General features: G+C 33.7%; 5 protein-coding genes and 1 pseudogene across 6 annotated transcripts; 3 read left to right on the top strand and 3 right to left on the bottom strand.

The window, feature by feature from the left end:
• Positions 1–14,165: 14,165 nt before the first annotated feature.
• Positions 14,166–17,424, bottom strand: LOC120071002 (GRAS family protein RAD1-like). The gene has a single exon (XM_039022985.2). The coding sequence runs from the start codon at positions 17,422–17,424 to the stop codon at positions 15,883–15,885; it is 1,542 nt and encodes a 513-aa protein (XP_038878913.1). The 3' UTR covers positions 14,166–15,882.
• On the top strand, positions 14,198–17,822 carry LOC120071003 (akuammiline synthase 1-like). Its single transcript, XM_039022986.2, has one exon. The coding sequence runs from the start codon at positions 14,198–14,200 to the stop codon at positions 15,482–15,484; it is 1,287 nt and encodes a 428-aa protein (XP_038878914.2). The 3' UTR covers positions 15,485–17,822.
• Positions 17,823–27,849: 10,027 nt separating this feature from the next.
• On the top strand, positions 27,850–28,805 carry LOC120071249 (peptide methionine sulfoxide reductase-like; annotated as a pseudogene). The gene is made up of 2 exons (XR_016527785.1): positions 27,850–28,290; positions 28,383–28,805. The product of XR_016527785.1 is annotated as a peptide methionine sulfoxide reductase-like (transcript).
• A 126-nt stretch (positions 28,806–28,931) lies between these two features.
• LOC120071248 (Transducin/WD40 repeat-like superfamily protein) lies at positions 28,932–31,766 on the bottom strand. The gene is made up of 4 exons (XM_039023407.2): positions 31,391–31,766; positions 31,011–31,192; positions 30,706–30,901; positions 28,932–30,147 (listed from the first exon to the last, which is right to left on the bottom strand). The coding sequence occupies exons 1-4, from the start codon at positions 31,523–31,525 to the stop codon at positions 29,125–29,127; spliced, it is 1,536 nt and encodes a 511-aa protein (XP_038879335.1). The 5' UTR covers positions 31,526–31,766; the 3' UTR covers positions 28,932–29,124.
• Positions 31,767–32,603: 837 nt separating this feature from the next.
• On the bottom strand, positions 32,604–35,820 carry LOC120071732 (alpha/beta-Hydrolases superfamily protein). Its single transcript, XM_039024113.2, has 5 exons — positions 35,035–35,820; positions 33,986–34,022; positions 33,653–33,889; positions 33,513–33,560; positions 32,604–33,394 (listed from the first exon to the last, which is right to left on the bottom strand). Exons 1-5 carry the CDS (start codon positions 35,334–35,336, stop codon positions 32,903–32,905), a joined length of 1,116 nt encoding a protein of 371 aa, XP_038880041.1. The 5' UTR covers positions 35,337–35,820; the 3' UTR covers positions 32,604–32,902.
• A 20,136-nt stretch (positions 35,821–55,956) lies between these two features.
• LOC120071966 (protein JINGUBANG-like) lies at positions 55,957–58,630 on the top strand. Its single transcript, XM_039024397.2, has 2 exons — positions 55,957–56,781; positions 58,207–58,630. Exons 1-2 carry the CDS (start codon positions 56,128–56,130, stop codon positions 58,570–58,572), a joined length of 1,020 nt encoding a protein of 339 aa, XP_038880325.2. The 5' UTR covers positions 55,957–56,127; the 3' UTR covers positions 58,573–58,630.
• The last annotated feature ends 13,459 nt before the right edge of the window (positions 58,631–72,089 follow it).

The raw sequence follows: 72,089 nt of genomic DNA, 5'->3' as shown, positions 1-72,089 counted from the left end.
AGCTAGTCATTTCATTTTTCTTTTTTTTTCTTTTATTGTATTGTATGACATTTTGTGATTAAGGAATTAATACAATTTTTTTTTAATGCATTTCTCTATTTCTTTCAACTCCATCTCCATCTTCTTTGCTTAGCATCTTTCCTTTCATTGCAACACTTAGTGAGATTGCTTGGGTATTGCATACTTAGTCATCTGGATTAGGGATATGAAGCATGTAGCAACCTATCGAGAGGTGTGTGTTGCGCGAGTGTGTGAGTAACCTTATTTGCTTAATGTGAAGCTGCGACAACGTCTGTCTATAGGCTAACGCATTGCTTGTATATAAGTAAAGTCAGCAACAGCTAACTGCCCGAGAGGGTAAGTGTTGGTCGCATTAAGCAATATATGCATTGTTCACTAGAGATAGGAATAAGCTTAGGTCAACCAAGTTCATGCGATTACCTTGTTCTATGAGCGCATCATTCATCATTTAGGCATACTTGAGAGAGTAGTCTAAAACCCAAATCTAAGACTCGAAAGAGCGGATTGGAACGCATAGACAAGAACGGGGAACTTAGAGATAAGCTCCGTTTGTTAACCTGTATCGCATGCACCCTAGGAATAGGAATGATATTATGTGGTTGCCTTAATTGTGTGTGTGTCATTTTGTCATCGCATAAATAAGAATAGAGGCTTATGTGTAGATCCTATAGACTTATCGCATATATCGCATGCGTTCTAGCATTAGAAGCTATAGCATTCGCACCGAGAGTTGGTTTATTATTGTATGTGTATTGTATGATCGCATGGCTTGCATTGACTAAGGTTGTCCTTGCGGTCACTCTTAAGGGTTACAATGAAAACATCTCCGCATTTTATCTATTTTTCCATTCATTTATTTCATGTCAAGTGTTGTCGTATCTCTACCTCTCATGCATATTCTCATTGTGTTGTCTGTTAGATAGGAGTAGGAGTAGGATTAACATAGCAACCCCTCCAACATTCTTTTATTTAACCACCACATGCACATCACCGCATACATATAGCTACAAGTCCCTATGTTCGACCTCGGATTACCCGAGAAACTTGCGTTTACGTTATACTTGGCGTGAACGTAAGAAAACTTGTGACAGGACGCATGGTCATCGCATATATTTATTAACGCATGACTATCGACGCATGACTATCAATGCATATCTTAAGAACATGCATCACATACCGCGTCCACGGGATTTTAGTTGTCGAGTAAAATTGACTTTTAATTTCCCATCACCAAATGGTCAACCTCATTTTCCTAGTCTTTTTTCAATTTTTCCTTGTGCACAATTATTTAAATAACTTTTATTCAATTAATTTGCACACTAATTAAATAACTGTTTATACATTAAATCTAATTTAACGCATATATATTTAATTAACATAAACATCGTATGTCTATGTGCATCACCTCTCTATTTATTAATTCTTGAATCTAATTCACTTGAACTCATTATTTGAATCTCATTCAAATATTTCTTTCCAACTTAATTTGAATTATAGATCATATCTATAATCAATTACGTATTAATCATATTAATACACAATTTTCGCAAATTAATTTGAACAATTCAAATCATCCCTCTTTAATATTCTTTAGTAAGGAACCTGGTAGACCTGTAGATCAGAAGCTCTAAGGATATGAGATTAATTGGCTAAACTCATTAACCAAGTTAATCAATGTTCGTTATCTGTGGGTACACTCCACTAAATACTCATAACTGCACTATTCTCACTACAAATATATTTATGTGTCCAAGGATATAGATCAATAACAACATGTTAGTCCTTCACGAGTGTTCATAACTCCAACTAGGTCAAATTACTGTTTTACCCTTGGGTTACTTCTGACTCCTTAAGTAGCAGTGCTTCTCTAATGAACAACCTGTTTATGGTCCAACTAATAAATAGAAACCTTCTCGAGCCAATGAAAGGGTATGACCCTTTGTTCAAGTCCTTGAGACACCACTTAAGGAAACACCATCTACTTACTCTGAAGACAGAAATAAGTGGATTCCATCTTGTATTATTATGTTCCCAACTCCCCACTCAGTCTTGTCCCCAAAATGGTAGGCATATTGAATCAACGAACTGGCCACCCTCATCCATACAAATCAAAGGACAATCCCTCATGAACAGAAGTTCATAATATACTCAAGATTGAGACTAAGTTTCCTAGATTATCCTATTGAAATAGGAGCCTAACTAGTTAACGGTGTTACATCTAGTGGCCACTATTTCGTGGTTCGGTCTTATGTGAACTCATTGCATAGGATACCCCAACTTGCATGTTGTTGAAGTTGATGCCCTAAATCTTCTAAGGTTCTATAGTTTGTAAACCTTGTATGAACAAACTTGTATGTGATTAATAATATTTGATATTTTATTCACTTTGTCTATGACATATTTGATATTTTAGTGGCATTAACCATAACCCAATAAACTAACATTCAAGGTTATCATTGTAACTTAAACATGTATACGTGGAAACATACAGGTGGATCATGTTTAAGTGATAACCTAAATGGTATGTAGTATATAGATAAGATTGTGTACCTTATCCTGGTGACACTACGAGTATAACCCAATTTGTAGATGTTACAAATGTTGTAAAGTTCTACAAATGATCTGATCCTGATCATTCATGTATTAGACATGCGAGCAGGGATATTCTATACAAAGGAGTTTGTATAAGACCGAACCACGAAATGTTTAGTCTTATTATATAACACCATTCATAATAGAGACTTTCATTTCACTAGAATGACAGGTAACATGACCTTAATCCTAAGTGAGTTGTAAACTTCTACCTAGGGCAGTCCTTTGATTTGTATGGATGAGAGTGGCCAGATCGCCAATCAATTAACCTACCATTTTGAGGATTCTCCTGATTGGGGAGTTGGGAACTCAGCTACACAAGATGGAATTCACTCCTTCCTCGAAGCAGGGGTAAGTAGATAAATTACTCCTTTAAAGGCTAATTCTGAATCTTGAACAATGTGGCAACACACCCTCTCCTGGCCCGAGAAGGGTTTAGTCATAGTAGGACTATGATCTATTGTTCATTAGAGGGATCAGTGATACTTAAGAAGTTAGATGTAACTACAGGGGCAAACCAGTAATTTGGCCAAACTGTACTTACAAACAATTTGTGAAGAGTCATCGTACTGTTGATTGGTTATATCCAATGGACACATAAATATATCTGTAGTGCGAAGAGTGCAACTGTCGATCTTTAGTGGAGTGCCCGACAATTAACGGATAGTGGATAGTGTAATTAAAGAGTTTAATTAATTATTCACGTACCGTTGGAGCTTCAAGCTACAGGTCCATAAGGTCCACTTGGTAGCTCAAAAGGATTTAGTTGAGAATCGTTTTGGGTTATTTTGAATTATTCAAATTAATAAGAGAGAATTTAATTATATATGATATAATTAAATTGATTCAATTATATATGATATAATTGACATAATGTATTTGATACATTATAGTTTAATTGGAGAAATAAATATTTGAATGTGGTTCAAATATATTTTCTATGAATGAGATTCATAGTTGTTAAATTTAATATAAATATGATTTATATTAAATGCCATGAAATAGAGAAAAAGAACTATAGTTTATATTGTATGTGATACAATATTAAAACTTTAGGTTATAAATATAATAAGATAAGTTGGTTATCATATTTATTTATATTATTAATTATTTTGGATAATTAATCCCTTTTTCTCTCTAGCCACCTTAGTAGGTAGTTAGTTGGATTTTATGGCAAAATGGAATAAATAAAATATGATTTTATTTTTCCATATACAATCTTCATGAAATTGAAGAGCCTATACAATAGAGCTTGAGATAGAAACGATTGAAGAATCTTGCAATACGATAGTGCACTTTCTCAATTGTCTTCCTCCTCCAAACTCGTAAACTCCCTCCTAACCAAAATAGTCAGAGCCCACCACTCCTGGGTTCTCACCCTGAGAATACTAAGGATACCAAGTGGTAGTGTCTTCCCCTTTGGTTCGAGTTTTTGTTGTTGTTCAAGGAGTTCGTGAAAGTTCAAGTGATTTACGTGAAGAAGTGTTCTTCATAGGTATAATCTCTGGACTCTATTTCTTGTTCAAAAGCATGTTGTAAGTTTTGTTAAGATGCATAATCTGTATATTTGCTGTAGATGTTTGTTTTCAATCAAAATAGAATTTGGACGATCCACTTCCGCTCATGGATCTCCTTGTAAATCGAGTCCCATCACATGTCACCTATATGAACGCATTGGATCATTGCGTTTGTATCAAATACAAAATGGGTCGTATCCATAGTGTTACCAGGATAAAGTACCTAGCCTTATTCCTATACTATAGACCTTTTAGGTTGCATTTTGAACATTGATCCCTGTATGTCTCCACATATAGGTCAAGACTCATAAGGCAGCCTTGGATATTAGTTTATTAGATATAGGGTTATTAAGAAAAAATATAAAACAACACAATCAATAACATTTATTGAATTAACATATATAACTCTTTATTGATGGCGACCAATTAATAACACTTAAAATCTACGAGTTTTAGGGCATAAAGACAAACATGAACGTGCGTGAGGACCATACGTGAAAGGCGTGCACGTGAAGACTAATTCTTTTATTCTTTATTTTTTAAAAAACAAAGAAATAATAATACAATAAAAATAAAATTTATTATTATAAAATAAAAATTCCACACACACGTGTGCCTCGCCCGATCGGACGACGATGGCGTGTGTGTTTAGGATGTCCACTATACCCACATTTGCCTATCTTCTCACTCCCACTAAAACATGGGTACCTCTTAAGGCTCAAACCCACAACTCAAGGTGGGAGTTTATAAATAAGGTTCCACTTTGTAATCTAAGCAATGTGGGATTCTCCAAAAGCCTTACTTTTCATTTAAAAATTAAATTTTTACTAACAGTTCCCCACATGAAAATTTTAAAATCATAAGAGAAACATTTTTCATCGAATAATATCAGTCTATACAATATTATGCATAAGCAAAGGTGTCTTATAACTTGAAACTTTACGTAGTGTAGATGATTCAGAGTATACTAGAGTAACTCTTGGTTTTGAATTCTATCTCTAACAACATCTCACTCACAGCATCATTAGGCTCTAGTTCGAAAGCCCGTCTTTAAGGCCTAGCATGTGTATCCCATTTTAGGAAGTGGCTCCAACTTTCACATTCATATAGGTAAGTTTATCAAGAGTACTCCTAGAGCTAGGTACCCCACATGACATCAAGTATAGACCTCATTAAGAACCTAGTCAAACCTTTCTTACACTTCAGGATATCATGCTTGGACTCTAAGGAAGGGAACATTGTGTTCGTTTTTAGCATGATTTACATCATATCATTTATGATCAGTTATTACTTGTCGAATCTATTTCTTGGGATCTACAGTCTACAGGTTGGGTTTTCCTCACAGTGATTCATCTCTCTATAGGCATGAATCCCATCATTTCTGAGATTTTGAAAACCTTCTCTCTGGCCAGTCCTTTCGTCAAAGGATCTTCCAAGTTTTCATCAGTCCATATGTGATCCACTTTATCTACATTAGTAGTGAGGAACTCTCTAATGGTATTGTGCTTACTATGTATTTGTCATCTCTTTTCGTTGTAATAACGGTTCTAAACTTTTGCGATTGTTGCAGTACTATCGCAATGGATTAATATGGTTGATACCGGTTTTTACCATAAGGGAATCTTTGATAGTAGACTTCCAAGCGAGCCTGCTTCTTCACTAATTATTGCTAGTGCTATCATTTCTAATTACACCATAAATTAGGCTAAAATGGTCTGTTTCTTGGACTGCCAAGAGATAACTCCGCCTGTTATATTGAAAATATAGCCACTAGTAGCCTTTGAATCATCTGAGAGGGAGTTTCAGTCAGCATCGTTGAACCATTTCAGAACAGCGGGAAACTTTTGATAATGTAATTGTTGGGATTGGTGTCCTAATTCTCCCGGTGGTCTCGTAGTTTGTAAACATCTGTGTAAACGCATTGTTATTAATAAAATAAATGTTATTTTATTTGCATTTACTCATATCCAATAAACTAAGATCCGTGGTTATTGTATGTAACTTAAGCATGTATGTGAGACATACAAGTAGATCATGCCTTAAGTAATAACCTAAATGGTCTGTAGTATAAGGATAAAAGAGGGATATCTTATCCTGGTGACACTACGGATATGACCCGCTTTGTAGATATTTACAAATTTTGTAAAGTGCTACAAATGGTCTGATCCTGACCATTCATGTGGAAACATGCGAGCGGAGGTGTCCTATATAAAGAGTTTGTATAAGATCGGACCACGAAATGATTAGTCTCTTTATATAACGTTGTTGATAATTAAGACTTACATTTCACTAAAATGACCATAGGTGACATGACCTTAATCCTGAGTGAGTTGGAAACTCCTGCCTATGAGGGCAGTCCTTTGATTAGTATGGGTGAGAGTGGCCATATTGCCAACTCAACAAGCTTACCTTCTTGGGGATTCGTCTAATTAGGGAGCTAGGAACTCAGCTATACAAGATGGAATTCACTTCTTTCTCGAAGCAGAGGTAAGTAGATAAATTGCTCTCTTAAAGGCTGATTCTGGGTTTTGAACATAGTGGCCACACCCTCTCTTTGGAAGAGAGGATTCGGTCATAGTAGGACTATGACTTATTGTTCATTAGAGGAATCAATGGTACTTAAGGAGTTAAATGTAACTATAAAGGCAAAATGGTAAATTGGTCCAGCTGTACTTACAAGCGATTTATGAAGGGTTATCACACTGTTGATTGGTTATATGGGCACAGAAATATATCTGTAGTGAGAAGAGTGCAACTGTCGATCTTTAGTGGAGTGCCCAACAGTTAACGGATGGTGGATCTCGTGACTAAAGAGTTTAGTCAGTATTTACGTACCGCTGGAGCTCCAAGCTACAGGTCCATGAGGTCCCCTTGGTAGCTCAATGGGTTCAAGTTGAGAATCATATTTTGAGTTAGTTTGAAGTGTTCAAATTAACAAGAGGAAATTTAATTTTATATGATATAATTGATGTGATGTATTACATACATTAATTAGAGGAATTAATATAAATATGATTTATATTAAGTACCATAAAATAGAAAAAGAACTATGGTTTATATGTTTCATATGATAAAATATTAAAACTATAGGCTATAAATATAATATGATATGTTGGTTATCATATTTATTTATAATATATTAATTATATGATAATTAATTCTTTTTCTCTAATAACCGATTTAAGTGGGAGGTTATTGAAAGTTTTTTGGTAACCGTGAGATAAAAGAAAAATTGTTTTCCAAAATTAGGAAGTTAATTCTTTCGGAAAATTCTCACGGAAAAAAGGCTATCAGGTAAAAAGAGTTTTTACTAAGCAATAGTCGTTGAGAGCATACACGATCGTTAAGAGTTGACTATACGATAGTTACTTGTTGATCGTTGCTACATGATCAATTAGCAAAGTCTATATGATAGGCTGTCATTTACTAAACGATCAAGTACATCGTCTATACGATAGACTGTGTTCTTATCTCCCACTTACTCGATTGTCTACTCAATCGTATACCTCTTGTTATCCTCAAACCAAGATCATACAGAGTTCACAACTTCTGGATTCTCACACCGAGAATACCAAGGTAACACTTGTGGTGGTGTTCTAACTCAGTTCGTGGATCGAGTGGACTCGATTGGGGTCGGGGCTCATTCAGACGTTCGTGGAGGCCGTGTGTTGTTCGTTGCATTCGAATTGTTGAACATATTGGAAATTGATCGAAGGATACTTGAAGAATAGTTCTTCAAAGGTACACATACTCTATCCCTTGTATTTTATTGTAGCATGTTGTAATTTCTGTATATGCATAATCTATTTGTCTCCATTTAAGACTGTAATTGTTTGTGTTCATTCTGAATGGGATTTGGAAGGATCCACTTCCACTGCTCATGGAAATATCTGTTTTAGATTTCCTTCAGTAATCCCAGGTTCTAAGCTTTCTTCAAGTACCTCATAACCCTTTCTATAGCATTCCAATGTTCTATACTAGGTCTACTTGTAAACCTACAAAGTAATCCTACAACATAAGCTATATCAGGCCTACTACAATCAACAACATATCTAAGATTTCCTATGATGCTTGCATACTCAGATTGATTAACATTATCACCAATGTTCTTAAATAACTTAATATTAAGGTAATAAGGAGTACATGCTGGTTTACATTCAAAGTAATTATATTTCTTCGAAATCTTTTCTATATAATGAGATTGATCCAAAGAAACTCCCTTTTTATACCTAGTTACTTTTATGCCTAAGATTACATCTGTTTCTCCTAAATTTTTCATATCAAAGTTTTCACTCAACAAGGATTTCACATCATAACATGCAAGTTTGACCCAAAAATTAACAAATCATCTACATACAAACATATGATAGTGCATAGATTATTTTCGAAGTTGTAATAGATACATATGTTACTTTCATTAACTTTGAAATCTTTAGACAAGATTAGGTTATCAAAATTTTCATGTCATTGCTTAGGAGCTTGTTTCAAGCTATAAGGAGATTTATCTAACTTGCAAACATTATTCTCTTAACCGTGGACTATGAAGCCCTCAAGTTGTTCCATGTAAATCTCTTCTTCAAGTTCACTGTTTAGAAAGTGGTATTTACTTCCATCCCATGTACTATGAGGTTATATATGGTAGCGAGAGAAGACAGTACACGGATTGAGGTAATTCTAGTGACTGGGGAGAAGGTGTCAAAGAAGTCTATGTTTTCTCTCTGTCTAAAGCCTTTTGCTACTAATCTGGTTTTAAACTTGTCTATTGTTCCATTAAGTCTATGCTTTTTCCTTAGAATCCACTTGCATCCTATTGCTTGCAATTTGGGGGTAGGTCCACTAAGTGCCAAGTCCTATTTGACTCAAGAGTCCATTTCATCATTTGTAGCTTCTTGCCATAAGTTGGTCTCTATAGAGAACAGGGTTTCTTTTAGGTCTTTAAGATCTTCTTCTACGTTATAGGTCTAGAAGTCATTCCCAAAGTCCTTAACAGTTCTAGTTCTTTTGCTTCTCTTAAGCTCTAGGTCAACTTATTCATTAGGGGTTAGGCTTCTAATAGGTGGTGGACTACTAGAACTCGAGTCCCCACTATTTCTAGATTTAAAAGGAAATCTATCCTCAAAGAATTCGACATCATTTGACTCAATGATCACTGGTTTACTAGGTTATAAAACCTATAGGCTTTACTATTTACGACATAACCTATAAAGACGCACTGATAGGCTCTACTAGTAAGCTTTCTTCTTTTGGGGTCTGATATTCTTACAAAGGCTAGACACCCTCAAGTTCTAAAGTTTAACAAGTTAGGTTTCTTATTCTTAAGTATTTCGTAGGGTGAAGTTGTGTTTTTAGATTTTGGTATTCTATTTAAGACATAATACACGGTAAGGATTATTTCACCCCCACTAGTAAGACGCAACTCCTATATTAAGCAAAATAGCAACTATTAATTCAGATAGAGTTCTATTTTTCCTTTCTACTTTTTCGTTCATTTCAGGAGAATAGGTTGCAAACTTTTCATGTATTATTCCATGCGAGTTACAGAATTTGTTAAAACCGTCTGATTCGTACTCAGTTCCCCTATCATTACGAAATCTCCTTTCAGTTAAATTGGTTTTCTACTTCAGTCACAAAAAGTTTAAAGGCATCAAAAGCATCACTTTTATTTTTCAGGAAGTATATGAACGTGAAATCCAACAACCATCAATGAAAGTGATAAAGTATCTTTACTATTCCTAGTCAAAACACCATTAAATTCACATAAGTCAGAATGAATTAAATCTAGAGGCTTAGATTCCCTAAATACAGATTTATGCAAAGTCTTAGTTATTTTAGCCTGACTACAATTATCAAATCCGTTCAAAGATAACTTAGGAATTATTTCTAACCTAATCATATTACTAATTAACCTTTTATTACTATGACAAAGTCTAGCATGCCAAATATTAAAAGAACACAATATATAAACAAAATATTTCATTTTATTTAATTCTAGATTTAATTTGAATATGCCATCAATTGCATAACCCTTTCCTACAAATATATTATTCTTAGTGAGGGTATATAAATCTGCCCTTATGGTCTGAATGAAACCGACCTTTTTGAGGAGATAGCTCGAGACCATATACTTCCTTATCTCCGGAGTGTCCAGGACTTCCTTCAAAGTGAAAGTTTTCCTGGAGGTAAACTTCAGTTCTACCTCGCCGATTCCAACAACTTTCATTGAGTCATGATCCCCCAACAGTATATTTTTATCCTTAGTTTCAGTATAAGATTTAAAGAGACTAAGGTCATGACAGACATGGTGCGTAGTGTCACAATCGCTCTTTCGGAAGCTTCTCTTAGCGATTGTGCGGCACTTGTTCCCGCTCACGAACAAGCCAGCCAACTCGAATACGGACTGCCGAGGGCACACCGAGTGCCTCTTGCAACCTCCACCCCCGTTTTAGGGAAAACGGTTTTAGAAAACGGGTTTAGAGAAAAGGTTTTCGTAAGAAGATTTGTGAGTGTGAATAAAGAAAGAAAGATTGTAGTAGACTAGAAAGCAATAAGCAACAACAATGGCTTTATAGAGTACTACTCCGGGTATGAGGAAGTGATGGTTAGTCTTATCCCCATATAGTGCATTCTGAACAAAGTGGGGGTAAGGACTTGGGTAAGCTTTTCGGCATGACGTCCCGATACTCTTCCAAGACAAATAGAACGTCTTGGGGGATCTCCTCTTCAGTGGACTCAACTGATTCTATCGGGATGGCCATGAACGTGGGTTCGTCGTGGGCCAAGCCCCTCTTCAATTGGAGAGCTAAGATCATTCTCACCCCATTTGGCTGCTTGATACTGGCTTGGACTACGGTCGGTGTAGATCCAGTAATTACTAAGCATTTGGCGAGGGGCATTGGTATGACTTTATGTTCAAGTAGAAATTCCATCCCCAGTACCACGTCGAAATCATCCATCTTGACAATTACGATGTCAACGAAGCCCTTCCAGTCTCCTAACTTCACCGGAGTTCTCTTCGCTATCCCCATAATTGGTAGGGCTGCGGAATTCACAGCTTTCATCTTCCCTGCATCTCTTTCCCAATTCAAGTTCAGGCGGCGAGCTTCCGTTTCAGCCATGAAGTTATGGGTAGCCCCAGAGTCAACCATAGTGGTTTTGGCCGATCTTTGGTTGACCCAAGCGTCCACATACATGAGACCTTTCTCTAGTGTCTCCGTCGCCTTTCCCATATTCTTCTGGAGTGCAGATAGGAATTTCAATGCCCCCATCCTGGGATTCTCAATTTCTGTCGCTGGCTCGGTTACCGTCTCCTCCAGTTCAGCCTTGACTTCGGAGGTAGAGGCTAATGTGGCTTGAAAAGCATTGAACGCAGTTCGATTTGGACATTCGCCCGCCCTGTGTGGCCCTCTACATATGAAACAAGATAGGGGGCGATTGTAATTGTTATGCTGTTGTGGCGGCCCCCGCCAGTTGTTTCCTGATCTCGGTTGGGATGATTTACGGTCCCCCCGTGTGTTCTTGTCTCCTCCCCCAGGTCTGGGAGGACTGGAACGGCTGTTTCTGTTTCCCCCATTGGAGGAAGTTGATTGCTTCCTCACATCTTGTGAGTCAGTGCTAAGGTCGTACAGCCGTTCAGCTGCCGCATAGGCAGAGGGGAGATCCTGTACTCTCTGTTCATATAGTTTTGATTTCGCCCACGGTTTCAGCCCTTCCACAAAGCAAAAGACCTTGTCTTTTTCAGACATATCTCGTATGTCCAACATGAGTCCTGCAAACTGTTTTACATAGTCCCTGATGTTACCTGTTTGCTTTAGCTCTCGGAGTTTTCGTCGAGCCAAGATCTCGACATTTTCAGGGAAGAACTGCGAACGAAGTTCTTGTTTCAATCTATCCCAAGTATCAATAGTGCAACGTCCTTCCTGTATGTCTGTAAATCGTGATCTCCACCACAGTTTCGCATCTTCAACTAGATGCATCGTTGCTATTGTGACTTTCGACTCTTCAGTCACTGTGTTCGTCGCCTTGAAGTATTGCTCAAGGTCGAAGATAAAATTTTCTAGGGCTTTCGCTTCTCGCACCCCACAGAAGGGTTTCGGTTCTGGGATTTTTATTCGGCTCACTGCCATTGCTCCCCCAGGTGGGGCTTGGTTCCCTACCACTCGGATGGTGAGATTCACCCTAGCACTCACATCCGCTATCTCGGCTCTGACGACATCCAGGGTCGATCGAAAGTCTTCAGATAAATCGGTTACCATCTGAAGTATTGCTTTTTGGGAGCTGTCCAGCTCTTCGACACGCTCCTCTATGTGGGCAACAGAGTCCGAGGAGCTATCGCCTCGTTCAAAGCTGTCGGACCGTACTGTCTTGGTCTCGAGGGTCTCTACCCTCATCATCAATTCTCTGACGGGTAATCCGTCTAGGCGGCCTACCACCGCATCAATTCCATCGGCTTTCTCGGCAACTTCTTGTAGCCGAATCTCAAGGAAACGAACATTATCTGGGACCTCTCTCAGGTAGAGCATTTGTTCTTCCATCTCTACCAATCTGTCCACATGGGACTTGTTCAGGTTCTTCGTCGCCGACATGATCGCTGATCTTCCCTCTATAAGCCAACCTGGCTCTGATACCAACTGTCACAATCGCTCTTTCGGAAGCTTCTCTTAGCGATTGTGCGGCACTTGTTCCCGCTCACGAACAAGCTAACCAACTCGAATACGGACTGTCGATGGCATACCGAGTGCCTCTTGCAACCTCCACCCCCATTTTAGGGAAAACGGGTTTAGAAAACGGGTTTAGAGAAAAGGTTTTCGTAAGAAGATTTATGAGTGTGAATAAAGAAAGACAGATTGTAGTAGACTAGAAAGCAATAAGCAACAACAACGGTTTTATAGAGTACTACTCCGGGTATGAGGAAGTGATGGTTAGTCTTATCCCCATATAGTGCATTCTGAACAAAAAGCCAACTGGCGCCCTTGCATATGCAAAAGGGCGAGTGGTCACTTACAATGAAAATGTAAAGAAAGCAAGCTAACTAAACTAATACAATACAGGATATGAAAGTATGCTAGAAAGGGGTTGGATTGGGCATGCGATCATGGGCAACAGGCCCTGGACAAGCATGACCGTTACACGTAGCACCAATGTCTATCCACCATCCCTCAGAGCCACTAATCACATTTACTTAAAATAATTCATAATTAATTGAAAAATTATTTTAAAGAATAAAACTACTTAAAATATTTTCAAGTATAGCAAAATGTCATTGTCTATCGGTGATAGACTATGATAGACATTTATTACTGACGCTGATAGATGTCTATTGTGGTCTATCGTTCATAGATAGTGAAATTTTACTATATAAATAATCTAATTCATTTTCTTTTATTTGAAAACCGCCCTAATCAATTCTTATGGTTTTTAGAATACAGGGTTTCTAGATGAGATGGAGTGAGGACTATTGTGGTAGAAATACAATCATTTTTGTCGAACTAATACCATCAATAAATAACAAATGCACGTATTTTCTTATTTCTCAAAACTTTCTCGTCTTTCTTTCTCGTGTATAAAAAAAAAAAAAAATCATACATGAAAAACCTTAATGAAAAATTATTCTATTTGACAATTAAGATTTTTAATTGGCATAGTATTTATACAATCAATCTCGAAGTCAAATATTAAATTTCTCCATTCACCATTATTGAAAAAAGAAGTTATTAACTAAGATTAAATAAAGATTAATTAAATTAAATGATACATGTATGTGTATGTGTGTTTAAATTTAAAGTACCCTCAAAGTAAAGTAACTTAATCAAAGAGCTTAAACAAAAACTGTATTTTTTAAATAGGTAACCTAATAAAAAACTATAAACAAAAGCTGCATTTTTTTTTTTTTAATCAAATTTTCTCAATCATTGTCGGAAGGTACATCATTTCAAATAAAATAAATAAATAAAGTTGCATTAAAGAAGTACTTTCTCCCCAATCATTGTCATCCTACAGCAGAAGAGAAGAAAAGGCTTGGCTTGGCTTCTGTGATTCAAACTCGCAGTTGTGATTGTGCATTTGCTTTCATGGAGAATATCAATGTGGAGATCATTTCAATGGACATAATCAAACCCTCATCTTCTACTCCAGATTATTGCCAACTTTCATTGATCGATCAAATGGCGCCGCCCTCTTACATGCCTGCCATTTTCTTCTATCCTCCTCAGGAATCCGAAAATCTCGCTCATCAATCGCTCAAAGCTATCCAGATTAGGGATTCTCTCTCTCGAACCCTAACTCGCTTCTATCCCTTGGCCGGAACCATGGTCGAGCGCTTCTATGTCGATTGCAACGACGCTGGAGTCTCATTTTCTGAATCCAAACTCGATTGCGAGATTTCACTTCTCTTGAACAATCCTGAAATTCGCACTTTGCACTGTTTGCTGCCGCTGGTTTTCACCTCTAATTCTGCAGATTCGAAGTTTCTACTCGCCATTCAGTTCAATCGCTTCAGTTGCGGTGGTGTAGCAGTGGCTGTTTGTGTTTCCCATAAGCTCGTCGATGGGGCTTCTGCAGCAGGATTTGTTAAAGCCTGGGCCGCTGATGCTAGAGGAGGTAGTAACTCGATTTTGGAGCCTAATTTTGATGCTGCGAAACTCTTCCCATGTAGAAAAATTCCAGGTTTTAAGCGAGGAATTGAGGCTTCAAAAGAGAAGATCTCGACTAAGAGACTTGTGTTTTCCAAATCCGACATAGACGTGTTAAAATCTCTCGCTGTCAATACCGATGGTGGCTCCGCTGCAGAACCTCCGTCGCGTGTGGTGGCTGTTTCGGCCTTCCTTTGGCTTCGGTTAATGGCATTGGCTCGAACGAGACCAGTGAAAGCAAAGGTGTTTGGAGCGCTATATCCGGTGGACTTGCGAACGAGGATGGATCCGCCATTGCCGGAAAATTCTTTTGGCAATGTCTCTTGGTTTACAATAGCAACATCCCCGGTGGAGATCAATGAAGATTTACCTCTTCTGGTGGCTAAAGTGAGGACCGCTATACAAGAAATCGACTCTGGTTTTGTGAAGAAACTAGAAGATTCAGAACACTTGTTGGATTTGATGAAGCAAGTGGACAAACAACTCTCCAGCGGAGAGATATATCTCTGGAGCTTTACAAGTTGGTGTAGATTTCCAGTTTATGAAGCTGATTTTGGATGGGGAAAGCCCACTTGGGTTTGCAGTCCGAGTAGGCCTTTTCGAAACGCAGTCGTTTTAATGGATACTTCTGATGGTGATGGTGTTGAAGCTTGGGTGAACTTGAAGGAAGAAGACATGGCCATCTTCGAAAAAGACGAAGAGCTTCTTTCATTTTGCTCAGATTAGCTTTGAATGTTATCTGGCTTCTTTCTTTCTGTGTTTCTTTTCTGTTTCTAAAATGAAATCCAAACTCAAAACCAAATCCCAAGCCATTTTTTCACACCAAACAACAAACACTTCAAATTTTTTTATTCCTATCTGTTCGAGGAACAGACCAACGCCAAACACTCAACACTTGGAATTTCAAAAACTTACAAAAGAAAGAAAGAGCTCCATGTTTTCATCAAACTCAATCCCGAATTTGGTTATTTATGAAACAAACATGGGTGGTGACAAATGCAATAAACAAGCACAACACAGAAAGAGACAACCAACCAACAAACAGTTTTGTTTTGTTTTGTTTTTTTTCCTTTCATTAGTTTCCTCTTTGAGAACTAATTGGACAACAAACTTATTATAGTTTTTTAGCATTTCCAGCAGGAGGCTGCAACAATGGGCTTGGATTTCCAACCAAGAACCAAACACCCTTTTTCTTCCACAATAGTATAGCCTTCATTAGACTTAAACTTCCCAATCCATTGCTTTGCCTGAGCCATTACTTTAATGGGTGAAGCTTGAAACCCTGCCCTACTCATCCTCCTCCGCCATTGGTCTACTCTCTCATGCCTCTCAACCCTCGCCATCCCCTCGCAGCTCACTATGTTCTTTATCTCCTCAGCAAAATAGAATTGCTCGATCTTTGCTCTTCTGGTGTCATATTTGGGCAACATGGCATCCAATGAATCAAATATGGCAGAATAATAGTGAAGAGCTTCCATAAATCTCCCTAAGAAAAAGGGTCCATTGTGATTTGAATCTTGCTCCACCAGAACAAGAGCCTTGGGTGAAAGGTCATAAATCATGCGAAGTACAGAGGTTAAAGCTCCTCTGCTTTCTTTAACCACACAATGCATCTGAAAAATGCTGGTGATGACCAAAGCTTCACCATCGTGAATTTTTATGTCTTGGGGTCGGAGATTTTCTAAATTTCCCTCTACAGCTAAAACCTCCACTTGAACCCCAACCCCTTCTGCGTGAGATTTCAACTTCTCCCCCATCACTCTGTATCTGTTTATAGAGAGACCAATGCCAGTTACTCGAAGCAGCCGCCGATTCGGAGACTCGGCGAGGCTCTTGATAAGGCTGTGCCATTGATGGCCGTACGGCAAACCAAACGCCATTCCCAAATCCAACACATGGACAGAATTCTCTCCCTCAAAGACTTCCAATATTGATGAATTGGCCACAAAATGCCCAAATTGGATATGTGGGTAAATCTCATAGGCAAGATTTAGAGCTTCATCCTTTTTCTTCCTATCAAAGGAATGATCCACTCTCGTCATGATGGGCAGACCAAAGCCAACGTAGCCAAGTGGCTGAACCAAAGCGAGGCGGTCGGCCAAGCCCTGGACAAAACATGAAGCCACTCGTTGGAAGGAAGACCCAAATACCAAAGCATTGGCTCGAAGCTCAGATAGAAGAATTGAAGCATAAGACCTATCACGGCAAGCCACAGCCTCAGCACAGGCAACAAGAAGGTGTAAAAGCCTCATTCCATCAGCACTAGCATCCTCCTCCGCTGCACTTTCCTCCGCATTAATGATAGCAGCAGCGGCTTCCTCAACGGCCTCTGCCGCCAAATAGCGCTGATTGTAAGTCCAGATGTGAGCTCGGAAGCCAGTACTCAAGCTATCAGAGCTGCTGCTACGGCTGAGGCTGAGGCTACTTCTATTGTTGCTACTGTTTCCACTACCATCTTCAACTGGGATTGATTCGGGTTCAATTTTAAGTCTCTTGTGTCTGAATTCGTCGGAGAAGGAAATGACCCATCTGCTTGCTGCAGTAGTATCATCCAACAAGGAGAGCCAATGGGTGGCTCCACCGTCACCTACGGTATCCTCATCCTCCTTTCCAGTGGAGGTGAAGTCCGCAGAGAAGAAGCTGCCCCCGTCACCATCAAGAGCCATTGTTGGTTTGGTGTCTCTGTCGCTCCTGATGGAACTGAAGGGAAATTGTAAAACATTGAAGGAGGGTGATTGTTATAGCATTGTTGGGTGGAACTTCCTAAGTTTTGGTATACATTATTATTATTGTTATCTTTTATTATAAGTTCTAACAAGAGACCCAAAATGTAGAATTAACACAAGAAATTGGGAGCAATTTTTGGGACAAGGTAGAAACTAAGAAGCTCCTAAGGTTTGGGAACTTCAAATGGTTGGTTGGTTAGTTTAGTAACTCAGAAAGAATATACCTTGGGAGTTAATATGTCATTTTCAGTTTGCTTGATGTGTCTTGTTGGCATTTTGGGTACTTGCTTAATTTTTTCTTTTTAACTCTATAATAATGTCATTCCTATTGCACAGAAGTTTTTTTTTTTTTTCTTTGTTTAAGTTGCATACAAGTTCTTAAGAAAATACTTCCTGACAATCAGATATTTTCGCCATACACCACTATATTATTTTAATTTTTTTATATAGTTGTTTATTTTTTCTTTTTTTCTTTTTTTTTAAAAAAAAAAAAAAAAAAAAAAAAAAAAAAAAAAAAAAAACCATTCTCTCCATTTAAACCTCGAACCCTAGTTTCCCTATTTAAGTGTGATAATTAGTAAGTAAAGTAAAGAGTAAGTTAATATTATGTATGTAAGGAAGAAGCTTGAGAATGAATGGAAAAGAAGAAAACGTTCTAAGTGTTGAGATTGTAGCTCTCGGGTAATATGCTAAAAAGCACTTGGTGAAGGAAAATTGGCTAAGCATGGAAGCCAAAGTGGGCCATACGTTGGGAGAGTTTATGCGTAGGTGCATAGGGCCTTGTGGGCGGAAGTCATGCTCTATGGAGGTTAGTGGAGTGCATGATAGGCATGGAGGAAGATGTTGATTTTTAGACTAAGTGTTTAACCTTAAGTAGGTGAAAATTTGTCTAAGTGAAGGAGCCATGCGTTGAGCATGAGGCATTTGGTGTGTGGCAGCCAAGGTTTGTAGAGGTTAGTTCGGGCCATGATGGACGTGAGACCATGAGGCTAAGTGTTGGTCGAAGTGCTTGCCATACGCTAGTATAGGCAATGTGTTGATCAAGCCATGAGAGGTTAGTGAGCAAGGTTGTGCATGCGGCAAAGCAAGGCCCTAGGTGAGGGGTTGTGACGTGTTGGCTAAACAAGCATTGTGAACAAGGGAGGCCAAGGTGTTGGCCTTAGGTAAGGCATGCCAAGGCATGCAATGGCCGAGAGGGGCATACGACCAAGGGGTAGCATGCGATGGTAAAGGTAAAAGCCTTGCATTGACGAGTGTTGATGACAAGGTGAGGCTATGTGTAAACCTCGTACTCCATTTTTCCTACATAAGTGAGTAATAGGTATGCTAAGTAAAGATTAAGGATATGTTAAAGTAAAGTTGTGAAAGGAAGTAAAGAAAGTAGGAAGATAGAGGAAGAAAATTCTAAGTGTTGGAAAAACCTAGTCTCGGGTGAGTTTTAGATAGTTTAACAAGTGAAAATTTGACTAAGTATAGAAGCCAAGAGTAGACATGCGTTGGTGTTGGGAAGCATTGATGCATAAGGCATTGTGTGTGGCAATCAAGGCTTGTAGAGGTTGTGTGAGGCTAAGTGTTAAAGCCAAGGACAAACTATGAGTTGGAGCTAAGCATGAGCGCATGAGTTGATGGAATTTTCATGATGCGTTGACAAGGTATGCGGCAGCCAAGGGGCTTGCGAGGTTAGTGAGCATGCGGGTAAGGTATGCAGGGCATTAACGCAAGGCTAGGCATTGAGCCTAGCATATGCGTGCAAGGGATGCATTGAGGCTTGTGTGATCGTGCAGCGAGGAAGGGCTATCATGCAACGAGTATGGGCCAGGCGCAAGCAAGGCGTTGGGTGTTGGGGCGTTGCCTGAGGGTGATCGCATGGTGCATGTGGGGTTGCACGATAAGCGCTAAGCGCTAGATGATGGGGTATACGATGTGCGCAAGGCTAGACGATGAGCGCAAGGCTGAGCGTTGAGGTTGGGTGTGCGTGCTAATCAGTGTGCGGCTATAAGCGCAAGACGCTGGATACTCTATGCATGCTAGAGTTATGCGATGAAGCGAGGAAATATGCAATTGTGCTGGAAGACTGTGCAACTGCTTGGAAGCGTTGGCAGTCTTGACGCAAGGTACATGAGGCATGCGATGCTTAGTGGTTGAACATTGAGGAAGGCTTAACGCTTGGTTGATGATATGTTAAGACTGAGCTATGTGTGGGCTAGGACATGCGTTGGTTTAGGAGTATGCGACCATAAGAGAGATGGGATAGCCTCAAGGTGAGTTATGTGTTGGCCAAGTTGGGCAATGCATTATTTGCAGGAGGCATGTGGCCAAGTAATTGCAAGCGTTGGCTTGAGAGTTAGGCCTTGCATTGATGACCAGAGGAAAGGATCAACTTAGTGACCGAGTAGCTAAGTCAGCTATCATGCTTAGGATGGTTGTTATCTTTTTAAGGATGAGGTGGCAGCTTATCGGTGAATGGTTAGCATGCAGCTGCTGGTATAAAAGGGAAACTTGACTTCAAATAGAGGGTTTTGAGCAATTCACTCGTGCAAAATGAGTGATTCCAAATCCATTCAAACCTTGAGTGTATCTCGTTATTGAGGTTGGATTGCTAGAAGGAAATTCCAGAGGAATCGGGCTGGAGAATAAAGCGGTTGAAGGTCGAGCTCTCGGGTAAGCTCGGGCCAGTCTTGATGATTTGAGGATTTCGGCCAAACCACAAGGAGTTCTGGGCTGAAATTTTAAAGTAAGCTTTCTAAGACATTTTAGAGCAAAATTTGTAGAAGGAAATTTCTTGAGAAAATGCCTAAAAAATTAGTTATATAAATTGTAAGTTGAATTTGGAATCTTGAACAAGCAGGCAGTTGCTTGGGTTGAACAAGCAAGCAGCTTGAAGGGCCAGATGGTGATACCAAATGCATGCACTGAGAGCTAAGTTACGTGCGAGGGATACATTGGCCTGGGCGCAAGGATGCGCTGAGATGCGTTGGACCATGCAATACATCCTGAGGCCATAAGCACAAGAGGGTGTTATGTGGGCGTTGGACTGTGCGGCTGAGTGAGCAGGACTGTGCAGGCAGACACACGAAGTGTTAGGCGCAAGGGGCGTTGGAGCATGTGGCGCATGACTGGAAAAATGCATGGGGCTTGTGTTGATGTGCCATAAGATGGGCGCATGGGCAGTATGATTGGTGCAAAGGCTAGCTATGTGATGGGTCATGCGATAGGCTGTGAGCGCATAGGCTGGAAGCTTGAACGCCTAAGGTAAGACATGGGCGTATGCGATGGACGCATGGTGATAGGCGATGGTGAAGTTGTTGCTGCCTAGTCAAGTTGGAGCCCAAGGATTTGGCTAAGTGTTCAATGCACAGTGAGCTTGGCATTGAAAGGTAAGGCTGCACACTAAACAAAGTAAACTAGTTATGGAATGTTAGTCCCAAAAAGGGGGGCCAATGCTAATAGATAGAATGCATTATGATATCCACAGGTTTGACATCAAATAAGGAGTATATTAAGAGGATTGCCAAAGACAATGAGTGACTTTAATGCTTTAAATGAATTGCAAATGCTTTATGAATGTTTTAGCAATTCATGTTTACTAAAAGCTATTTATGACAGTTATTCTCATATAGTTTCCGAGTAATGCATCTCTCTCTAATGTTATGTTTATGTTATGTACTTCAATGATCATGAGTATGCATTAATACTGAAGACCTTAGGGTAACTATGTCATAAAGAGATAAGAATGTGCCTTAGAACATACGAATAGCTCAGTACCGAAGGACTAAATGAGAAGGTACTGGAGTTTAGTCTTAAATATGAGATTATTAGTATGAATAACTTAGTACTGAAGGACTAAATGAGAAGGTACTGAAGCTCAGTCTTAGATATGAATAGTACAGTACTGAAGGACTAGATGTGAAGGTACCGGAGCTAAGTCCTAGATATGAGTTCTGATGATTGGATCCAATCTACATGCACGTTGGATAGCTAAGGCTAGGACAAAAGTGATGGACAAAGGAGACACGCCTTAACCCGCGTATGTTATGAGGAAAGCTAGGTGGAAGGTAGTAGACAAAGGTGACACACCTCAATCTAAAGGAGTATGGAGAGTTGGACAAAAGGATTCCTTCTCTTAGTTAGGTAGTAATGTAGTTAAGTATGGTAAAGAGTGAGCAAGAGGGCCACTCTTAACTAAGTCATAGTTCAGCAAAGCATAAAATGTGATTTGTTATGTTAATGATTATGTGAATGATGGTTGCCTAAGTTTATGTTTTCAATTAAAGCTTTCAGTTTTATTATCAGTCCATGTATGATGCTTATGTTTTTAAAGTTAGTCACTCACTGGGCTTCTAGCTTATGTTTTCTAATGTTTTCCCCCTCCAAGTAGCGGTCACTCCTCAGAAGACATCTTTGTTGTTACTCTGCCACTCAAAGACTCAGATTGAAGGAAGCTTGATTGAAGACTCTGTATTTGTTAATATACATGTGTCTGTCACATAGGGACTAGTGTTGTATGTTGGGCTCACTAAGTTGTAATGTACATAAGTGTATGTATGAACAATGTTATGAAACCCTGTAATGTAAATATGTTAAGTTTCGAGTAATCTGTTCAATATGTATGTGGAAATGTATGTATTCAGGGTTCGAAAAAGTTAAATAGGTTAGTTAGGCAGTAAGTGCCAACAAAAGGATTGGTAACTGCTACCGTCACATCTCCTCTCAGGTTAAGAGGGTAATCTAAGATGGGGTGTGACACTATGCACTAGCCAAGTCTCGCGTTGAGGTAAGTGGGCAAGGATGCACACACATGGGTAAGGACGCCTTAAGCGATGCAGCTTGTGCGTGCATTAGTGTGTAATGGCCAGAAAAGGATGTGTGTTAAGGTCATGCCATGATCTTGAGATTAGGTGTTGGGCGCAAGAGAGGCACTGATGCATGTGCTGGCCTAGTGGTGTAAGTGTCTAAGTGAAGCTATGCATTGGCAAGATGATGGAGAGTCATGTGTTGGTGATTAGGGGAAACTTTCGGCTTAATCACCAATTGTAGTGACCAACTGTCAGGATTAGGAGGGTTAAACCCATTTAAGGGTGAGCTGGCAGCCTAAGATTAAAAGGGGGTCATGCAGGCTTTAGTATAAAAAGGAAGGTTAACTTCATAAGCATGATTTGAGCAATGCAGTCATGCTATTAAAGTGATTCCAAAACCATCTGAAAGCTTGGTGAGTCTAGTTGATGTACTAGGGCTGCTAGAAGAAATCTTCAAGGAAATCGAGCTGAAATTTGAAGAGGTTGTAAAAAGGTTGATCGCTCATGTAAATCTAGGCCAATGTTGAAGATTTGAAGTTTCTAGCCAAACCACGAGGAATTTTAAGCTCAAATTTTAAGGTAAGCATGTTAAGACGATTTTGAGTGAGTTTGTAGAAGGGAATTTTTTGAGAAAATTTTTGGAAATGAGTTATTTGAGTTATAAGTTGAATCTGAAATTTTGAACAAGCAGGCAGCTACTTATGTTGAGCAAGCAAACAGCTTGAAGGGCCAGACGGTGATGCTGGTGGATGCGCATGCAGAGAACTAAGTTGCGTGTAAGGGATGCGTTGGGTTGGGTGCAAGGATGTGTTGAGATGCGTTGGACCGTGCAATGCATGCTGAAGCCGTAAGCACAAGCGAGCATTGTGTGGGCGTTGGACTATGCGGCAGAGCGAACGGAGCTGTGCAAGCAGGCACGCGAGGCGCTAGGCACAAGGTTGCACTAGAATGTGTTGGCGCACGGCTGGACAAGCGCACAAGGCATGAGTTGAGCAAAGCGTTGGGCTATGCGGGCGTGTGCTAAAAGCTTGGGTGCAAAAGGCATGCGATGGGCGCATAGGGTGAGCGTTGGTGATGTAAGATTGCCGCATAGCCAAGACTTAAACCTTAACGGAATTTCTAAGTGTTGGACGCGTGAAAAGGTATGCATTGAGATGAAACTACCCTATTTTAGACTAAATGTTGAGCTTAATTATGGAAATTAGTCTCAAAAGGGAGACCATTGCTAGTAGCTAAAGTATGTTGTCAGGGTTGACACCAATAGGAAAAGCTTATCAACCCTAGGAGGATTGCCCAAAGCCGTGGGTGACTATAAATGTTTCTGAATGTTTTAGTAACTTCATGTTTTAGTTGAAAGTTTATTCTCATGCTAGCTTATTCTAAAGTAAGTTTTCCAAGCAAATTAAGTTTAGAAAAGATGATAGTGCATGCTAGTTTTAAAAGAGAGTTTCTAGAACATGTTCAAAGTAATGATGTACTTAGTTACATGAAGCATGTGTTAGAAGTTATGTTTTATGATTCCTTGTTTTCAGTGAGCTTGTTCAATGAAAATACTTACTTTAAAAGTTATGTTCAGCTCGATACTGAAGTACTTAGGGAAGATATTTGAGCAGTTGTACCTAGTTTCAGTAAAGATCTTTGACACCGAAGTTATGATAAGTTGGACAGGATCCAGTTTAGCTCTACGTGCACGTATGAAAAGTTAGTGATGTAGTTGGGATTGAACAAAATGGTTCTTTCCCAACATTAGCGGTAAGGTGACTGAATAAAAGGGTTTTCACCTCAATCCAGGCTTATGTTTGAGGGATTGAGTAAAAGGGTTATCTCTCAGACAAGGATAACTGATGTTGAAAGATTGAGCAAAAGGGTTCTCTCTTAACTAGGAATTAGTTCGGCTATGTTTTCAGATATGATGGTTTTAAAAGTTTTATGTACATGTTTGCTTGGAAAAGTTCCCGTTTTTAGCATTCAATTTTCTAGCTTTCAGTTTAAGCATGAGATTTATGTTTATATTGTCACTCACTAGTCTAGCAACTCACTTCATTTTAATTGTTTTCCCTCCCTAGGTAGTGATCATCTCCCCAGAAGATAACTGCGTTGCTGCTCTACCACTTAAAGACTCTGACTAGAAGTGAACTATATGCGTTGGTTCTGTTAATGTTTGTACACATGCTTTGATCATATAGGGACTTGTTTAGTATGTTGGGATCCACTGAAACTTGGGTTTGTATATGAGTTGTACATGTATTGTTATTGTAAAACCCTCTTAATGTTAAAAGTGTTTAAAGTTTTAGTTGCTTAGTAAATGTGTGATGGTATCCAGGGTTTCTTAAACAGGTTAAGCATGTCAGTTAGGCAGTAAGTTCTATAAAAGGGTTGGTAACTGTTGTTGTCACGTTCTCTTCCAAGTTAAGAAGGTAATCTGGGAGGGGGTGTGACACTCCTATCATTTTTTTCCTTTTTTCCTATAATTACTACTTTCCAATTAAGAGAGAAGAATATATATAAAAAGAAATTAGATAAAAAGGATACTTTTAATTCCTATTAGTATAGTCTTGAAAAGAAATTAGATAAAAAAAAAAAAAGGGTACTTTTAAAACTATTTAGAAAAAAATTGTTGTTTTTTTGTCTTTATTAGAATGTTGTCTCTTCAATAGGTACATTTACTTCGAACTATGTTCCTCCACTTCATGCAATTAACAAAAAATAAATAGAGTTAAAACAGTTATTTTCCTTTATATAAATAAACTGTTAAAATTTGCATTGTATATATCAATTTGGAATGGTGGTGGTGTGTTTATCGTTCTTCTCTACCCTACCTGGGTTTAAGCCTAGCTCCAAACATTTTTTTCCCTTTTTTCTATAGTATTCGAAATATTAATAGTCTATCACTTTGCAATAAAGCATTAAATAATTAATGAATTAAGTAATTGTATCATTTCAATATTTCTATTTATAAAATATAGTATGTTGATTTTTCTTTACCAACAAACACTGTTTATTAATGATAAACTTAGTTTATTTGAATACTGTATAAATTTAGTTTATAAGGTTAAAATTTAAAATGATTGATATTTCAGTATTCAAATTATATTTAATTAGTTCAACTACACGGCGTGTTTTTTTATCATTACTCATCATAAAATCACATATTGTGATTTTCTATAATATTATTATAATTAAATTATATATTTAAAATTATTATAATTAATAAATAAAAGATTTTTTAATAAAGTTTTTAAATCAATAATAATTATTTCAATTTCAATTTTTTAAAGAATAAGGAAAAAATGTAAATAGTGTATAATGATTTACAAAAACAAAAATATTATATATCAAAAGAAAATGAAAATGAAAAAAACTAACGATTTGTTCAATAAGGGATTTGAACTCGGGTGGAGAGAGAAAAAAGTGAATTTTTATAAATTTCTTTACTCGTTAAATTAACATTATACAATTATTTAATCATCAATTATTTATTGTTGTACTAATTATAATATTCTTTTTATAACAAAGTGATAGACTATTGATATTTAAGATTGAAAAATTCAAAACAAGAAAAGAAAATAAAAGTAGAAAAAGAAAATAAAAAATAAAAAATAAATGCTTGGGGTTGGGATTGAACCGGGTAGAGAAAAAATACATAATTCCACCGCTACTCTAAAGTGACCTATATAACAACAATTAGCAGTTGCAATGACACATAATATGAGATAAATGCGTCTTTTCAAAAGACACTTTCGATTTTAAAAAAAAAAAAAAACAAAAACATGGTCCCCTAAATTGTTTTAAAAATACTCTTTTTACCTAAATTCTTTTCAAAACTACACTAAATTCCTAGTTGACCCTACTCTTGTTTGACAAGAATAATTGAAACACATCAACATCTGCGTCAATAAAATTGGGATTGTTTAATATATTTTATGCTCCTCAATTATTATTATTTTTTTTATGTGAGTGGTTAGATCTTTAAATCCTACCCTCCAAAACAAAATCGTTAAATCCCAAAAGTTTGATACAAAACAAAAACTTGTACAATAAAGTATTATTTTTAAATAGTTTGATTATTAAATTTTCATCATCTTGACATCTTAATGACGTTAGATTAAACGATTTTGAAAGTCAAGGGTAATTAATTAACATCGAAATCTCTTTCAACAAAAAGAAAAAAAAAGTTAACAATGAAATATAATATTTACAACATTAAAACCAAAACAAAAACTTATGAAAAGGATTATTCAGAGTGTTGTATTTTAGGACTGCTAGATTCCATTTTATTTCACAATACCAAATGGAGGCCTATGAACAAATGAAGATGTTAAGGATTCCTAGTGCCGGCTTGAACAAGAATGCCTAATTAAATACACCTATCAAAGAATGAAAGCAATTGCATTGAGTTGTCTTCCCATCACAATGGGGAAATATTAATAAAAAAAATAAGTGTAATATCAATTTATCTAATGCATAAATTTGGAAGTGTAATAATTTACTTGTATTTTATTCGTAAATGGTTTGGAATTAGTCAACTGTCTACGTAATGCCCTACATCTACTATACGTCTGCCTACGCAATCCAAGGGCAACATAAATCATACCAAATTCCAACCAAAAAGTTTCTAATACTTCTGTAGTAGTATCTACTATTCTCATTCATCATTTAACACATCATCAAATGATTTATTAATTTATTATTCATTTATTGTTTGGACCCCACATAGTTATTATATGTTATCGTTGTGGCAAGCAATGAAATGAGGTAATATGGAAAATTGTCTGTATTACCATAGTACTAGAAATTTTCTCAATGCAAACCAACTTTTTGTTTTGGTTTAGTGGATAGGTTTAAAGAATATCAATCTTTTTAGTTCCAACTTCTCTTATCTTAGTTGAAAGTTCATATTTTAGGTCGTTGAACTATGTCCATATTGGCTAAATAATAATGATATCATTCAATAATATTTTGTTGTAGCTTCTTTGTAAATTTAATTCTAATATAGATGAGTTTAAATTAAGGAATTACATAATAATATAACTTCAATAACGTTAGCTAACATAATCTAATAGTTTTTTTTTTTTTTCTTTTTGTTGGCAGAAATATGAGTATATTCCCCCATAAATTGGGCCAAGGCCCAGAGGACACCGTACCCTTTTGAAACTAAGTTTGGACACGTCAGCAAAGATCCAATCAAGACGAGATACGGATAAGGACTGTGACGGGCCTTGACTTTAAACGTCAACCCGCCCATGGTTCTATTTCAGATTCATCTTTTTATTTATTTATTTATTTATTTATTTAGTTATTTAAGAAAATGGTTAAACTATTCTTATTTAAAATCTAGACTTCATAAAACTTTCAATTGTGTTTTATCACACCAATCTAAACATAGTTCAACTAGAATAAACTTATATTATCAACTTTGAGGTACGAGATTTGATCTTCCACACCACATAGTAAAAAAAATTATGTTTTATTATTGACAAAGTGAGCATACTTCAATAGTAATTAACATGTACTATTTCTCTTGAGATCGTAGTTCAAACCTATATTCTATTATTTGTACTCGTAAACAAAATGAATTTTGTGTCTAATGGATCCATTAATTTTTAAAACTCTTGAATATGCTTTTCCAAGACCTAATTAAAATTTTTAAATTCATATGTTTATTAAACACAAAATTGAAACTTAAAAAATTTACATTCTAAACTACAGAGATTTATTAATAAACCAATCAGAAACGAAGGGTAATGGCTTCTCGTGCAAATTCCGATGGGCGCAACCTGGCACTGGACCCCGATACCGACATCCCTGAAAATCCAGCCTATGAGTTTGCAGAGCTCGCCTTCCATCGACTTGTAGGCGTGGTCAAAACCGAGGTTGGCTACTCTCAGGTCTGCTCTGGAACTACCAATCACGTGGAGGTTGTTCGGGTCGTGTTCGATCCAAAACTCTGCCCTTACACCAACCTCCTCTCTCTCTTCTGGTCTCGCATTGATCCCACCTCCCTCATTCGCCAAGTATGCACAACATCCACTTTCTACAAACATTTGTTTCTGATGATTCTGTAATCTCAAAAGGTTTCTGTTTTGTTTTTGTTTTGGTGTAACAAGGGGGCAGATAAGGGGCGCAATATCAATCAGGGATATACTACTTCCACGAAACGCAAGCTCGTTTAGCTCATGAATCCAAAGAATCCAAGAAGTTGGAGTTAAAACAACAGAGAAGTTGTAACAGAGATTCTTCCATCCAAGAGATTCTATAGGGCAGCAGAGTACCATCAGCAGTATCTAGAGAAAGGAGGAAGGAAAGGCCATAAACAGTCTGCTGAAAAGGGTTGCACTGATCCCATTAGATGCTATGGTTAAGGCCAGCCAAGAATAATAAGATTGTGTGTCTTTGTCATTGCTGTGCTTCTGTTGCTTCTGGCCTTGGTTGTGAGTGGAGCTTTCCTATCATATCACAAGGAAGTTTCACAGACCTATAATATAAGTTCCAGGCTTCTCTATGCTAGCATCACATGTTTTTTTACTCCTCTTTCCAATTCTCTTTAAACCAATCCTAAAAGAAAAGTAAGTCATTGTCTTAAGGAGGCAGCAAGTATCATGCTACAGGAAACAACAATGATAACCAAAATGAAATAACATGAATTGGCTATTTCAGTTTCAAATGGTAGAAGCCTAATTCTCAACGATTGATTGAAATCATAATGTTTGGTAAAACAATGAAAACAGAAGAATTGCTATACGATCAGATGAATAGAATGATGAACTAACTTATATCACACTTAACTTATCTACTGTACATCGAGTGGAAAGCGTGTGAGAAAGTGTGTCCACACTACACCACTTCAGTTCCATGTAAATATTATTCCATTTCTGTCCGCAGATGCAAGGGGTTTTCCAAGCCCACTCCATGAACAACACAGAACAGATGCAGCATGCTCTTTCAGAGTGCTTACGATATCTTGTTTTGATATTGACCATACATGGACTGACCCATCCGCGGAACCAGCAGCAACATAGTTGTCGTCTGGACTGATGCAAGAACGGCTCCAATTGGAGGCTACTCTATTCCCGGATGCACGTAATGTCCCACAGACTTCCAAAGATCGAATATCAAATAAATTATGCAAGTTATCTCTCCCACTAGTCAATATTGTATTGCCATTACGTGATAAAGAAAGAGATGTAACAGCAAGGGAGTGTCCGGCAACTTCACTAATCAATTTTCCTGTTTGAATATCCCACAACCGAAGATTTCCATCCACATGGCCAGAACAAATGGTCTGTCCATCCATGCTGAAGCGAACTGCATTGCAATTGCTGGCAAAAATGAAGGTCTTGGTGCAGTAACCCTTCTGTAGATCCCAAATTTTAATGGTGCGATCATATGCAGCACTCACAACATAGCGGCTAGAAATTTTGCTTACGTCTACGGCACATACTTTGTCTGAGTGACCAGTCAACGTATGGCGCACCCTTCCAGAACTGATGTCCCAGGCATATAAGTTGTTTGAACTGCTTGCTGCAATAACAGATCTATTATCGTGGGTAATTGCAAGATCAAGAACAGAACCAAGGCACCCTTGCAGAGTGGAACTTAATGATCCAGTATTCGTATCCCACAATTTGACTGTACGATCCTGTCCCCCACTGATCAACTTTCCTGAATTATGTTCAAACAATATAGTACCACAGCCCCCTTCATGGCCACGGATCCTATGCTTGCACACTGAGGGTACAGTGGATTCCACAAAGAATTCAGCACCCTCTTCACTTTGGCGAACCACACCATCAACCTGTTGCTGAGCAAGTTTCTCTAAACCACTAGCCTTGAGTCGGTCAATCATATCTTCATAGAGTGCATTTGCCTGATAAATAACAAAAGAGACCGTGAACTTACTTCATTTCGAAAGACAATAATTCATAAACCCATTTCTCGTCTCCAAACTGAACTAAAGATAACAAATTAGTGGTATATTAACCTATGGATCAACAAGAACATCATTGAATTAACTTCACAAAATCCCAAAGAACATAAAGCCAATGTGCTACGTGTTATCAACTGGGGAATTCAAGTATTAAGAATAGTAAATTAGACTTTTCCATTTAACCCTTCTGAAGCACGTATGATTGATATCATGAACATTATGATCAGCATACAATCAAACAAACAAAAAAAAGAAAGCAAGAGATGTTGTCTACATTATTACATGATGGAGCATGTGAACTAAAAAATTCGTGTTAAGTATTTTAAAACCCTGATTGTGATTCAAAATTCAAATTAAAACATGTTACCACTTCTAGAGTTCACTCCCAAGTCCTAGCAAAAAGAATGAGATTGTTCTATTTATTTGTACAATAACTAAATCCTATATTTTCAAACCAATGACTTAAAAGGAACAAAAACAAAACAAAAATATAAAGACCTCATTGAGGCGTTCAGCATCCTGCATCTTTTGAAGCATCCACCGGTCAACCAACATCTTATTTTCAGCCTCTGCATTCTTAGCTTTAACTGTCATCGCTTCAAGCTGTGTTTTAATTTCTTGATTCTCATATATGGCCAGTTCCAGAGCTTTAATTTTAATCTCTAAGTCTGCCTTCAGCTGGAAGCATTCTTCCCTGAATAACTTAAAAAGTTCCAAACATTCATACAACATTTTGAACTGAATTCTTCAAATTTATTCCCAACTCCAAAATGACCATAATTATGAGTGAAAAAGGGGCAAACCTGGCTCGATTTAATTCCTGTTCCAAGTTATCAATTACAGCATCTTTCTCCCCAATCAAAGATTTAGAAGTTCGAACCTCGGCCACTTCAACCACAAGTTGCTCAGACAATCGTGATTGAGCCTTATAACACTGCTGAAGCTCCAATTCCAGCTTCTCTGCTTTCTCTTTCCATTCCGAACTCTGAAAGGAACATAACCCAAATACCCAATAACAAGTTTAAACTGAAACCGAGAGAATTAATTCAACAGAATGCGATGTTCTTCGAATCAAATGATCGGAAGTAACCCAGAACTTGTACAAAGTCGGCAACAGTGAATAATTGAGTAATTCTGGATGGAAAATGAAGAAATCAAAGGAAAATCAGAGAGAAGAAGAGACCTGGGTTATGATTGGGCGAGAGAGAGCGAGAAAAGCAGGAGCATGCGCACCTTCTTCAAGCAGATGGCGTTGCCGCAGCGCCTTGAGAGCGTGCTTAATCGCTTCGTTTGCTAACTGATTTGGGGACATGATCATAATCGATCGCCGTCTGCAAAAACCTTCTTATGATGATTGATCCAAGAAATCCCACAAAACAAACCAAACCGAAATCATTTCGCTCTTGTTCACTTGAATTATAGATAAAGCAACATCTTTCTACCCTAATTTTTATAATTTCTTCAAGAAAATAAATAAATAAACAGACGTAAACCCCTATCTTTTTATACAAATAAATAAATAAGAAAAACTGACTTTCGTTTAAGATAACTATTTAAATAGTAAAAATGAGTATAAAAACTTATGTTAACAAAATAAATATATAAGTTTCTCATTATTTAAATTAAATCCCCTTTCATAGAAATTGCTTACTTTTCCTAATTTTAATTTTTTTTCATTTTGAAAAAAAATATATTTTTTTTGTTCAATAAATTTTGGAAAAAATTTTAATTCAATTTTAAGTTTCGTTTCAATTTAATTTCTTATGTTTCAAGATTTACATTTTTAATCTCTATTTTTCACTAAATAACCAATTTCAATTATTGATATTAAATATTAATTTAAATTATAAAGTGAAATTTCAAATTTAATTTTAATATTGATGTAAAATAGTAAAAATTAATTAATTATAATAGAAAATTGAAATTTTAATGAAAATTTTGGGTTAAAAATATAAATCTTGAAATTTAGAAACTAAATTAAATTAAAAATTCAACTCTTGTTGATATAAGTATAACATTTTGAAATCTAAGAACAAAATGAAATTAGACACAAATTCTACCTTCAAAATTTTATATATATATATATAACATCAAAACATTTCTTTTACCTATGAAAAAAAACTCCATTAAAAAGGGACAAAAGCAAAAGATTTTCCTGGGTGATTTAATTTGTAAGAAATAAAATATTTACCAAACCATTTTGTGATGTTAAAGAATTATCTTGTCAGGTGTTGAAAGTGTTTTCCAGTGAGGGGAAATTGGCTCATAAATCAGAAAAGAAACTGAACTGGAATCCATAAATGAAAAAAAAAAAAAAAAAAAATACCAATTAATGAAATATTGTTTTAGATTATCTGTTGTTGTAGAATAGAATAGATAAGAAATGATAATACACATGAGAAATTAATGGGAATAATTTAAGCTGAAAGAGTCCATGAGAGATAGCAGAGGTAGACTTTTGAGGGGATTAACAACAATGATTTTGTTCTATTAACAATCAAGGTAGAAGGAAATGAATTCCCATGTATCAAACTATAAACATGTGACTACGAATTGTGGAGTTTCCCAAACCAACACCCATTTTTTCAGAAATCAATAATTAGAAGTAGAATCCCCAGCACTTTCTTCTCTGTATACCACCCCTTTCTTTTATCAGGGAACTGCCCTTCTTCCTTCACCAATGCAATCTCTAGGTCTACCCGGCACGAATTCTATCCAACCAATCGACGCTCTTTCGAGCTTTTTCAAACTGTTGGTCGATGCTTCTTCTCGGTTTCTCATAGAATTCCACACTTCTCCTTGATCTCTCTACTTGGTCAATTGAAATTTTTAGTTTCTCTAGCTTCTCAATGTTGTCAAACTTGCATCCTTGCGGTCTCGATTTGTCTAGCCTATCAACGCTTTTCCTAGGCTTCTCTCGCCTGTCTGTGCTCCTTCTTGGGCCCTCGAAACAATCCGTGCTCCTTCTTGATTGCTCCATTCGGTCTGTGCTTTTCCTTGAACCATTCCTTCGTGAAGGTGATCTCTCAACGGTGGATACAAATTTCTTGAGATGCCTGATGTATTCTGGGAAGAGTTCAAGATCACAATGGTTTCCCCCTTTCAGCCACAAGGGTTCATATTTCTCTTGACACAGCTCCCACAGCTGTTTGCCGTGAGAGAAATCAACAACGTCGTCAGAAGTTCCCTATAAATGAAAACATCAAGGGAATGCATAGTCAGAATAAGAAAAAACGGTTGAAGCATAAAACACATTCTCCTGACTTGATAGATAACATAAAATCATTTAAGATCTACAAACTTACATGAATTACCAGCACAGGGCACTTAACATATGGTATTTTATCAATGTTCTGCAGATAATCAAAGGGAAAAACATCAGGACTTCATAATATTAGATAAAATAAGGTAAAATAACTTGTGTTATTGACAAACAATATAGGACCTTATAGATGTCAAACCAGTACGTGCGTTTCACTGGATACATGACTCTCAATCCTGACAATATAGGACTATGCAGGACAACTGCTCGTAGTCGGGGCAAACGTGCAGCAAGGTCCAAAGTTGGGCCACTTCCAACAGATTGACCATAAAGGATTATTTCCTCTTGTTTAGCACCATACTTCTCCTCAAGACACTTGTATGCAGCTTCAATATCTGCATAAGTATTGTGCTCGCTAGGCTGCAAAAGAATTGTAAACACAATAACAATGTTAAGAATGACAGAAGATTAACTTCTACTGAAATTTGAAGCATGGAAAGGACTCGATGGATTTACCTTTCCAGTGGACTGCCCATATCCAGAATAATCGTACCTGCATAAGTTTCAAGATAAAGTTTGAATGAATAATCACACATCTTGTCGTCCTATAACCGTATAGGACTTTTGCTGACATTACATGTGTCAAAACTACATCATGTCGAAGGATAAAAATTAAAGACTTTCATCAAGGGTGAGGCCAAAGAACAAGATACGTACGATACTGATTCATAAAAACTAAGAAAATATCACATCATTACAAAGCCACAATACTTTCAAGGTTTGAATGTGAAATCAACAATAGTTGCTCTAGATTATCCCATTAAGCAAAGATATAATGTTGCAGGGCAAACAAATCCTTTCCCTTTTCTTTTATGTCTACCTAAAAAGGTTCAAGTAAACAGCAAAAGGAAGAAAGTAGTTGGGGCAGACTTGATTAAATTCACACTGACTCAGCTACCATACTCAATCTAACTCCGGTCTTGAGCCCACAATAGTGTTGCAAACACTGAAGCCTTGTGGTTCATATTTCTCATTTCACTTTGTCGAGAAGATTGGGAACAAGGTTTCCGAAACTTTCGAATTTGGTTCAGTTTCATACGATCGTGGAAGACGAATTTAATATGCGCCATGTTGTGGTAGTAAGTAGAACGAGCTCCACAGAGATAGAGCCCAGCAGAGTGATTATTCAAAATTAGCACCAACACAACAGAATCATCTTCCAAAATATAGATCTGCTATAGATCACCACTCTAACAATTGATCTCAACCAATTCTACTTCAAATACTCAAATACTGAACCCACCAACAACAATTAAAATCAATCACTAAGAACCCACCAACAACAATTAAAATCAATCACTAAGAACCCACCAAATATCATAAACTTCCACTTGAGTATAAACATGTAATTTCCAGTAAGCAGCTAAAAAACCCAGTCCTCGACAACCAAACCAGAGATTCAACAAATGGGCAAGGTCAATTCGCCACTAATTCGCCAAAAACACCAAGTGGGAAAAAAATTATGAACTCTAAATACAGGAATTGAAGAAGAAAAACGAACATACCCAAGAATATTAACGCGCAAATGAATGCTGAGTTCAATGAAGAGCTCGTACATCTGACCAACATCGGCGGCATTTCCATGGGAATAAAGAAGCGTGGAAGTAGCCATAGGGTAACGGATGTAAACAGCGACGATCTCATTGCCTTTACGAGTGGGGAGCTTCCAGACATCGACATTTTCGCGGTGGGGAAAAGGATCTAAGAGAAGAAGACCAGTGGGTTGGTCTTTGAGAAGCTTGTAAGAGGGTGGATTAGGAGGGAAGAAGGCGAATTTAGCAGCCATGGAAGAAGTAACTCCACCCATGAAGCTTCTTCTGTGAGTGAGATGAGACTGAGATTGGGATTCAGAGAAGGAAGTGGAAAATGGAAGGATTTTAGAGAAAAGAGAAGGGAAATTTACACATTCCCTTGGGCGTTTGAAGTTCTTTTGCTTTTCTTCTTTTGCTTAGCTTCCTTCTTCGAAAAGTATGTGTTATTATCTGTCTGTCTCGGGGCAAAGGCTTTGAGAGAAGAGGAGAGAGGCAGAGAAGGGAAGAGAGAAGAAGACTTTGGAGTGAGAGAAAGTGAGACCTCTATCGTTCTTGTTCACTTGTTTATTCAAAGGGGAACCGATTCTGTCACCCGCAGTGTCATGGAAACATCCATCTTACCTTCTTTATGCCCACACATCTTCATATTATGTCCTCTCTTTTTTTCCCCTTCTCTTTTTGTTCTCAATTCCATATTTCTGTCTCTATAGTTTTGAGATTGCTTCCATTTCATTTCTCTATAGTTTGGGAATTATTTTCGTCTCTTCATAAGACTTTACCAGCTTTTATGTCGGTCGATTTTTTATCCCTTGAAAACATTTTGGCTCATCGGTTTTTTTCTAATGTCCACTCGATTTTAAATTATAGTATAATCGACTTTTTATGCTGATGTATATCAAAGAATAGACATAAAAATTTACGAGATTTAACTAAATTGTTATGAGTTGATGATAAGTACATAGGTTCGTGTATGCTTACCTCTAAAAGGGTAAAGATTGTCTCTATAAGAGCAAGTTAAGGAATGTGGCCGACTAACCAAAAAGAAAACGTAACCCTAAGAGGACCCACTAGGCCGAGTCGAGGAGTTTGAGAATTCTCTCATAGTTGAACTCCCATAAACAATGTTGTCGGAGAAGAACAATAAAAACATGAGAGTCACCTCTCCTATTTGAGATTGACAAACCTACTCATGTTCTGCTTGAAACCATTTACACTTGAAATTTATTGGGTCAAGCATATTGTCGATGCGAGATCTCTCTTTTTATCGAACAATTTGTGTCAGATTCTCCTAACCAACCTCATATCTCACCCTGTCTAACCGTATCTCTACATTAACACAAATCATAAATATAAGTTTAAGATTTAAAAACTAAAAGAATTAAATTGAAATGAAGGGTAGAAATTTTTAATTTTTTATAGAACCCATATTGAAAGTAATAAGATCTAAATTTCGTTAGCATATAAATGGAAGAATTCAAACCACATATCTTAATAGTTGTGTAACAAATAGTAGGGTTATATTTAATTTGGTTTATATTTAAAGATATTAAATGCATAAGATAAATTTTCTTTTTAATCTCATTCTCATCCCCTTTTATTCACAAATCTCATTTCTATCCGTTTGTCCAAAATTAAATCCAGAAAGAAAATGCACCTCAGATATTCAACAACCCTTTTGAATATGGATAAGACAAGGGGAATTTGGAATATGATTGATTGATATTGACCTATTAGATTAAATGTTTGAATTTTTCCTAGATTCTCATCTCTTTTCTATTTGTGACCTAAAATAGAATTAACAAGTCTCAATCCTTATGTTTGATGGGCAATACCCTCTCAGTTTAAAATTTGTTCATATTTCTCTTGAAATATTAAAAAAATTTCAAATTTTAATGTTTTAACTTTTTTGTTGTTTTTTAATTAATAACTTTTGGAATGGAAATCTCACTTTCAATGTTATAGGGATGGTTTGATAATCATTTTGTTTTTATTTTTTATTTTTTAAAATTAAATTTATAAATACTTATTCTATATTCAAATTTATTGTTTTGTTATCTAATTTTTACGCATGTTTTCCTTAACCAAACTAAAATTTTGAAAACTGTAAAACAAAAAAAAAAAATTTAAAAAGTTAAAAATTAAATATTATTATTTAAGAAATATAAAAAATTAATTAAAAATAGACTTGATTTTCAAAAAAACCAAATAATTGCTAAATAGTATCATAAATTTTCCTGCAAAAGTTATATATACACACGTTTATAAATGAAAAATTATTTCAAATGGTAAAACTGTTAAAAATATTTACAAGATATAGCAAAATTTAGAGCTATCAATGATAAATGTTGATAAACACTGATAGACTTCTATCAGTATCTATCAATATCACTGATAGAAGTCTATCAGTGTCTATTAGTGTCTATCATTGATAGTTCTAAAATTTTGCTATATTTTGTAAATATTTTGGTTTGTTTTTTTATATTTAAAAACAACTCATCTTAAGATAATTGTTTTAAATGGTAAAAATACTAAAAATATTTTTAAGTATAGCAAAATATCACTATCTATCGCAATCTATCATTAATAGAAAATGATATTTTGCTATATTTATCTTTATTTGAAAACGACCCATTAATTTATTGTTTTTTCAATTATTATTATGATGCTTTTTTTTTTTTTTTAATCTTCGTTTTTACTAAGGTGATAAGTCTTTATACTTTAACAATGATGACCTCTAAAGACATAAAATTCTTATGACCTTATACATGTAAAGTTCACGTGACATACCGAGGAGTTCAATTTTCAAAATTTACAATCTCGATGGTAATAAGTAAAAAGAATAACTTTGCTAAAAAAAATTAATAAAGAAAAAGGTAAAGGTAGAAAAGAGACCACACTTATGTGGTTGAATACTTACATTTTAAGAAAGACTATATAGTTAATTCGTATATTTTTCTTTAAAAAATATATATTAAATTTTCATTGATTAAACTATATTGGAGCAGCATGAAATTAAATAATGATTATGAGTAAAAGTTGAATGAATTTGCATGGGAACATTTGAATAATAAGGGGAAATAGTGAAAATTATAATGATTGTTTATGATAGGGTAGATAGAGTGATGTTGAAGGGAAGGATATATTAAATGTGAGAGTTGAATTTTTCTTTTTCTTTTTTTTTTCTTTTTTTTTTTAAAAAAAGTATATATTAAAATGGAAAAATAAAAAAATTAAAATAATTTTAACTTTGAAAACGGCTTGACAGGCTGTCCCATTTCGTTACTCGTGTCTATATGATTTTGAACCCCACTCCCCCTTTCGCCAAAGCACACAGAAAGAGACCATTCTATTTTTTTTTCTCCATTGCCTACTCTACTCTACTAATATCAATGTTAAATTTTGGATTTTAGGGTTATATTATACTTTCCCGATGTTCGGTTGAAATTTGTAATTGTATTAATTAAATTTTTTAATTTTTTATAAACAAATTAAATTGGAGTCTCAATTAAGATTTTTCTTGAAAATTGTCAATACTTCAAATTTATTCGTTCATTTTGTCAACTTGACGTTTGAAGAAGTGAAATCGTTCATGTGTAACAATTGATGTAATGACAAAAGATTTCATTGTTCATGTGATAATTGATGCAATGACGAAAAACATTCTTGATGCTTTGTTAGTTCTCGTGCGTCGGTTGATGTTCACTCTTTTTCTAAGTATAATTGTTTTCATAATTTTCTTACTCACCATTTTAATCTAAAATAAAATTCTTGTTGTAAAATTGGTAACACTACATAGTTGTATGCGCATATTTGAAACATACCTGACAAGCTGAATGATTATTTCGACGTCCATTCCAACGGCCTTTTCCTTTTCCTTGTCCGTTTCCATGTCCATTTACATTGTTCTGATTTTGTGAAGATCTATTATTACCATTAATCAAGTCGCGTTGTTGTTATTGTTTGTCAATATTTGGCCCTTTGTTGGTCAAGTTTACAGATGTTGAGCCATTAAACGAGCTTGTTTTCTGACTATTTTAATGATCCAGAAGTTTTTCATCAAGCAACATCTCAGATTGCAATGTTGGTCATTTGATATCCATTTTGGTTTGAAGTGTGGCAACGATAGGATCATACTCTTCTTCTAATCCTAGAAAGATTTGAGAGACCAAGGCACGGAAAGAGACAAGTTTGCCAGCTTTTTCTAAGTTATCTGCATGAATCTTCATAATACACAGATATTAATCTATTTTTAAAGAACCTTTTCAAATAGTTTGAAATACCTGTCTCAAGTAATCTTCCTCAGCAAATGATTGAATCCCAAGCAGCTTTTATATTGTATCCCACAAATTTTTTACATTTTCATATCCCATCACTTGTATAGCAACTTCTGTTGTCATGAAGTTGTATAACCAATCTAAGAGAAAATGACATGTGGCGTGTTATTACTAGTTTTGTTGTTTCGCCTTCTTCTTCTAATTTGGAAGATCATGAAATTTGTTGGCTTTTTTTTTCACCTTAATTGGATGTCCTATATGTTCTTATTGAGGACTATGCTTATTGGTTTGTTTAATTTTAATAAAGTTTTTTTCAAAAATTTAAAAAAAAATGATTCATTTGTGACAATTATGAAGCCCATTGAATAATTAAAAGTTCATGAACTTTTAAGTGGAAATTGTAGGACAATATAAATTTATAAATTTATAAATTTAGTCAAAAGTTTAGAATTTTAATTAATACAATCCCAAAATTTAGAAATATAAATTTGTATTTTTTTTTCCATAGATCATTTGCTAAAAAACCAAAAAAATAAAACTCGTTTACTAGAAACTGAAAAACAATAAACATTGATAAATTTTAGGAAAAAATATCAATTTATACCACTCAAGTTTGATATTGTATCAATAACTTAGAAACTTTGGACATCTCGACTCCTATATTGAGGCAAGTCTTAGTTTTTACGTTAAAATCGTGAACTAATAGTATTTATTTAAATTTTGTTAATGTATCAATTTATACTTCCATTACTTTTCATAGAGATTTCATTTGAGAACCATCCATACATCAATTTCAATTGTCTATTTTGTGAAATTGACATTTGAAAAGATCTACATATATGTGAGAAATGTTAAGGGAGTTAAAGCAAAATAATTATCTTTAATTGGTACCAATTATAAATTTTCACGTCACCTTTTGAAAGAATGACGTAAATTGACAAAATTACGAAAATTTGTTATTTAAATTAATATAACTATTAGCCAAGAGGTCTAATTTATATATAACTTCAATGTTTGACCAATATTTTTCATTTTAACTCCTTGTTTTTCTTTCTTATTTTAATGAACCTTGAGTGGTTTTATTACTGTACTTCTCTTTTTTTTTCTTTTTTTCTTTTTCTTTTTTTTTTTTTGTTGTTGTTAATAGCTGGCCAAACAGCACATCTCTTTTGATGTTCACTATAAAAGGCCTAATAATTGATTTTTTTTTCCCTATTGAATCTCAACTACACCATATTAGATCTATTTTAAAAGGGTTTTGAATTTAAAGAAAAAAAATCTATATAAAAAGGACAAGAACAGTGATAGTAAAATTTAAATTATTTCTAAATTTTAAACCAATATTAATGTCAATATATAAAATTACGGGAGTTTTAAAACTTAAAAATTTAATACACGCTAAATTAAAAGTTGAAAACTAATAAATACGAACATTAATTTAACAATTAAAATTATCGTTACCAATTACCAAACATGTAAATCTTAAAGAGATAAAAGTATTTTAGAAAAATAAATAAATAATAGAAAATGGAATAAAAAAAAACATTATTTTTATAATTACGATAAATACCCCTAAACCTTCGGAATCATATCAATTTAAACCATAAACTGATAATTGTACCAATTTAAACCATGAATTTTGAAGTTGTATCAATTTAAACCTCAAACTAATAATTTAATCAAATTAAACCTTGAAATTTCACAAGTATATCAAATTAAACCCTGAACTTTCACAAATATATCAATTTAAACCTTAAATTTTACAAGTGTATCAATTTATACCTTCATTCAGATTTAGTTCGAAATATATCATGCAAAATATTTAATTTTTTTCAATTAAACTTATAATTGTTTTAAGTGAATCGATTTATAATCATTATCAAATAGTCAATACATAAATTATTATACACGTGTGTAGTTTTCTATAAATGTAGATTTAGCAAAATTGACGATTATAATTTGAATTGACAATTTTCAAATAAATGTTAATTGGGAGTCTAAATTGATTTGCCCATGTAAGTTTATAAATTGATTTGTCCATGTAAGTTTAGAGATTGAATTGACAAAATTACAAATCTCACACGACGTTTATCCAAATAAAATATAATTGAGGATGTAAATCGACATAGTTATGAAAATTTAGGGTTTAACTTGATATACTTATGAAAGATGAAAGTTTATAGTTTAAATTGATATAATTATGAATTTGGAGTTTAAATTAATACAATCCTAAAGTTTAGAATTTAAATTGATATAATTAATAATTTATGATTTAAATTATTACTAAATTTACGAGTCATTGAATATTCGAATAGTCAAATTGAGAAAGACATTTATTTCAGTTTTGGACCATTCTAAATCTTAGACAATAGAAATAGAACAGTTTATCATCCGACCGGACGAAAACAAAACACGAGTCGAGTCGTGTTGAAAATATAAATTGATTTTAATTTGGTTGGTTCATTTTATATAGTAGCAAAAAGGAATGGACATTTTCTTTAATTTTAATTAAGTAGATTAACGATAGCTTGATATTTTTTTAAGCTACTAAATATAAAGTTGAAAGGTAGTAGTGAGAATTTTTTTAGATAATTAGTAAACTTGAATTAATGTTTATATAGGTATTAGTTTAGATTAATTAGTGTTTAACTAATATTTTTAGAATTAATTAATTAATTGTTTTATTTTCTAATGAAGCTATAAATAGTCATTATAGTGTTGAATAAAAAGTTTTTGAATTCTAAATCCTAGAGATGGACTTTTCTTCTTTTGTCATAGATTTGGCCTAAATATTTCAACCCGTTGCATCATTTCGAGTACCAAATAACGAATTTGAATTTAGAGCTGTAAACTCGTAATATAGACATGAAAAAAGGAAGGAGATGGAATATGAATGAACTCAAACTACATTTGACTGACTATACTCTCTTTGTCCCCTTTTTTTTAGGGTGAGTATAAATAATAAGGGTGAGCCTAATATTAATAATAACTCTAAAGGAAAGGATGATACACGTCTTGGAGTTCATTCCCGAGTACAAAAAGCTTTTTTTCTACATTAACATCAAAAGCTCAAACAGCGCAACTGGAAATATCCTTTTTGGGGTAGAAAAGAGCTCACGCTGCTTCATCCCAAGGCTAATAGATCCATAAGTTGAAAATTTAAATTTATCATAGACTTATTAAATATAAATAAAAAAAAGTTCAAAACTCATTAAACATCTTTAAAATATAGGGACAAAAAATAGACACTAATATCAAATTTGTCAAAAATCTATTAGACACACGATTGAAGGTTTTAAAATCATATTATGCCGTTTTTAAATTCGAAGGTCAAGTTCACTGACCAAAAATACAATATGCATAAACTCCAAAGTTTGGTGATTAAGCACGTGATTAAGTTTAAAAATGCTACCCCCTAAATTCTTAAAGTTTGAATTGAATTTTCATTTAGTTCATAGATTTCCAATTTTACTCATGAAGTTTGAGTTTTGTTTTAATTTGGTCTATAGATTCTAAGATTTATATTTGTATCTCCAATTTTTGTTGATAGATACATTTTTAGTCTTTGGTGTAACATCCATTAATTAATTTAAAATAATTATGAAGTAAATTTTAAAATTAATTTTAATAGCGATGAAAGAAATAGTAAAACTATAAGTATACATTTTGAAACTTTATAACCAAATTGAAATAAAATTCAAATAACAAAAATAAAATAATAATATTCGAAATGTAAGGACTAAAATGAAATCAAACTCAAAATTTAAATGTTAAAAATGTAACATTTTGAAATATTTGAACTAAATGAAAATGAAAGGAAACGAAATTAAGTTTAAATGAGTGGACACGTGGCAATGGAAGAGAGAGTGAGAGGTGGCATATTTTGATAGGGTGGAAAAGGAAGGGAGAGAGAGAAGAGTTGAGTGAGTCAGGGAAGCGTGAAATAAATAAGAGTGAGAAAGAAGACTGTTCCACGTGCACTAAAAGGTCAGAAAAATTGGCAGTAAAATGTTTGAGGAATCAGGGAAGGACCATGCAAATTGCAAAACCAAAACCCTCTCTCTCTCAGAAGATGAGAATAAAAAAAATAATATAATGCTTATAATATCAACTTTAAAATAAAAAAGAATTCATTCGCAACTCTATTGTTGAATAATTTACTATATACCTATTGAAATAGGGAAAATTTTCCAAAAAAATATAGTGATGTATTAGTATTTAAAAAAGGTTATATGTAAAAATAAAGTATATAATAATAATAAAAAAAAAAGAAAAAGAAAAAAAAAGGAAGAGAATGTGAATAAATGTGTATGGGAGAGGGCATAGGAAGGGTAAAGAATGAATCGGGATGGGAGACGAGGAGCGGCTCCACGCAACTCTGGTGCTTGCTGCCCAACCCCACCTTCCTTTTCTCCAGGCCACGGGATCCACAATCCACGTGCTCCCTTTTTTTCCTTTTCTTTTAATTAATCCCCATAAATTATAAATTTACTCATTCACTTTCATTTTTTTTTTTTTTTTTTTTAATTTTTCTCGAAAGAAAAATAAAATATATATTTATATCCTTTTCATCCTTACACGCTTACTCCTCCAATTTTACCGGTTTTATTTCAATTTGATCCTTAAGTTTCGAGATTGATAATGTTAAGTTCAATTTTTCATTAAATACTTATTTTTAATTATTAGTATTAATTTTTATTAATTAATCTAAAATAATTATGAAGTGAAATTTTAAGTTTATTGTTAATAGTGATGAAAAACAATACAACTTAATCGATTATAATTTTTTATTCTTTTAAATTAATTAATTGACATTAACATTAAGGACAGAAAGTTGGTATTTAGTGAAAAGTCAAGATTAGAAGTATAAATAACTCAAATCTTAATGGCAAAATTGTAATATTATAAAATTTAAGAACTAAATTGAAATTTCAATACGTAAGAACTAAATGTGTAACATATTGAAATCTAGATGCCAAATTGAAACTTGACCCAAAATTTAGAGATAAAAAAATGTAATTTTACTCATTTACAAATACACAGAAAAAGACAGCTTTAATTTACAAAAAATTTTAAAATATATATTTTAATTTTACCTTTAAATGTTTTAAGGTCAAATAGACACAAATCTCAAACTTGTAATTTATTAAAAGGGTTTCTACATAAAAGACCTAAAGAAAATCCTATATTTCATAAATGTCTTGAAATTTGAATTTTTTTCCAAGTGTGACTTTTAGGGTTAATTTTGGACAATTATACTATTATTTATTTATTTATATCTGATTTTTATATATTTTTTCTAATTTTCAAAGTTATTTTAATGATGGAGAGAAAAATTACATTTATAATAAATTTTCTCATTTATCAATTGGAGAGAGAAAAATACATATATTGTAATTTTTTCCATCTTCCAATTTGGAAAAAAAATGCATTTAATCAAATTTTATTTTCTATTTACATTGGTTTTCACAACATTTTGAGGGATTCATGGTTATTTAAAATTCACCTTATAACATCTTGTTGGGTACTTAAAAATATTCTAACCAATATATGAAATATACTACCGTTTATAAATTAGAGATTGACTAAATGTTTGACATAAATCCAAGTATAAACTAATATATGAAATATACCACAATATATAAATCTTCATAAATTTCGTTTACACCACAGTATATATATCATAATGCATGAAGTCTAAATTTTTTTAAAAAAACACTCATTTATATCAAATAAACGAATACATATACCACATTATATATCAAATTTCCTACCTAAGCTAAAAAAATACATATATATCGCAGTATATATAAGAAATAGGAAAAAATAAAACTAAAAGTTGATTGGGTCCGCCGTTCGTCCACTCCGAATCCGTCGTCGTTCATTCACTATGAGTCCACCATCGTCATTCATTTACTTCGAGTCCGCCATCTTCGTTCTTGTCGTCCCGTCACCAGATCGCCCTACGTCATCCGTCTCCCGCCTGTAACTCACACTGCCAGAAAGAGAAAAGAGAGGGAGATGAGGAAGAAATGACCTTAAAGCATGGGAAGAGAAGAATATATATATATATATATATATATATATATATATATATATATATATATATATATATAAGTGTGAAGGCTAAATTGTAAATAGCCACCGATACTAGTAAAAAAAAAGAAATGAAATGTTTTAAGACATTATGTTGACCTATTTTTAAGAACTTCTAAGTAGAAGACACTTTATTAAATTGGTTGAATGAAACATCAAACATGGGGTGCCCCAAAGAAACCCATTTCCAGGTGGACCAGGCACAGAAAGTATAGGGCTGCCCTACAACCAAGCCCCAGAGTAATGGGCCTCACTCAATTTGGACTTATCACCTCATATTCCTTCTCTTTCCTGCCACTCCACCCCACCATTTCAAAGCTGAAAGCGGCAGCCTTTTTTTCTTTTCTTTTGGCCTCACATAATTTGTGGTCTTCTAATTTCCCATCACTATATTTTTAAATATTCTCTTCTAATCGGAGATTTCAACATGCTGTTAGATTTTCATTCAACTATACTCATATTTGTGTTACAATATTTTAACACTATCGGATCATTGTTAAGGATGTTTTCAAATAAAAGAAAATGAGTCAACTTATTTATAAATATAGTAAAATTTCACTGTTTATCAGTGATAAACTACGATAGACCGCGATAGACATCCAGGAACGGATTTAGTATGAGTCTGGAAGAGCTCGAGCCCATCTCAACTAAAATGCTATATATATATATATTATAGTATCATAATCACTAGCTAGCCCAGTGATAAATCCATCTTCCAGCCATTTAGATCTAGGTTCAAGTCCCGCTTATTATATTTATTTTTACTAAATTATATAAAGTCTTCCGTCAACAAAACTTCTGGATCTATTACCATAGACATCTATAGTAGAACCACAATAGATATCTATCGGGTTTATCATAAATAGTGACATTTTATTAATACTTTAAAATATTTTAAGCAATTTTAAAACGATTACCCTAATTATTATTGTTTTTATAATTTTCACTACGAAGAAGTTTGGTTTTATTTTCATTCAATATAATCTCTATGCTAACTGTTTAATGACTATTCTCAATTAGGTAATTTTTTTTTTTTTTAAGAAGAGATTTATGAAAAATATAAGCTAAGCACTTCTATAGTTGGATGAAACTATTTTTATGGGCATTGATTCTTCCGAGCTTTGATTATGTCAAATGTTTGTAATTATTAGAATTGTTTAAATACACAATAACCGTGGAGATGGACGTTCAAACTTTTAGGAAGGAAGGACATACATTTAACAATGAACTAAGCTCATTTTACTTATAATTAGTTAGATTTAAATCATTTGTTTTTTCATTTACTTAATTATGTGATTAGGTTCGAGTATTTTCGTGATTGGGTTTAGCAATTTTGTGACACAAAATTTGGTGTTTTCTTGATTTTTTTGGTTGAATTATCAACAATTTCTAGTTTAAATTCGAAAAGATATTAATTGCAATAATTTTTTTTACCAACGAACATGATTTAGTGATTAAAACATTTTTATTTCATCTAAAAAATCGCAAGTTTGAATTTTTATTCAATGTGTTGTAGCATTCTCAAAAAAAAAAAAAAAAAAAAAAAAAAAAATCTCGTAACCCTATTTGATTCAAGGTTTAATTTGATGAAATTAAAAATTTGAAGTTAAAATGATTAACTAACTCAATTAATACTAAATGTATTTGTCACCCTCTTAACAAACCATTTAACAAAATAAAGAGAGAGTGAAAATGAGAGATATATAAAACATATTGTTTTATTGATTACTTGATTAAGAGAGGTTTACATCAATCAATGTTGGAGCAAAATATGATAAAATAAACTATAGATTTCAAGCAAATTTGGATTATTGTTAAATGATTAATATGAATTCAATGGTAGACAATACTTTATTGGCAAACTTTTATTTTTTATTTTTATTTTATTATTTTATTTTATTTTTTTTGGAAAATAACAGCAAACCATTTAGGACTAAAACATAAAATTTGAGAAGAAGTTAATCATATTCATGTGCCTCCAATGGCAAAATTCAATATTTGTCAAAATACAGTAAAATCACAAACCCACCTAGAAAAAGAGGATAAATCAAACATTTGTTAATCCAAATAGCCTAGTTTGTTTAGCTCCCTATCAACCATTTCATAACATTGTCTAAAAACACGAGAACAATAAATATCAACAATGGTTAATATTTTGTTTTAGACTACAAATAATATTTGAATTATGAAGGTCGAAATAAAAAGATATGAAATATTCATAGTATAAACTAAATTTGGAGTCAAAATAAATATTTGTATAGGGTAACAATATGGATCTCATTTCTTTTAAAGTAACAATATAAAGATGAAAATTCAAACACAAAAAATGTATAGTATACATGTCGAAACGAGCATAACTCAACTGACAAACATTAGTTGTGTTAGTGACTAAGAGGTATGTGGTTTAAATCATCCCAACTCTATTGTATTCAAAGAAGAAAAACAAAAAAATGCATAATATAAATAATTTAAGCTAAAAATTACAATTAGATTACAATTCAATATCATAAGAGCTAGAAAATTCGAATCACAAACCTCGTAATCGCTAACACATATTACATGTCGGTTGAATATTTGTTTGAATGGTGTATTTAATGAGTTAAGTATTTGGTTGGAGAGCACCAAACCATAGAACTCCAACCATATAAGCGGCAAATTCACAATGTTTTTTTTTTCTTTAAATATAATTATTATTCAGTAATTGGTTGACTAAATTAATTATCCACCAATCAGAAATAGCCTAGTGTGCCATTGTTTTGCCTAAAAAATCAAAGTGGTTGATCCCATCACATGCTCCACAATAATCATTTAACACAACTCAATTGGTCTATGTATGGAACATGCCCTCCCCTATTGCTTCCCTTTTAGTATATTTAAACAAATATTGTAACCAAAAACATGACACGTTTCAATGATTTAGTACATAGTTTAATTTTTTTTTTAATGTCACATGTCACATGTTCTTGCTACCTTGAAAAGGACATTATAGTTTATGTGATTTTTGATATTTCATCCTTTATTATTCTACTTGCCCTACAAAACATTGTCTTCCTTCAACTTAAAATAATGTCTGTCTCTACCTAACCATTTTTAAAAATACCTAGTATAATATAGTGCATAATAGAGAGAGTACTACTACTTCCCCTTATTCTATTAGGCTACTTTTGAAATTGGAGTTTTGTGTGACATTGTTGAATGGTACTTTTCGTAGCTTTAGGGTTTGTAGGGACGGAAAGTATTTTACTAGTACAATGATTTATCTTAAAATTAATTGTTGATTTAACGATTTCAACGGTCATATAAATGAGTATCAATAAATTATTAAGATTATAATATATTTGAGGAGTGTACATTTTGATATTCATAAAAATAATAAAAAAATTATAAACTTTAAAACGAGTAGCAATTCATCATTAATACATGTATTAAAATTTTGAACTAAAAAATAAAATAATAATACAACCTTAAAACATTAGTACGAACAATTTAATCTTTTCAAATAGGCAACAAACATATATTATAGTTGTAAAATAATGAAAGATTGACTTACTACGTTTAAGATAGTGTGAGAACACAATTTGAATCATTAATTTTTTTTCTGAATTGTGGTTTGTATATTTTTATGAAAAGGAATAAAGGAATTCCATGTTAAGTATAATAAATGTTTTGTGAAGGACTAAAAACATAACCCGATGTTTTTTAATAACTTTAATTAGATTGAAATTACTAAAAAATTCATGCTTCTTAAATCTTGAATATATTTGTTTAGACTATAAATTTTAGTCTCTATCATAAAATATTTTTGTGCTCTCAAGCAAAACTCAAAATTGATATTCCGTACCTAATTTATCACCTATCATTTAAAAATGTCTGCAGTAAATGTCAAAAATCAAACTATAGGGCATGACAAAATGTTTGGAAGAAGGAAAAAAAAAACACTAATGCCATATCTCTCTCTCACACACATATAAAGTTGAGATAGAATTTAAATATTTCAAAATTAAAATCTAAGTTTAATTACAAAATTAAATCTTTCTAAAAATGAATTATAAATATAGTTTGTAAATTATTTTACAAAAATTTTAGAAGTGTTTAATAAGCAGCGATGGATTTAGTATGAGTCCGAGCTCCACCTCAATTTTATGTGTATATATATATAACCAACAATATCAATAACTTTAGCTATTTTAATGATAAATGTATCTCCTAATCCTCCTTAGATCCAAGTTTCAATCTCATTTATTTTTCAGATTTTCCTTCTTTTAATAGGCCTTCGATTTTCTAAAAAATAATAATTATACACTAATCATCACCAAATACTTAAAGAAGGAAATCATCCAGATGACTCAGAACTTCATTATTAAATTACTTTTAATTTTTTTTTCATTTTCTATTGGACTTCTTTATTAAATTACTTTTAATTTTTTTCATTTCTTTAATTTATAATTCAATTTCTTCTTGGCTTCTTCCTCGACTTCTCCTTATAGTTTGTGAGGTAAAAATTTTAATTTATTTTTCTCCTTCTTCTTAAGTTTATTATCTTAATGCATTTAGTTTTCATGTTTCAAATCCATTTTTTTTAATTTGTTGATTTATTTTATATTTATTTTATTAATTTTTGAAATAATTTATGGATATTATGTAAACATCATAATTTATAGATCTTAAGTAAACATATTGAATTATAAAGCCCCCTATTAATAAAACTTCTAGATCCGCTACGGTTAATAAGTGTCTTACCTTTTAATTTTGCTCTTAATAAATTTATGATCTTTAAAAATGACAATAAATCCCTCTTCCAAAAAAAAAAAATATAATATTTATTATAAATATTATAAAAGATGGTAGATAGATGTCCATGCTTAGTGTCCAAATGTCATGTGTCTTATTAATACACATCATTAGTGTCCAAGTCATTTCACGTGGTACTTGCCAAGACTTCTATAAATAGTAATAATTCTTAGGTTTTGTTGGTGTGAAAATATTGATTAGAAATCCCAACTTTTTGGAGAGAAATTAGAGTAAATTTCATAATTTCATAATTTCACTATTTTCTTTATTTCTTTATTAAGTTATTTGTTTTATATCTATATATATGTTTACATTCTTTCATTATTTATTTATTCTATATATTATGTTATATTATATTTAGTTTAATATTATATTTTATTGGCATCTGTGTTCTCATGTGCTCCTCAAATTCACAACACGTTATCAGCACAAGCCTATGTTGTTTTCTCGACTAAAGGTAGGTTATAAAGGTATGTCGCTTTTTCCCTCTTTGTTATAGTTAACAAATTTAATGTTATTTTACATGTTTAATATCTATTAAATTTCTAATATAAATACAATATTTTATGATAGTGTTGCCATGACAAATCTCACAAAATTAGAATTTGTCGCCCTTGATATTAGCGTCAATAATTATTTGTCATTGATGTTTGATGTCAAAATCCACCTGGATGTTATGAATCTTGGAGAAATTATTAAAGAAGGAAATACGACATTCAGTCAAGACAAAACAAAAACTATAATTTTCCTTCGTCATCATCTTCACGGAGGATTGAAAATGGAGTATCTTACAATAAAATATCCTCGTATATTGTGAAAATTTTTGAAAGAGAGGTATGATCATAAAAAAGAAAACAATTATTCTTCGTAAAGTTCATTATGAGTGGATGCACTTGAGGCTACAAGATTTTAAATTAGTAAATGTTTACAACTCTGCATTATTTAAAATCAGTTCGAAATTGTTGTTATGTGGAGAGAAAATTACTGATGTTAATATGTTAGAGAAGACATTTTCTACATTTCATGTCTCGAATATGCTCCTGTAGCAGCAATATCGAGAGAAAGGTTTTGAACAATATTTTGAATTAATTTCATGTCTTCTCGTGGCTGAACAAAATAACGAGTTATTGATAAAAAAAAAACCATGAATCTCGACCAATTGGAACAATGTCATTCTCTGAAGTGAATGCGGTAAATGTTAATAATCATGATTGAGGTGTGGTCGCGGTCGAGGTCGAGGTCTTGACCATGACAGAGGAAGAAATAATTATTCTTTTCGTGGTGGTCATTCTAATCATTTAAATTTCAAAATAACCACACAAAATGATGATCACAAAGGAAAAAACTCCACAATATAAGAGTTTAAAAAATGTTGAAAATAAGTATTTTTTATGTGAAATGACTGGATATTGGTCACGTACCTATTGTATGTCAAAACACTTAGTTGATCTCTATCAAGCATCTTTGAAAGGAAAAGAGAGAAATGTGGAAGCAAATTTTGCACCAAGATCATGACATATTTGACCTATCCCATATGATAAATTTGGATGTGGCGGACTTCTTTGAATCTCCTGAAGAGAAAATCAGCAGAATTGATAAAACATCTAGTATTTCATTTGACTTTGAAAATATCTAGACTTGATGTTTTTTTTTTCTATGTCTTTTCCCCTTCTTAATAGATGTTAGCCTTTGCATATTCCAAAAGTTGTGTTTTTAATGTAATTATTTTCTTTTAATGAAGAAATATTGATCATTTTCATATGTTGGGTGATTAAAAAATGAGTAAAGAATATCTATGTCTGGCAAAAGTGCAACTACACATACAATACTTACAGGTAAAAAATATTTTTCCAAATTGACAATACTAGAAGCAAAAGTCAACACGATATCAAGTTCTGCAAACCTGATTGAAGGCTTTGGAAAAGCAAATATTATTTTTCCTAGAAGAACAAAATTTATAATTGATAATGCATTGTTCTCTAATCAATAAAAGAGAAATCTACTTAGTTTTAAAGATATACGTGGCAATGGTTATCATGTTAAGGCTGATAGTAAGAATAGTGTGGAGTATTTATATATTATCTCTATTGTCTCAAATAAAAGCGTATATTGGAAAAATTATCTGTTTTATCTTCTGGACTATATTATACTCATATACGAGTAATTGAAACATATGGCACAATGAACCTGAAGTTCGTGAATTTAGACATATTTACAATTAGACATTACAGATTAGGTCATTCAGGGTTTATAATGATGAGAACAATTATTGAGAATTCAAATGGACACCCAATGAAGAGCCAAAAGATTCTTCAATCTAATGCATTATTATGTGATGTTTGCTCTCAAGGAAAATTGATAATTAGACCATCACTAATTAAAGTGGGGACTGAGTTGCCTACAATTATAGAACGAATTCATAGTGATATATGTGAACTTATTAACCTACAAAGTAAATCATTTAGATATTTTATGGTATTAATAGGTACATCTAGCAGATGGTCAAATGTGTGTTTATTATCAAGTCGAAATCTTTCATTTGCAAGATTAATTGCTCAAATAATTAAATTAAGAGTATAATTTTCTGATCATACAATTAAGACCTTTCGTCTTGATAATACTGGTAAATTTACATCTCAAGCTTTTGATAATTATTGTATATCAATTGAGATAAGTGTTGAACATCTTGTAGCTCATGTTCATACACAAAATGGTTTAGCAAAATCATTTATAAAACGTTTGCAATTAATTGCAAGGCCAGTACTTAAGAGAGCTAAGTTTCCTACATTTGTATGACGACATGCTATTTTGCACGCAACATTATTTGTACGTATTAGGCCAATATCTTATCATAAGTATTCGCCATTACAATTAGCTTATGACTATGAACCAAGTATTTCTCATCTGAAGATTTTTGAATGTGCAGTATATGTTCCAATTGCTCAATCACAATGTAGTAAAATAAGTCTTCAGAGGAGGTTAGGAATATATATTGGATATGATTCCCCATCAATTATCAAATATCTTGAATCCCTGATAGATGATGTATTTACTGCACGATTTTCTGATTGTCATTTTAGTGAGACAAATTTTCCAACATTAGGGGAGGAATTAAGAAGTTGGAAAAAGAATTTACATGGAATGCATTGTTATTGTCTCATTTAGATTCCCATACAGATCAATGTGAACTTAAAGTTCAAAAAATAATTCATTTGCAAAATATAGCAAATTAGTTATCAGATGCATTTATAGATGCAAAGAAAATAACTAAATCACATATACTATCTGCAAATGTTCCGTCGAAAATTGATATTCTAACACAGCAAGTTATCACTAATGAATCTGGAACACGCCAGAAGCGTGGTAGACTAGTGTGTTCCAAAGATAAAAATCCTTGAAAAAAAATAATAAATAGTAAGAAGACTTAGTTGAAGATGTAAATACCCATGAAAAAAATCATCGACATGACTAGTGAAGAAGGTGAAATACCTAAAGATAATAATGAGATTTCAATAAACTATGTCATGACAGTAAAAAGATGGAAACGAACTCATGTAGTTATTGAAAATATTTTTGCATATAATATTGCTCTTGATATTATATTTGAAAATAAAAATTATAAACCAAAATCTGTTGAAGAAGTCGACAGAGAAAATATTGACTTCAACGGAAAGAAGCAATTGAAACAGAATTAAACTCACTTTCAAAATGTCATGTTTTTGGACCAGTAGTCTGAACACCAGAATGTATCAAACCCGTGGGATACAAATAGATATTTGTGAGAAAAAAAATGAAAATAATGTGGTCACAAGATATAAAGCAAGACTAGTTGCACAAGGTTTTTCACAAAGACTTAGTATTGATTATGAGGAGATGTATTCGAAATATATAAATAAAATTCCTAGGAATTATATTCAATAAAATTACAGAAAACATTATATAGATTGAAACAGTAAGAACAAATGTGGTACAATCGCCTGAGTGGATATTTGTTGAAAGAAGAATATCAAAACAATCCAATATGTCATGTGTTTTTATAAAGAAATCACAGTCATGATTTGTTATTATAACTGTATATGTTGATGACTTAAATATAATTGGGACTCCTGAAAACCTTTCAAAGGCATTAGAATATCTTAAGAAAGAATTTGAGATGAAAAATCTCGGAAAAATAAAATTTTTCCTTGGCTTACAAATTAAGCATTTAGCAAATGAGATATTTGTTCATTAGTCAATTTATACAGGAAAAGTTTCGAAAATTTTTCTATATGGACAAAGCACATCCATTGAACATTCCAATGGAAGTTCATTCACTAGATGTGAAGAAAGATATATTTCAACCTCGAAATGATAATGGAGAACTTCTTGGTCCTGAAGTACCATATCTTAGTGAAATTGATGCATTTATGTATCTTGCTAATAATACAAGATCAGATATTGTATTTCGGTAAATTTATTAGCAAGATATAGTTCTTTTCCAACAAAAAGACTTTGAAACGGAATTAAGCATATACTCTGTTATCTACGAGGAATAATCGACATGAGTTTGTTTTATTCAAATAAATCAAATTTTGATCTAGTTGATTTTGTAGATTCCGAATATTTATCTGATCTACACAAAGCTAGATCTCAAATAGGTTATCTATTCACATGTGGAGGAACTATTGTGTCGTGGCAGTTAGTGAAACAGACCATAACAACTACTTCCTCAAATCATGCTAAAATTATTGCAATTCACGAGGCTAGTTGAAAATGTGCATAGCTAAGATCAATGACTTAGCATATTCGTGAAACATGTGATTTGTCTTCTAATAAAAATCTTCCAACGATATTATACAAATACCACACAACATTAATATCTCAAATCAAAGAATGATATATAAAGGAGATAAAACAATGCATATTACACCAGAACTTTTCTATACTCACAATCTTGAAGAAAATGGTGACATCATCGTACAATAAATTTGTTTGAAGGATAACCTAGCAGACTTTTTTACAAAATCATTACCAACAGCAACCTTTGAAAAATTGGTGCATAATATTGGAATGCAACGAGTCAGAGATCTCAAGTGATGTTTCTATGAGAGAAGCAAACATATTATATTCTTTTATTACTATAAATTATATAAAATATGTATTCTTTTTCTTTCACTAGAATTTTTTTCCATTGGGTTTTTTCAGTGTAAGGTTTTAACAGGACTCCATGCTTATAACAGATGGTAGATATATGTCCATGCTTAGTGTCCAGATGCCTTATGTCTTATAAATACACATTATTAGTGTCCAAGTCATTCCAGATCCTACTTGCCAAGACTCCTATAAATAGTTGTCATTTGTGGGTTTTATTGGTGTAAAAATATTGGTGAGAAATCTCAATTTTTTGGAGAGAAATTAGAGGAAATTTCATAATTTCACTATTTTCTTTATTTCTTTAAGTTATTTATTCTATATCTATATCTATATCTATATATTTTATCTTATTATTTATTTATTTTTATATTATATTTTATTGACATTTGTTTTCATCGTGCTTCTCAAATTCTGAACCATCTTCAAATTTTCAATTTTCTACCTAATTAATTTTAAGTTGATTAGAAACTTAACAAACTAGTTAAACACAAAATTACGAAAATGTCCTACATATATTTTATGAGGTCTCCGCCTCCCACACCTTTGAATAAAATTCCGACCAATTGGGCAACACTCCATCTACTGACAAAACGAAACAAAAAGAGCATAAGATCTAAAACGGATCTCATCAACCGCCACCAAGCAACGTGGCAAATAAACAATGCAAAAAATATCCCTCTCCCGCCACGTGTACCAGTCACACGTGCTCCCCACGCTTTTATAAACCCCCCCAAAAAAACCATTGTTTTCTCAAACATGCAGAAGAATCCCAATGGCACACGAAACGACACCGCATAGGGTAGCCACACTCACAACCCAAAACACCACTTGCTTAGCCGCCCATAACGGCCTCCTCTACTCCGGCTCCACCAACCAGATCACCGTCTTCGATTTAACCAACGGCTTTACTCAAATCGACACTCTCCGCATAAACGACGCCGCTTCGGGGTCCGTCAAGTCCATCGCTTTTGGGCCTTGGAAAATCTTCACGGCCCATCAAGACTGCAAGATCCGCGTCTGGAAGATCACGCGCTCGGGACCGCCACGTCATCGTCTTCTGACAACTCTCCCCACCGTTAAAGACAGGCTGTACCGGTTTATTTCGCCGGGGAATTACGTGCGTGTACGGCGCCACCATAAGCGGCTGTGGATCGAGCATTGGGATGCGGTTTCTGGAGTGGTGGTTAATGGAGGGTTTGTGTACTCTGTTTCATGGGATCGGAGTTTTAAGGTTTGGAGTGCTTCAGACCATAAGTGTTTGCTGTCGGTCAAAGCTCACGATGATGCGGTCAACGCGGTTGCTGTTAGTCATAACGGCGTCGTTTATACTGGCTCTGCGGATGGGGTTATTGGAGTATGGCAGATCAGGGAGGGGAAGAAGAAGAAGTACACGTTGGTTAGGTCTTTGGACAACCATAAATCTACGGTAATTAATTATATCAAATCATTTAACGAATAAATTAAATAGAAAAAAATATCTATCTCGAGGTTTATTTAACAAGAGCGTAACTCAACTGACATAATGTTTATATTATCGACTTTGAAGTTTGAGGTTCGATTCTCCATATCCTACACTTTAATTACAATACATTTAAAAAAAGAATAGAAAAAAATATCTTTCTTCAATAAAAATCACTCCTACATTCATCTTTATGCAACCCACAAATTATCAATTCATGTTTTGCCACGTGTCTTAGATATTTCTTTAAATATATATATATTTGTGTGTTAAAGAGTATGATGCAAAGATATAGGGAAATTAAATAATAGATTGTGAAACCATGCACACTCATCAATACTAATTTTTCAATTTCAACATCAAATTAATTTTGCGTGATTAGAAAGTGAGTTTTCGAGTGATTTTGAATATAGAGAATAAAATAATACTTAAACCTATCTAAATATATGTGTTGTTTATATATATAAAAACCACATATATTTAGATAGGTTTAAGCATTATTTTACTCTCTATATTTTTACTTGTTTCATTGTAATTCTTATTTTCAAAAGGTTCATTTTAGTTTTTGTATTTAATAATCATTATAGTAATTTATTCATTTATTTTTATCTTTCTTTTATTGAAATTTTAACAATATACTACATATTCACTAAATTTCTTAGAATGTAAGTATAAATTTGTATTAAAGGGTTTAAAAAAAATCGTATTAAAGGGTTTCCATCAACTTATTAAGTTGATACGTTAAAGTTTTGCAAATAAGAATCAAAATGATTCCTTTTTTTAATGTACTTAACCAAAATGAATGAAATACTACTTTGACATTTATATTTGAACTATAGTTCATTTTATTCAACATTACTTTACATTAAATATATTTTTTTAACTTTTTCTTTTTTTGAAAAAATATGCGTGCCACAAGGCTTAATGAACAAATATTGCTATTTAAATAAAAAAATTAGGTAAAACAAGCTGTCATGAAAAAAAATTATGAAAAATAAACATTTTCTTTTTTATCTTTATTGAAATGCGTCTTATCCCACTATACAAAAGTAACCAAATATATTATATGGTTTGAATTTTGACCAAATATATATATATACACATGTATATATACATACATATAGATATATATGTATGTATACATACATAAACATACACACATATATATAATGTCTATTTTTATTCATTTACTTTTAAAAAATCTTTCCATGGTCTATTTTAAAGAGACCAAAATGACTATAATAGTTATTTTTTTTAAGACTACTATAATTAATTGAAAGTATACGAACCAAAATTTAAAATAAATTTAAATCAAAATATATTAGAAGATATTAGATAAGGTATTTGTAGGAAGTTATAATGTTTGAAGTATTTATGTGTGTGTATTTATAGGTAAACGCAATCGTGTTGAACGAGGGAGGTTGGACAATGTTTTCGGGGAGCAGTGATCGTTCGATAATGGTGTGGAAGAGAGAAGAGGTCGGAAAGCATATTGCATTTGTGGAGACTTTATGGGGCCATCAAGGGGCTGTTTTGTGCTTGTATTCTCTCCGAGATTTCTTAGTCAGTGGGTCGGAGGATCGGACGCTCAGGATTTGGAGAGGTGACCTTGCTAACGGTTACCAATGTATGACCCTAATAGATGGTCACAGGTCGCCGGTTAAGTCGTTGGTTGCCGTTGGCACCGATCATCGGAGTTTGATGATCTGTAGTGCCAGTTTGGATGGACAAATACAAGTTTGGAGTTTCGGGATTTGATGTATAATGTATTCAAATGCTTCAAATTATTATTATTATTTTTTAAATCATCCTAAAACATATTTTTAATCATTTAAAGTTAATTTTGATGATGGAAAAAATGTATTTGAAGGTATAAACTTAAAATTGAATGATTAAAAATGTGGTTCAAAATGATTTTATTAGCAATTTCAAATTCACTCACAAACCTGCAATTAATTTATTAGTTTAAATTCACTTTTTAGTTTTTGAAATTTTATACCAGTAATAATTTAAACTTTAAACTTTAATTTGTAAATGATTTAGTCTATGAATTTTTTACGATATGGATTAAAATCGTTACAAATTGCAAAATACAAGAAAAAATTGATATTTATCAAGGATTAAATTGTTACAAATTTGAAAGTTTATAGGTTAAGGTCTCGTTTGGTAATCATTTTGTTTTTGCAAAAGACATTACTTCCACATCCAAATTTCTTCATTTGTTATCCACTTTTGACCAATAGTTTAAAAAATCAAGCAAAATTTTGAGAACTAAAAAAATTAGTTTTAAAAAAGTTATTTTTGTTTTTGTTTTTGGAATTTGGTTGAGAATTCAACTTCAACCATTGTACTTAATAAAAATGCAAATCATTGTAAGAAATATACATAAAATAGACTTATTATTATTTTTTTTAAAAAAACTAAATAGTTACTAAACAGGGCCTAAATTATTACAAAGTTAAGTTTAAAGTGAGCTTTCTAACGTGTGTTTGATTTAATGAAGTGAGTAAAGTTATTTGCCATTCTAACCCACTAATTTTAACCGTTGATCAATATTTAGAATGATATATATTATTTTTATCTACTAAATTATACTTAGATTTAACTTTTAATTTGTATACATTAATGAAAACATAACTAACTCACATTATATTTGCACAAAATTTTGACTCAGTTGTGCTCGGGAGAATTGTGATATCATTTCCAATATTTCAATGATTGTTTACCTTAAAAACTGACATTATAACCATACATCTTAAATTTCTTGTTCTATGGTTCAATCACAATTTATTAAATGGTGTGTAGAACACATATTTAATACAATTGGATATTTTAGCTTCAAAATTCATATATGCTATTATTTGTAATAATTCAAAAAGTATTTATTTAAGCAAAATTTTATTAATGAACGTGCAACAAATCATCAATAAGATATAAAACTTAACAAAACATCATTAACAATTTTGTGACATTTGTTTTTTTTTTTTGTTATTTTTCAAAATATGTATAATTATGAAGTAATTCATATGTACTATGCAATACTATCGTGAAATTTCAGATAGAGATTTAATATCTGTGATTATCTCACATGATTTCACCTTTTTAAACCCATAGCATTATTATTCGGAGAACTTTAACACCATTTGACATGAGTTTTTTTCTAATACTTGTGAGATTTTTATACGTGAGAGATTGATATAGCCTGATTAATTAATAAACTAATATCAATTAATTATTACTATTAATTTTAATTAATTATTAAATATAAACATATTATTTAGACTTAATAATTTTCAATTAATATATTTTCCATTGATGTTTTATATCATCTAAACTATTTAATATAAAATTTTGGTATTAATCATTAATATTCTAAATAATTTATATTATTTTTATTAATTAAATAAAATAATTTAAATAATGTTTAATTTAAAGATATTTTAATTGATCAAATAATTAATTAATATAACAATATGTTAAATAGTTAAAATTATAACTACATTACTTATTCTCTTACATTTGATTAAATAATTATTTAGTTTTGATTTCTATATACAAAATTGGTAAATCGAACACATTCATTTAATTTCTAGACATTAATTATTCCACATATCGAAATATAGATATTAATTATCTCAAACATTTAAAATTCGGACATTTAATATCTACATCCATGAAATAATATTTGTGATCCAAACCATCCCTAAAAACTTCTTGTAGATTTGGAAATTAAGTTTGGAACAACCACAAGAATGTCCAAAATAAAACATGCCTTTTGGGAAAAAGGCCTAGATGCCTTTTATTGTATAGATGTTCAAAGACTAAATTTAGGATGTTTTTAGGGAAAATAATGGACTAAGATAGTCCTATTCAAATCTCCTAAATTGGACAAAAATTAGTTAGTCAAATGGCTTTAAATTTTTAAGGATGTGATGAGTATAATTAAATAACAAGAACATTTTAAGTGTAAATAAAACAGTTACTTAAATTCTGCTAAATTTAAAATTTTTGAAAAGGTATAATTTGAAATTAACCAATAAAGTTGAAATAAACATGGACTATAAGCATGTACATCTCATAACAAAAAGTTTATACATCCAGTCCTAAAAACTATCATGTATATGAAAAATTAAGAAATGGACTCGTGAATTGAAATTAATAGTATGTACAAGAAGCATGTACAAATAATTAACATCAAAATGATACATTCCATATCTGAAAAATAGTGTATTTGAAAAATTAAGATCTTATGAGATACTACAAACAAACATCTCAACGTATTTAGGTACATTGAAAATGACAAAGCACAACCTATCTATCCAACTCATTTGTTCATTAAATCATTTCCTTTTTACATAGTTTTCTACATTGTAAAGGAGGTGTTTATGTTCTCACATCTCTTCTTGAAATGTTCCTTATTCCAAAGAAACCAGATCGGGAGAGAAAAAAATGAACGACTATCTTGTTCCATCGGTTTCTCTTTAAGAGCAATCGGCTCCTGGTGAGAATAGAAATCCTGGTTGGTGCAAACTGATCTTTACTCCATCTTTGGAGAAGCATAAACACTGTGGAGATTCATTATACATAAAATCTTCGCTAGACTAAGTCTCACAAATATCTTATACTAAAAAGTAGATAAAAATTCATCAAATTTTCACCACACAAATACTTTGTATTAAACCTACTAGTTAAATCTTAGCAACACAAAATACCTTATAACAACTGAGGTCATTGAAATCGAATAACTTATATCTTTGTTAGACTAAACCATACAAATAACTAAAATCTTCGTTAAACAAAGTCATACAAATACTAAATATAACTAAAGTATTCGTCTCTATGAGCCACTAAAGTATCTACCACTTGTTAAAATCTGAAATTTAAACTCTTGATCAAATTATGAGCTATGCAAATACCTTATACAAAGGTTCAAAGTTGTATTTTAGGACCAATGTACAAAGGAAGATTTTCGAAGATGCGCTTAGTCACTTGCATAGATATAACCAAGAGTTGTAGTTGAGATCGATTTCAAATTTTAATTTTGTAGAGTAAAGAATTCGTCTTAGAATTTCAAGGAAAAAATTGATACTTTTAGTTCCTCCGCTAATTTTGGGAAGAAAATCTAAAATGTCAAAAAAAAAAAAACTTTAGATAATTACCATTTAAGACTATAAAAGATGAAAAGGGCAATAAATTTAGATATAATTTTAAAAATAGAATTAAATTATATATATATATATATATATATTTGAAAGGATAGCAATTCAAATCTGTATATAACATGAAAATTTTGAAAGTTTCTTTCATAATAGGAAAGACTTCATAATAAATTTTAGGATTTGGATATATAAGAGATTCGGGGAGATTGAGTGTTAAGATACATATTCATGTAACAAGGAGAGGGAGTGGGAATCAATATGTTGGGGGCAAAGTTGGAAAGATGGTGGAATGAAATGGGACGTTCATTCTCATGTGTGGCCATTTTTCAATAGTTTTTTCTTTTGGCTTTTTTCCTTTTGGCTTTTTTCCTTTTTGAATATGAGGTTTTCAATTTGGTTATTCTCTACAATTTCTCATTAAATTTTAAAAATTAGACCCATAATCTAGATTTATTACTTTTGTAAAAATGCTAAAAAATAAATTCAACCCACAAAAGGTAAAAAACATTCGGATACACCTGATACACCTAATATACACTTGATACACGCTTGATACACTACTGATATATGATGGCGAAAATTAGGGAGCGCAATATATGCGATGCATGTCTTAAGTTATGCGTTGGTTCTCATGCGTCGGTGGTCATGCGTTGGAATGGAATGTATGTGTTGATCTCATATGCAATGACCGTGCGTTCCTGTCACAAGTTTTCTTGCACTCTCACCAAATATAACGAGAACGCAAGTTTCTCGGGTGATCCGAGGTCGAACTCAGGGACTTGTAGCTAAATGCTATGCGGTAATGTGTTTGCGGTGGATAAATAAAAGAATGATGAGGGTTATAAGCTATAAACTACTCCTACTCCTAACTAACAGATTAAGCGGTGGAAATATGACTGAGAGGTAGAGACACGACAACGGTTGACGTGTTGTAAAATGCATGGAAAAATAGATGAAAAGGCGAGGATGTCTTCACTGCAACACTAAGCTTGACCACAAGAGCAACCCTAGCCAACACAAGCTATGCGATCATGCTATACACACTTGACGTAGACGCATGCGATGTATATGCAATAGTGTCAAGAAGCCTATTTCTAAGTCTCTATATGACCGCATACCATCATATCCTACTTAAACGGTGCATACGTTGTGTTGTAGCAAATAGAGCTTATCTCTGAGTTCCCTATTCTTGCTTATGTGATCCAATCCACTCTCTCGAGCCTTAAATTTGGTTTTTAGACTACTCTCCCAAGTATGCCTAAATGATGAATGATGTGCTGATAAGACAAGGTAATCGTATAAACCTGGCTGACGTAAGATTATTCCTATCTCTAGTGAACACTTGCTTACATTGCTTAATGCGACCAATCACTTACCCTCCCGGGTAGTTAGTTGCTGCTGATTCTACTCATAGACAAGCATTGCGTCCGCCTATAGACAAGCATTGCTACAGCTTCACACTAAGCAAATAAGATTTTCTCACAACACTCACACAATGCACACCTCTCGATGGTTTGCTACATGCTTCATATCCCTAATCTACATGATTAAGTATGCGATACTCTAGCATTCTTACTCAGTGATGCAATGAAAGTAAGGGATACTAAGTAAATGAAGATGAAGATGGAATCAAAGGAAATATAGAAATGCATTGATAACAAAATGTATTAATTCCTTAAGCTAAAATATAATACAATACAAGGAAAGAAGAGAAATGGAAGGAACAGCTGGAAGCAATGTCTTGCTTTCAGCAGATGTGTGTCAAGGCTATCGGTGGTGCCATGGATGGGCAGTGGAGTTGACTCTCTTGAGCTCTAACTCCAGCGAAGGCTCCGGTCGTCACTCAGAATGGATGAAGGAGGTGAAGAACTCTCAAGCTATCTTCTCAAATTTTGGTCTGGATCACAAGGATCCGCCCTAAGGCAGGGAGCCTCAGGCAAAAAACCTTGGATGATTTGAAATTCTGCTCAACGGCCTCTATTTATAGAGCTTGATCACTGACAACATTAATGGACCTGTTCTGAATCTGACACTCGCGGCGTGATGGTCCTTTCCTGAATCTCGATTGCTAAAGGTATGGTAAGTGAAATGTCAACATCATCTTTTGATACTCCTGAGGTATGTGTTCATGTTTGCATTCCACTAACCTTGCGATCGCCCTTCTATTATGGTTATCATTATGTAGCCGCAATCTCCTTGCGACGACTGCATTCGCACGGCAGCCGCAACTTCTCTGCGATGACCGCATTCGCTTGACGTTCGCAACTTCTATGCGACGGACGCATGCGGTTGATGGCCACAACATCCATGCGTTGAAGTATGCATTCACCTCTACGATGGAGAGATTCTCCGCATGCGGTCGTCTTTGCGATAGCCCGGCTTCCACGTATGCGTCTACTTCTTGCGTTAGCTACAAAGATAGACAATTGAACGCATAATAACGCATAATAGTGTGTTAGCCGAGATTCTTAATGCCGATTGACACAAACTCGTTTTCTCATGAATTCCTAACATATTCGCCGGATATTCTACTTAACAGCTCTCATAATTCTAAATAAAAGGCCTATAATGATGTGCATTATGCCCGTCATCAATATACACTCGATATACTTGATACCTTTGATACACTTGAACTACTAGTATACACCTGATACATTTTGATATACTGTTGATACACACTTAATAAACTATTGTTTGACACTTGATACACTATTGATACGGTTGAAAATGTTGGGATGTATGCTCTAAAGTCTCATAGTTATATGTTATTTGAATCAATGGTTTATATATATATATATATATTAAATTCTAATTCCAATTGTTTTGAATTTTGTTTTTTAAGGAAAAAAAAGGGAGGGAGTTATTTTAACTCCCTCAACCCTACCTCAACCTCTCAAGAACAATGAAAAAAAGAGAGAGAGAGAAGATCATCTTCTTCCTCTTGGTCTCTCTGTGATCTCTCGAGCTCTCATTCTACCCCTTTACCAAGATTGAGTGCGAGGCCACAAAACTCGGCATGATTCTCGTCCCTGAGATTAATTAGGAAAAACCCCGTGGTGGTGTCCTCGTCGTTATATTGATGTCAGGTTCGAGAGATCAAGCAGTTTGTGTTCGCGCTCGGGAGAGGAAGCGAGAAGACGGTGTTCTTTAAGGGTATGTGATATCCCTTCTTTCTTCTCTGTATTTTCACAGTAGCAACATGGTTAGGTATTTTTTTTATCCTTAGTTTCCGTTACTCTGTTTTTTGAATGTTTATAAAACTAATTCAGATGCAACGACATCCACTTGCTTTTGTTGCGAGGAATTCCAATCCTTCAATTGATATCAGAGTCATCTCGAGTCTCTAAATTTCATTTTCAAACTTTAGTTCAGAGTATTGTTGGGTAAACTTTTTGCATTTTGAGTATTGAAGGTTTTGGTTTTTGCATTTGTATGATTTCGAAATTGGCATATAAATTTATTGCTTTATTGAGTAGATTTATAAGGGTCCATTGTAATTTTGGGCATTTAGTTCTTTCAACTGAGTTTGTACTATTGTCCGTGTCATTCGTACTGAAGTTTTGACTTCAATTTGTAGAAATTTGAAGCAAGAATGGAGAAAATAGGATGAACGCACGAAGGAAAGGAAACTTTTTGCCTTAGAGCATCGTGATGCTCGCCCTACGTTGTAAGGGAAAAGGTTTAGCATTGCTACGCTCTAGCTGCAATGTTGCAACACTACGACAACCCAAAAGGCTAGCGTATTTGGGATTTTTTTCGAATTTATTTGAATTTGAATTATTAATTTGTAATAATTAATTATACTTATTTTCTTCATCAATTAAATTAATACAAATGTTATATTAATTTAATCAATGTTTAGGATGTCAATTCGATCCATTGCTTTTATATTTATTATACATATTATGTATGATTTATTTATTATATTGCTTAGTGTATGTCATATAGTATAAAAATTCCATCATACGATAAACATTATTTCATGCATCATTTTAATATAAATGTTATATTATATAGTTGCATGATTTAATTAAGCATGCTCATGCATCATATTTAATATAATTGTTATATTATATGATTGTATGCATTTATAACATGTTTGTGCATAATCTTATATATAAGTGTCATAATATATAGTATGGATGGATGGATGAATGTTATGTTATTTTCATTACTTTATTATATAGTTGTTATGTATAATGTAATGAAAATGAAGATGCATGGAGCATGACACTCGTTTTCGGTGCCAGAGTCCCGCCCTAATGAGCTCACCGTAGGGAAGAAGCATATTAAGACAAAAGGCTAAGTAACCTTATCCTTTTACAGGAGATCAAATAAAGAAACGTACAAAACTGCCATCCTATAGGGGGACACTCCCAGGGTGCTTCGAGGTGATGCGCAGAAACTTTATTCAATCCAACGAGAGAGACCGTGGGATATGCAGTCGCACTTCCCGCTCCCACATACTATGAACATTCTCTCCATTCACCTTGATATTAACCTACCCAAACACTACTCCCAGGGTGCCACAAGGCCAAAGGTAGATCTGACAGTGTGAACTATAAGGGAGAAATGTGAAAAGGTTTAAATGAAGCATCATATGCCCCAAGTACCTCCGACTGAATGTTCTACCTAGGGGTTCATTAACCTAGACAAGCCGACTACTGATTTTAGTCTAAGTCGTCTTTTAAGTCCGCTCATAAACAACTTTTGTCTATGAAATAGAAAAAGTTCAAGTAGTCACATTTAAACACTTTAATGGACAACTTACATGCATGCATCAAACCTATCTAATTCACCTTTCTAGATAGATTCCTAGGTAGAGGTGTTACATTTCCGTCAACTTAAATACCCTAGTCTAGACAGAACCCTCATTAGACAAAAGGTCCCATATAGATAGATTTGCTACACTTTAACCTTTTATTAGTCAATTTAATCCTATCAAACTGATTAAAGATTAAAGCCTAAGGGTTACTAATCATATTAGAACCGTGATCTTAGGTCTATGTCATCTAAGTTTTAAACATTTTAAAACCATGAATTAAACCTAAGTGAGCATGCATGTCTATCTTATAGATTTTAGATCTAATTTCTCTTTAACCCTTAAAAAGAAACAACTAAAACACATTGCTACACAACAAGGTATTTAACGCATATAAAGTAACCTATGTGTCATGCTTTATACAATGTCCGGTCATTACTATACATAACTTTTATATACAAGTAATAACCAAGCACATATTATTTCCATACACCCTTATGCTATAACAATTATAATATAAAGATGATGCATGTTAATACTTTTATGCATTCATAAATATGACTCTTCTTATATTATATGATGCATGAGCATGCTCTTACGTAATTTAAATCATACTTCTCTAAATCATAACATTTATAATAAAGAGATGATGCATGACCAATGCATAACCTAAGGTGGGATTTTTCTATATGTGCATACCATATGACATATAAAAAACAAAAACAAAAACATACATCACATGTATAAAACCATAGATTAATGGACCGGGATGAACCAAGACAAAACCGGAATGAAAAATTCTATGTATTACATTTTTCCACCGAGCAAACCGGTTCACAGGTGAACCGGGTCTTGAACCTCCGGACGAAGCTCCCATCGTGTAGTAAACACCTCCAGGTAAACGATCATGCAACGCACACTAGACGATGGCACAAATGCTAAACGGATGCTTAGACAACAACGAGGCTGCGAAGCCTAATCGTCTAGACAATCGCTTATGCGATAGGGAAACAATTTACCACGCCTTTTACTCTGCGATCGTATAGTCAGTAACCAAGCGAGGCTTGGTGAGCTATACGATCGTCTAGTGTGCGCGCGTTAAACGACACTCGAGCATTCGATACTCAATGATCATCTACACGACCTGACCAACACATGATCGTCTTTTTGCTCGAAGAATAGAAACTCTTGCTCCGAACTTCTTCACGAACGACTCAAAACTCAAACTAACTTTGAAATTACAAACTCGATAGAAATTAATTATGCCATAAAATGCAGAGGCCTTTTACAATTAACTGGAAATGTAAAAGAATTTAACAAACTGAGGTTTCATCCCAGAAAAACTCCATTAATCCATACATCCACAAACGAATTAACACTTAAAATAGAGAGTAGAGATGTTGCACCCTTCGAGAATGTAAATGCAATTCTTTGCAGTAATGAATTTGGAATATCAGAAACCTGGCTCTGATACCAATTGAAGGAACTCTTATACAAGAATACTTATGAGCGGAAGTGGATCTTTCCAATTCATTGTGACAGAATTTCCACATATACATTCAGACATACCAATACATATTAACAACACTAAATTATTGGCATGCTTAAAAAATGAATAAACAAGAGACCGAGAGAACATACCAGTTGAAGACTTTTTTCACTTGAAATCTCGCTAGAACACCAGGCAATCGTTCAACAACTCTCTCGTCGTTTACCACAAATGGCTTCGCACGAACACCAGGATATGGGGATGACACCACCACTCAGAGCTCTCAGTATTCTTGGAGTGAGAATCCAAAGAGTGGGCTTTATTCGTATTTGGTAGAAGTGCGGAGGAATGGCAATCGTGTACTAAAGATCAAGTAAGTGGGAGAAGTGAAAGACTATCGTATAGTTGAGTGCTTGATCGTTTAGGCAAGGTACACGATCGTGTAGTAAAAATTGGGTGATCGTCTATACGATCGTTTAGTTCAGCTCAAGTGCTAAGCGATCGTCTAGGAAATGGTAAACGATCGTTTAGGAAATGTATGCGTGGATGTGCGATCGTTTAGTAAACGATAAGCTCTATCGTATAGGCTCTCAAGTGCTATGAAATCGAATACAAACACACCTTGAGCAATTATGCGTATCTCCTGCAAATGAAAACCATTTTCATTTTATTTTTCTGTTACTAAAACTGAATTAAACTTCCCACCAATGCATGAATTCGGAGAAAATGCCGGACAATTATCTCCTAACAGTCCAATTAATAAATTAATAAATATAATCATATTATATTCATAACCTATAGTTTGATATCATATATCAACCATGGTGTTTTCTCTTCTACTTGATATAAATCATATTTATATCCAATTTCCTCTGAATTAATGTATCTCATACATTTAGTCAATCATATCATATATAATTAACCAGTTATATCATATACAAACGAACTCCCTCTTGTCAATTTGAACATTTCAAACTGACCCAAAAACTTATTCTTAACTTATATCCAAGCTACCAAGGGGACCTTATGAACCTATGACTCGAAGCTCCAATGGTATGTGAATAACTGACTAAACTCTTTAGCCACGAGATCCACCATCCGTTAACTGCCAGGCATTCCACTAAAGACCGGCAGCTAAACTCTACTTATCACAAATATATTTCTGTGTCCATCGGATATAACCAATCATGAGTATGATAAACCTTCACAGAAGCTCGTAAGTACAGTTGGACCAATTTACCGTTTTACCCCTGTAGTTACATCTCACTCCTTAAGTACCACTAATCCCTTTAATGAACAATACAACGTAGTCTAACTATGTGTGAACACCTATCGGGCCATGGAAAAGTGTGTGGCGTCACATCGTTCAAGCCCTGAGATCAGTCCTTGAGGAAGCTATCTATCTATTTATCCCTGCTTCGGGGAAGAAGTGAATTCCATCTTGTGTAGTTGAGTTCCTAGCTCCCAAATCAAACGAATCCCCAAATTGGTAGGTTTGAGTCGGCGGCCTAGCCACTCGTACCCATGCAAATCAAAGGACTGCCCTCAATAGCAGGAGTTTGCAACTCACTTAGGATTGAGGTCATATTACCTATGGTCATTCTAGTGAAGTGAAGTCCCTGTCATGAACGGTGTTATAAAACGAGACATTAACACTTCGTGGTCAAGTTTAATACAAACTCTTTGTATAGGACTCCCCCGCTCGCATGTTCCCTACACGAATGATCAGGATTAGACCATATGTGATAAGTCACAACACTTGTAACTATTCCACAAAGCGAGCCACATCCGTAGCGTTACCAGGATAAGGTTTTTATTATATATCTATATACTACAGACCATTTTGGTTATCACTTAAGACATGATCCATTTGTATGTCACCACATACATGCTTAAATTATATAAAGACAACCAGGGATTTTAGTTTATTGATTTGTGGTAAAGCAAATAAAACATCCAATATGAGCAAAATCAATAAGTGAAGTAAATATCATATATTATACATCACAAGCATTCGTACAAACTGTTTACAAACTATAGGACACGAGACTTTAAGGCATCATCCCGAACAAATACATCTTGCTCCTTAAGTCTCCATCGATCCTCTAATAAACAATTAATTTATGGTCAAACCAATAAATCGAATCCCTCTCAGCCACAAGAGGGTGGGGCCCTTTGTTCAAGACCAAGAGTCAGTACTTAAAGGAACAACCTATCTTCTGACCCTAGGATGAGTAGGAGTGAATTTCATCTTGCAGGACTATGTCCCCAACTCTTTATCCGATCTTACCCCTAAAACGGGAGGCTATTGAATGGTGATGTTGAACTACTCTCACCTATTCAGATTAAAAGATAATCCCGAATAAACAATAGTTCATAATTAGCTCAGAATAAAGATCGAGTTACCTTAGATCATCGAATTGAAATAGTCAATTTTAACAGTAAATGGTCGTTATAAAGAAAAGTGACTATCTCATGGTCCGATCTTATGCAAACATCTTTATGCCCTCACTCACATGTCTCCACATGAGTGACTTTGAGATCACATCGTTTGTATCAGATACAAAGCGGGTCGCATCCATAGTGTCCCCAGGATAAGGTACCCAACCTTATCCATATACTTGTAGACCGTTTTGACTATATACTACAACTTAATCATATTTTATGTCTCTACATAAAGTTTAAGCATTCATGTTATAGCAATGGGTTAGTTTATTAGATTTTAGGAATGAATGCAATTCAATTACATCTTTATTGAAAGAAATCTCAATAATAACTTTATTGTGAATATAATATGTTTAATGTTTATGAATTGTGAGTTTTAGAACATTCCCAACAAATTTCCACTTGGACTAGAACTCCAGTGGATTTTTAATATATACAATGTTGAGGATGAGAGAATAAATACATTAAACTAGGGCACCTATATACCCATGAGATACCACTTTAGTAAAATTATAATTGTTATTATTTTTAAAAGTATGTCATTAGATGCATGTATAGGTTTTAATTATTTCATTAATTCTTTATAAGTGTTATAAGTTTAATGAAATTAGAATTAAAATCTATAATAAAGAGTTGCATGCAAACATAGGTTAAAGTTAATTTTAAATTGTTCAAAATTAATTTCATTTAGACCCATGTTAATAATATTTCTAATACAATTAGAAATCGGTTTAATCTTTTAGTTTCTGTTTAATAGGATTAAATTGGATTAAATAAAAAATTAAATTTATAACATAATTCTCTATGAGGGTTCTGTCTAAGGTTGGGGTATTTAAGCTGACAAAACGGAAGGTGAATTAGACAATAATATTAAGCATGCAATAAATGATTAATTAGGTTTATTAAAGTGTTTAATAAACAAGAATCATATATTGTTAAATTACCTTATATAATAGTTATATATGGCCAATTTAACAAATCACTTAGATAAATTCATTAGCTTAATTTACCTCAATAATTCTTCCCTTTACGTACGTGAATTAGGCCCTTGCTCGGGGTCGAGCAAGATTCCCGGTTGAGGAAAAAAAACCTAAGCCTCGTATGTATTACCAATCGGAACTCTTTATTGCCCTGGCCCGGTTACCTTCGTCACCGTCGGTTCCCGCAACCATTTCTTTTTTTGATGTTTTTATTTCTGAAGGGCTTACGGGTCGTTCAAGTGGCTTGCATCTGTCAATTCCGATGCTTATTTAGCAAAACCTAAAGACACGAGCTCAACCATTTGAAAAGTAGGAGCAGCTGAGCATATGCTAGAATTAGAATCACGCGTAATGAAGCGCTTGTCTTACTTATCTAAAACATACAAAAACCCTCCCTCGCAAAAAGACTCAAGGTTAGGGCTCTTTCTTTTGATTGAGAA

The sequence above is a fragment of the Benincasa hispida genome, chromosome 2, assembly GCF_027475165.1.
Source record: "Benincasa hispida cultivar pf3 chromosome 2, pf3_genome.v1.1, whole genome shotgun sequence".
Lineage (NCBI taxonomy): Eukaryota > Viridiplantae > Streptophyta > Magnoliopsida > Cucurbitales > Cucurbitaceae > Benincasa > Benincasa hispida.
The sequence above is the reverse complement of the archived record's forward strand: the minus strand, read 5'-3'. Positions and strand labels throughout refer to the sequence as shown.

Excerpts from the sequence above, each read along its gene's own strand:
- LOC120071002 (XM_039022985.2), bottom strand. The coding sequence starts at position 17,424 with ATGGCTCTTGATGGTGACGGGGGCAGCTTCTTCTCTGCGGACTTCACC.
- LOC120071732 (XM_039024113.2), bottom strand. The coding sequence starts at position 35,336 with ATGGGTGGAGTTACTTCTTCCATGGCTGCTAAATTCGCCTTCTTCCCT. Across the intron at positions 33,890-33,985 it reads ATGGGCAGTCCACTGGAAAG|CCTAGCGAGCACAATACTTA; the intron begins GTAAATCCATCG and ends ATTCTTTTGCAG. Across the intron at positions 33,395-33,512 it reads GCCCTGTGCTGGTAATTCAT|GGAACTTCTGACGACGTTGT; the intron begins GTAAGTTTGTAG and ends TTTCATTTATAG.
- LOC120071966 (XM_039024397.2), top strand. The coding sequence starts at position 56,128 with ATGGCACACGAAACGACACCGCATAGGGTAGCCACACTCACAACCCAA. Across the intron at positions 56,782-58,206 it reads TGGACAACCATAAATCTACG|GTAAACGCAATCGTGTTGAA; the intron begins GTAATTAATTAT and ends GTGTATTTATAG.
- LOC120071248 (XM_039023407.2), bottom strand. The coding sequence starts at position 31,525 with ATGATCATGTCCCCAAATCAGTTAGCAAACGAAGCGATTAAGCACGCT. Across the intron at positions 30,902-31,010 it reads CAGGAATTAAATCGAGCCAG|GGAAGAATGCTTCCAGCTGA; the intron begins GTTTGCCCCTTT and ends TAAGTTATTCAG. Across the intron at positions 30,148-30,705 it reads ATGCTGAACGCCTCAATGAG|GCAAATGCACTCTATGAAGA; the intron begins GTCTTTATATTT and ends GTTATTTATCAG.
- LOC120071003 (XM_039022986.2), top strand. The coding sequence starts at position 14,198 with ATGGAGAATATCAATGTGGAGATCATTTCAATGGACATAATCAAACCC.